At 39.2% G+C, this 72,089-nt stretch overlaps 4 protein-coding genes across 6 annotated transcripts; 2 read left to right on the top strand and 2 right to left on the bottom strand.

Moving 5' to 3' along the window:
- Positions 1-49: 49 nt before the first annotated feature.
- Positions 50-784, bottom strand: LOC128530052 (UDP-glucuronosyltransferase 2A2-like; the record flags this gene model as incomplete). The annotated part of the gene is given in 1 exon segment (XM_053503760.1): positions 50-784. A coding segment is annotated over 1 exon segment (735 nt), but the record flags the coding sequence as incomplete, so codon positions are not given.
- Positions 785-15,963: 15,179 nt separating this feature from the next.
- On the top strand, positions 15,964-18,245 carry LOC128529927 (UDP-glucuronosyltransferase 2B20-like). The gene has a single exon (XM_053503547.1). The coding sequence runs from the start codon at positions 15,964-15,966 to the stop codon at positions 17,557-17,559; it is 1,596 nt and encodes a 531-aa protein (XP_053359522.1). The 3' UTR covers positions 17,560-18,245.
- Positions 18,246-36,106: 17,861 nt separating this feature from the next.
- LOC128529928 (UDP-glucuronosyltransferase 2A1-like) lies at positions 36,107-56,031 on the top strand. Of its 3 annotated transcripts, none has more exons than XM_053503550.1 (3): positions 36,107-36,194; positions 46,315-47,774; positions 55,812-56,031. In XM_053503550.1, the coding sequence occupies exons 2-3, from the start codon at positions 46,318-46,320 to the stop codon at positions 55,816-55,818; spliced, it is 1,464 nt and encodes a 487-aa protein (XP_053359525.1). In that variant the 5' UTR covers positions 36,107-36,194; positions 46,315-46,317; the 3' UTR covers positions 55,819-56,031. The 3 variants fall into 3 exon arrangements, with proteins under 3 accessions (XP_053359525.1, XP_053359524.1, XP_053359523.1); XM_053503549.1 differs by lacking the exon at positions 55,812-56,031 and having other exon boundaries at positions 46,315-46,975; positions 47,072-48,843; XM_053503548.1 differs by lacking the exon at positions 55,812-56,031 and having other exon boundaries at positions 46,315-48,843.
- Positions 56,032-64,815: 8,784 nt separating this feature from the next.
- On the bottom strand, positions 64,816-71,513 carry LOC128529929 (uncharacterized). The gene is made up of 12 exons (XM_053503552.1): positions 71,408-71,513; positions 71,237-71,278; positions 70,638-70,697; positions 70,447-70,527; positions 69,259-69,321; positions 69,045-69,134; positions 67,480-67,554; positions 66,568-66,654; positions 65,680-65,715; positions 65,494-65,568; positions 65,377-65,409; positions 64,816-65,131 (listed from the first exon to the last, which is right to left on the bottom strand). Exons 2-12 carry the CDS (start codon positions 71,265-71,267, stop codon positions 65,079-65,081), a joined length of 684 nt encoding a protein of 227 aa, XP_053359527.1. The 5' UTR covers positions 71,268-71,278; positions 71,408-71,513; the 3' UTR covers positions 64,816-65,078.
- Positions 71,514-72,089: the final 576 nt, after the last annotated feature.

Genomic DNA, 72,089 nt, shown 5'->3' with positions numbered 1-72,089 from the left:
TGTTTGACTTTTCTCTTATTTTGCAGCTCCTTAAGCAGAAGCTTGCAGCTTAGAGCAAAAAAATTAGATATGTGATCATAAATGCACTAAGTATAAAGGCTAAAATGTCCACATTATGATAGGCGTACCAGGGCATCTTATATGACTCTGTACGCAGATGAGCTGCACCTTTATGCCTCATGACAAATTCCAGCCAGAAGATGACGCTGTCCATTGGTTTTATTGGTTTGTCATGATGTAGAGAGGAAATCTCACGCATGTTCTCCATGTAGGGCTGCTTTTCATCCAAAAGGTTTTTAATAGATTCAGTCAGCGTATAAATGTTTAAATCTGTAAGTTCCAGAACTTCAGCTATGCCTTTAGCTTTCAGACCTACCATGTTCTCAAACTGGTCCAGCATTAGTGGTATTGCCAGCATTGGGACTCCATGATAGATGGCCTCGTAGATACTATTGGTTCCTCCATGTGTTATGAAAAGTTTTGTTTTTGGATGTCCAAGAAGATCATTTTGTGGAATCCAGTCTAAAATTAGTGTGTTGTTACTCACTGTGGAAGGTGTTGGTCCTACATGTCACCACACAACCTTCTGCGGTAGACAGGCAAAGGCAGAAGCAAAGATTTCTGATAAATCATGTTCTAAACCTTTAAGACGAGTTCCAAAAGCCAATATGATTACACCATGTTCCCCTGCACTGTGCATGAACATCTCCAAGTCATCAGGCAGAGGACTGGAAGGCTTGCACTGAAATCCCCCGATGTAGACCACGTTTGGCATTGTGGGCCAAGGAAACAGTTTTATAAATAAGGGAAAAAGTAAGTCATCAGAAGAAAAAATAAAGCTGTTATTTACTCACATACTGTGGATTGCTCTATTTTACATTTTAGGAAATTAATTCAAGATCACAGAGAGTAAATACTATAAACAATTTTCAGCACAGTGTACAAATCTCAATGTAACCGAACTCACTGGGCTTTTTTTTTTTTTTTTTGCTGGTTTTAAAATGCATAAATATAATTTCAGAATAATTTCTTTTTTACTTTGTTTCCAATTTAAAGAAAAAAAACAGGAATAATGTCACTAAACAATAAATCTCATGCACTTAAAATAAAACAAAGAATATTCCTTAAATTTAAATAGCAGCTTAAAATATTTTACAGAAAATATTATTATTGCAATTTTATTTCAATGTCTGTTCATTTTACTTTGTATAAGTTTAGATGAGTCAAATGCATCAAGGAACATAGAGAATATTAGAAAAATCTGTTTGAGAACTTCTTATTCCATATTTGTGTGCAAAGCTTCTTGAAGAAATTGAAACAAATAACCTAATTTGCATAACATTGTAAGTGTCTCTGTTCAGAAAATACTAAATAAAGGATTATCAATTATTCATCTTTTCCTTGGCGAAATTGTATAACCATGAATTAACTATTATTAAATGAATTCTGAGATTTGGAGAGAGTCCTTAAATAGACAATTGGTGAGGAACAGGAGAAATTCAGGCAGTGTTAAATAAAAAGTCCTTCAAACACTAAACAAGAAAAGCTGGAATTAAAGTCTGAAACATCTGGTGGGTTAAAAGAGGTAAGACTGTTACAGCTCCTATCATTGATCAGCTCCTTGAACTGATAAAGCTATATATAAATATATACAGATTTGGCATTGTAAATTAGCATTAGTGTTTTAATTGTAATTACTATACACTATATTGGCAAAAGTATTCACTCCCCATCCAAATAATTGAATTCAGGTGTTCCAATCACTTTCATGGTTACAGGTGTATAAAATCAAGCACCCAGGCAGGCAGAGCACTTCTACAAATATTTGTGAAAGAATTTACAGAACACACATCTAAACCTTGTGGAAAGCCTTCCCAGAAGAGTTGAAGCTGTTATAGCTGAAAAAAGGGTGGCCAGGCAGTAAAGTTTGAAAATACATTATTTAGTAAAACTTTTTATTAACCAGCTTTTCTCGCTGTTTTTTTTTCAACTTTTTTTTTTTTTTACACAGCTTAAGTTTATAGTTTTATAAACTCCCATACCTGATATTTGTGTATGTTTTTAACTTTTTTATATTATAACTGCTCTCTATCTGAACTTAAATCTCATGATCAGTTTATTATTAAGCTTACCCTTTGATCATGGGTTATCATTAATAACCTTCTGCTTATTATTTCTGGACTCTTTGCCATGCCTTAACCTTTCTGGATAATGTTTTAATTATCCTGCGAAATGAAGCTTTATTCTCTACTTGTCACGGGAAATCATGTTAAACTACAATTAATTACTTTAAGTCAAAGTAAAAAGGCCTTATTATTTTTAGAACACTGTCATTTTTGTCACTTCTCAAAATGTTATTAATCCGCATGCCATACATGTAAACATATTAAAACAAAAAGAGCTGAAATCCTGGTGCTTTCATGGTGCTTTGTTATTTTGATGAATTATGTTATTTAAAAAAAAAAAAAAGTTTTTAATATACAAGCACACTTTTGGAACAAATTGTGCTCTCAATTCAAGGTTCCACTGTATAAATATATATATATACATACACACAATGGAACCTTGAATTGAGAGCACAATTTGTCATTAAAGTGAATTTCTTATAAATAAAATTATTTATTCATAAGAAATAATATCATTCGTTCCACAACCCAAAAATATTCATTTAATAAGTGAATATATACCATATATATATATATATATATATATATATATATATATATAAATATATATATATATATTATTATTTTTTTTTTAACCTTTAATTGTAATAAAATAGCAATTTAGTATGTGTTATTTAACAGTGCAGTGGCCTGACTCGACACACCTGCTCCTATAACATGCTGTAAATTAAGAAAAGTTTTACCTGCTGTGTGTAAGAATGTGAAAAATCTGTTTGCTGTATGTTCTTCTTTGGTCATCAGTACAGTGGGAGCCACGTCAAACAGCCGCTTGGAGCATGATAGGTCCATGACAGGACCGTGACAGGACCATGATCGATCCGTGCACGGAATGTTATCCCCCGCGATGACGTAGTTAACGATGCCCCGCCCCATAAACGCCCCCATGCGCTTTCTAAAAAGATGGTTGTAATGCTGTATAATTCCGCCAGATGGAGCATTGACTGCTTCAGTTAACTGCAGTGTCCAAGCAGCCGATTACTATATTTGATATATATATAACATAACTTACATCAACATAGTTTCATAAATAGATCATGTGGTAAAGAAGAGGGATAAAAAACGATTCATAAAACAGATTTAAATCCCTCAATACACAATCCATGATGCTTATGCTATTTTTAATTAATGATTAAATGAATTAATAAAACTACTTATTGCAATATTTTTCACGACATCCTTAATAATACTTAAAGACACGGTAACATCTGTAATTTATCTATACCGGTCGTTGTAGGTACGGAATACAAATGCGGGCTATGTACAGTATTTTACATTACGGTGTATTTTATCTATTTCCGTTTAATACACTGGTAGATAATATTTTGCTGCAAAGTAACGCTTAAAATTTAACTTCTGCTTGGGTTTGTTTTCGTTATATTTTTTATGTTTTCGCTAATGTTTTTTTTTCGCTGATAGTCAAAAATTGGCAAAACAAATCGATTAATAACGCATAATATATGAAACAAATATCTGTCCATACGGATCAGTATGTCTTTAGTCATTTAACCAGCATAACGTTTCCCCATCAAAGATCTGATGGGACATTAATCACTTATCACTACGGTGAATAGATGCGGCAGCAGAGACAGATTAAATCCCTATAAACATTCACACTTGAACACAATACTAACAGAACTAAACAGTTCCAGAGGGTCAGCGCCTGTTATCAGGACAGGAATCACCTACAGGATACTACTGTAATTTTTACTGCTTATATATTTTTTGCGATAGTTTCATTTGGTTTTACGCGATTTCATGTTTTATTTGTTTGTGTGTACGTGTGTGTGTGTGTGTGTGTGTGTGTGTGTGTGAGAGAGAGAGAGAGAGAGAGAGAGCGTGCGCGCGGGAGAGGGCTTATATTGTGATTTATTCAAGGTTACTAAAGCCTGGCTTACTACTAATAATAAAATATTTCAATGTAACCCATGGGTCTCAATCACAAAATCAGCCAACGCTGTAAACAGATGACAAGACAAATTATATAGGCTACTCTGAAACGTTAATTTGAACATTAAAAAAAAAAAAAATATATATATATATATATATATATATATATATATATATATATATATATATATATATATATATTACGGGGGCTTATATTACGGGGCTTCTCAGTCTTTCGTTAATTTTACTACTGACTGAAAACCAATGTGGCTTATTAAAGATGCACTGTTCTATTGGACATGGCTGTTTTTTAATGTTCTGCAAAATAAACACTGTCTACGGTTTGAATATACTGTGAACGTCTCAAAGTCACGTCTCTAGATCCTTCTGCAGTAATGTTATCGTGGTGTAAATTATTAACGTATCGATGTATTTCACTTGCAGACAAAATAGTCTAGTAACGAAAGTAACGAATTCGTCACTACTCTTCTCTTACGCAGCACGGCTAAAAAGATAATAAAAATGACACCAATCCTGCCATGATGCTACCCTGTCCATACACAACACTGACTGGGGAGATGAACTCAGACTTTACAAAACTTACTATTATTTCATGAGATGAAATTAAGCTAGGATGAAGAGAACAGAAGTGAACTCCCCTCTGTGCAGTATCTAAGTAGAGTGTAACTGGATCAGCCACAAAATGCCCCCCGTCTAACTCTGATTAGGAAAAGCTCACAGACACCAAACCTGCAGCACTTTGGTGTAATTTTTATTATCTTTTTAGCCGTGCTGCATGAGAGAAGAGTAGTGACAAATTCGTTACTTTTAATAACTTGATGTTTGATTGAATATTATATAATTTCCAAGTTTGATAGTGTCGATTTTAGAGTGCATTATACGATGCGAAAAGGAAGTAAATAAACACGTAGCAATGCAAAGAGGACACAGCTGTGAAATATTTAAGCAATATAAATTCAACAAAGTGTGATCATAATGGTTGTTGTTGCTGCTGTTTATGTAATTGGTTCCACCGTGTTACTGAACGCAACTGTGTTCACAAAACCGAGCGTAGGGAAAGAAAAACACTCGCTAACGCGTTTGAATGAAAAGGGGCGGCGGCTTTTCTTTGAAGATAGCGATTGCGTAATGGGCGGCAATCCGTGGCAGGGGGGTATAACACACCTCTGAACGTCCTTTGTCTTGTACATGATTATATTCGTTCACCTTCCAATCCCCCACAGCGCACACACTGTTGCTATGTCTGTTGGAGCACTTGGTTATACACAGCACCTTAATGTATGAAACACTTACTTCCTGGTTTGTTTTATTTTAAATATTGCTTATTACCTTTTCCCGCAAAATAAACATTAAACATAAACAACATGTTATCATTGTGTAAATTAACATATTGGTGTCTTTTAATTAAGGACAAAAACAGACCCTGCGCTTGTGTTTAGGACTGATGCTGAACAGCTGTGTTCTTAGGTTTAATCAATGATTTACAAGACAACAGTTAAAGCGGTTGTGGATGAGAGGTGTGTGTGTGTGCGCGCGCGCTCCTGCATTTCTCCGTTGGTTTAACACAAACATTTTGCGCACAGACAAGTAAGTCTGAAGTACCCCTCCCCCCGCCAAAAACACACACACAGAGCAATTAGCACCATGTCATAGTCAGTATTCTCCACTGAGGTTTCTTACCTTCCAAGTTTGTCTTTGCTCTTTTAATGGATTCTTAAAACCCCCCCAAAACATTATACTGAGAAAAAAAATGATTATGGGTCACAATCACAAACACAAACTAGCACAGATAAAAATGATCAAGTGTTTAACTGTTGTTTTCATTCGTTTCTATAACCAGTAATAATAATAATTATTATTATTATCATTATTATTAGCCCAACTCTTTGACTATTTAAAACAACGTCGGGTCCCATTTTTTGCACATTGAAGTTGTTGGTTTAAGTAAATGTATTTTTAAATACACAAACAATCCCCCAACAATTAAAACACGCACACATGACTTTAAAAATAAAATTTATTCTTTCAAAACTAGTCAAAAGTAAAAGTAAAAACAAATAATTTGTATAAAACAGGTGAAAACATGTTTAATTTTTGCTTAAAGGTCATTAAAATACCCGGATAACACCAGCTGCTTATCAGTCTCTATCTGGTTCTTGTATATATTAAAATATCATTTTTTTAAAATATTAAAGATGGAACTGTTTAATTCTTTGTTTCCCCCCTAAAGTATTAGACGTTTTGCAATTCTATGTTCAGAATATACAGTAGACCTGACCAAACATCATTCTAAAGCTGTTGCACTGTGACGTCATCCCTCCTACAGCTCCCTTTAACAGCTTGTTCAGGCTCCTCCAGTAGCTCCAAAAGGCCAACCGTCATCCGTCTGACCCCCCAATCCTCCACAGCGGAGCTCTGATTAAAGAAAACAGGAGAATTTAGTGAAGACAAAGATAAATAAACTTTACAGAATATCTAGTTGTAATAAATATAAAAGATATTAGTAAACCTACACCACAGAGTGTGTAAAATACTGTTTTGTGGAATTCTGGAATGTAAATAAACTGGGATAACTTTAACCATTGAATTTTGTTAGTGTTAACCCCGGTCTGTCTGTATTATCGTCTGCATTAAATTAAAATGCGCTTTTCATACAAATAAGTTAGGCGATATAACACTCGTATATATTAGTTCATCTCTGAAGCCAAACTATAACTACCCGAGTACTGAAGCCCCCCTCACCTCCTCCCACACACACCTCCCCCCACACAAACACACACACACACACACACACACACACCTCCCCCCCACACTCCTTAACTGATAAACACTTCAGAGTTTTATCCAGTTCGGTAACTAAGCGCTCGCGCTACCGCGCAAAGTCACGGCCAAATTGAGAAAAATATAAACCCGGTTATGAGCGTTTAGCTCGCGAGCTCTTGTACATCTATCCTCAGCTTGTGTCCTTCATGAACTGCATCACATTATATTCACAGATATAACCTGCAGATTAACTCTTACCCAAAGAATAAATAAATGCTAAATTTATCCAGACAACACGCGGTCAGACTCTAAAGGCATTTTTATAGAGCACAAACACTCTTCATCCGGTAGTGCAGCCTTTGTATTAGGGACATTAATAGTATTTTCGAAGCTTTAGTGTCTTTTTTAGTTAAAGAGGAGTGACATTGTGAGTTTGTGACACTGACAGTAAGCTGTAATGTTAACTCCAGACTTGGTAAACAGATCATTAAGTTATCTAAAGTTACATCTGACCGCTGCTGGTGCTGCCAGTGATTTTCAAAACGGCCGGTAAAAAAACTAAACTGGAAAATAAACTGTAAACTAATCCCAAACAAATTTTATAAATAAAAACACCACTTACCGCGAATAGTCCATTAAGCCGCCATCTTCATCTCTAGTGCAGTTTGGCAGCGTCAGTTCGGTGGGGGTGGGTTGTTAAAATCACGTGATTGCAACTCAGCGCAACTAAATTGCTGGCTTGTGTTAACGGGTCCTTGAGAACGAAGCGCCATCTAGTGGTGGAACCAGGTAAATGCATAAATAGGGCTTGAATGGGCGTGTTTACTGTGAAATCTTGACACGCCTTTCTCGAAGAAAAAGGAGGGGGGACTACGGCGTGCATAAGGCAGCCGTACGCCATTCGTACGCAATTCACACTTCCGCGGCTATTTGGCGTGGCTCCATCTGTAAGTGCTGAAACAGACGTATCTGTGTGTCTGCATAGTTTGTGTGTCAGAGTGGGACAAAAATACTAAAATGCTTTTCTACAAAAAATCAAGATTATCATTAAACAGAACATGTGATTAAACATTACTGATTCTGGTCTTCATTTTAAAAGTGTGCGGTTAAATAACACCCTGACTAATGGAACAATCAGATCATCAGACATCCTGTACTAGAATATACAGACATTCCAGCGTCCATAAACATGTTCTGTACCTTTGTACCTTGTAACATTTTGTACTGTTTGTTCTTCTAAATAAGCACTCTGTGCTCATCTACACAAAATCAAGATTATCATTAAACAGAACATGATTTTTGCTTCACTGATTCTTGCCTTCGTTTTAAAATTGGTTTAAAAGTTGACCCTGAAATGATTCAGCAGGTTTAATTCCTGAAATTTCAACACAGTCACTGACTAGCACAGTCTGAATAAAACAGATTTCTTCATGCAATGAATTATGATTTTTTATTGTTGTAAAATCACCCACTTACAATTTTAAAATATATACGTGTTTAACACAGTATCAATATTTCTCCTGAATGATAAGATTTCCCAGCAAGTCTGCTGTAAAATACACCTCTTTATGAAGTTCGTTACAAAAAAAACTGTATAATTTAATAATATGACTAGTAACCAATGTCAAATCCAATGTTTACATAAGCTCTTTAATTCAATTCAATTCAATCTTATTTGTATAGCGCATATTCTCATTTTATTTGAGAGGAACCAGACTCAACAGGGAACCCATCCTCATTTGGGTAAAAACGGATAGCAGGGATTGATCTGCATAATACTATGTGAGATTGGAAGTTCAGTATAACAGGAGGTGTGTTAACTTAAATGGAGTCCAGTTTGTTCCTAGGGTTAGGGACAAACTGGAGGCTCTGTAGACTGAAGACTGTAGAAAAATTCCAGTCCTGAACTATTGAGCGACTGAAGTCACAGGTCCTCAGAGAACAGCTGTCTGCATCAGTTGAGGACCGGACCGTCTTCGTGGAAAAGTGACACCACACGGGGCATCCATGCGATGAGATCTCCAACCAGAAGCAGAACTCCAGGACGAATTGGACAGGTCCAGAGGGCAGAGGAGGTGGGGGAAAAAGAAGAGAGAGAGAGAGAGAGAGAGAGCAGAAGAGGAGAGCGCAAAAGAGATGGAGAGATGGCAGTTAGGTATGGTCACAGTCAAACAATGTACAAGTGTAACCAATCACTCCAGTTAAACTTTACTCTGTGTTGTGTGAATCAACACGGGAGACAGGTGACAGTTCACTGGAAGCTTTTAATTTCTTCTCTCTCTGACACATAAAGGAACAAACAGCCTTGGATTGAGAATTGCTCTTGTTTTCTATAAAATAAATGTGATGTACATCATGTGCTTGATTTCCACATGTTTAAGACAAAATTATTAATAGAACTCAAAAAAATAAAAATGCCAGAAAATAAAAAGACAAATACATAAAATAACATTATACACACAAATTGGAGTGAAGATACAGTATAAAAATAAAATAATTAATAAAAATAAAGATTCAATTGGATTACAGGGAGTCAAAAAACAACATCCCTCTTCCATAAAGCTTCATCAGGAAAAGAGAAGAGGAGGGGACAAAACAGGAAATTGTGCTGGCTTTAGGTGACATTACAGGATTTAAAGGGGAAAGGACTCATCTCGAACAGGCACTTACATCAGGTATATGAAATTTGTGTAAATTCTAACAACAACAGGTTTATTTTTTATACCCGTTACATAAGGTGAATTTTGGGGCTTTGTAGGAAAAAGCTCCGCCCCCAGCTGTAGTTTTCATAATACGCGGTACTGATAAGCAGCCTGCATCCTTTGATCGAAGTAGGCGTGGCCGGATCGTAAGACACTAGCAGTTCACTCAGGTACTGCGGCGCGAGACCATTTAATGCTTTATATGGCAAGAGAGAGTATTTTAAAATCAATGCGAAATTTCACAGGGAGCCAATGAAGTGAAGATAAGATAGGGGTGATGTGCTCATATCTTCTGGTTCTAGTGAGGACTCTCGCTGCTGCATTCTGGACTAGCTGAAGCTTATTTATGCATCTAGCTGAACAACCAGACAGTAAGGCATTACAATAGTCCAACCTAGAGGTGATAAAAGCATGAACTAGTTTTTCTGCATCGTTTAGCGACAATATATTTCTTATCTTGGCAATATTTCTGAGGTGAAAGAATGCTATCCTGGTAATATTATCTACATGAGCTTCAGATGAAAGGCTGGAATCAATAATCACACCGAGGTCTTTCACTGTTGCACTTGATGGAACAGAAAGGCCATGTAAAGTTACAGAGTGATCTAAAATCTTAGAGGGGTTCTGTTATTGCTGGTACTATCTGTTTAAGAAAATGTGTCGGTACAGGATCTAATATACAGGTTGATGAATTTGCAGAAGAGATGAGTGAAATTAGTTCATTCTCTTCAAGGGGAGTAAAGTATTCTAGGTTCTGATCTGACATGGCTAGATTAACATCTGCATCAATTACATTGTTCGGTTTCAAAACCTCAATTTTATGCCTAATATTTACAATTTTATTATTAAAAAAGTTCATGAAGTCCTCACTATTGCATGATGTTGTTGTGGAGATTTCTGCAGTGGTCTTATTTCTGGTTAATTTGGCTACAGCATTAAATTAAAATTTAGGATTATTTTTATTTTCTTCTATAAGAGTGGAGAGATATGTTGATCTAGCTACACTAATAGCTTTTCTATAGTTCAGGATGCTCTCCTTCCATGCTATTTGAAATACTAACAATTTAATTTGACGCCATTTACGTTCTAATTTCCGAGCGGTCTGTTTTAAAGTGCGCATGTGATCGTTATACCTGGGAGCGAGTTTCTTATCTCTGATAATTTTTCTTTTAACTGGAGCTACATTATCTAAGGTATAACGGAACGTTGACTCTAAATATTCCGGTAATCCAATCAAAGTTGGGAACTCTGGGAGATTACTGATAAAACTCTGTTTGGTAGTTGATGTGACTGTACATTTAATACGGTAGTGCGGCGCTGTGCGTACATTATTAATATGACACACTTGAATTGAGACAAGAAAGTGATTTGAGATAACTGCAGATAGTGGAATTGTGAATAAATTTCTTATACTTAATCAGAAGAATATTATTAGATCTAAAGTGTGACCTGCTTTATGAGTGGGTCCTACTACACACTGATTTACTCCTGTATGTCCAGAATGGACATAAATGCTCTACGCACAGGGTTTTCTGGATTCTTAAAATGAATTTTAAAATCTCCAGCAATTAACACTTACAGAAATGACAAGGTTTGAAAGAAAATCTGCAAATTCACAAAGAAATTCAGTGTACGGCCCTGGAGGTCTGTAAAGGATGATTAGTGGGATCAACTGAGCTGACTTAATATAGTTACACTTGTTATGTTACTATAGAATACTCCAAATAAATTTATGTCCGTGTTTTTGTACGATAGACAGATTATCATTGTAAATATTCAATTTCATTCCCACACAAAAGTTCCATAAATATATATTTCTATATTGTACAGCGTTTTTTTTTTTTATCTTAGATTATATATTTTGTACTGTACAGTCATTTTATTTTATATTTTATTTTATTCTTTCTTAGGTAAATTTACCTTATATTTTCTTTTTCATATTTATTTCCTATTCATAGTCTTTTATTTTAAGGTCATGGGCAGATGTCTTAGCATTTCACTGCATATCATACTATTTTTTACTGTGTATGTGACAAATAAAATGAAATATTTGAAAATTTTTAATAAAAAAAAAATCACTGAGCAGAGTTGTGAAAGAGTGGCACACGGGCGGGGCAATGGAATGCGCTCCAGGGACTTTAAAGTCATGAATGGTATTCTGCCCTTTGATGACTGCAGCAAGGACAGCCGCGAGCTTACGCTCCTGCCCACCACCACCGCTTACAATCCTGTGTCCGCTCTGCGGCCGCAATCCAACATACATCCGCCCCAACCGGGCCATCGAACCTCATCGACCTGCACGGGCGCGGATACTCATCACACGACCTGGCACCTGACACCTCTCGCACCTACCATTGACTGTGTGTTATGCCACGCTGCACCTGAATAATAATAATTATAATAAAACATTGCATTGTTTGGGGTGGTAGGTCAAGTGCAGTGTCTGTATATTGTATACTGTTATAACAAGTTCCCTCTCCATTATTAATACACACCAAGTGATTATCATCAATGATTTCCTCAATTATTTGTCCATTCACATCAGTATTATTACTTCCCCATAATGTATTATAGGAATTAAAATCACCACACCACACTATTTCGTCATGTAAAGAACCTACAACAGCTTCTAAAATAACTTGACTTAATTTTTTACATGGATTATAATAATTAACAATATCTATGCTCCCTCTTTCAGTCCATATCTTAGTTATAATTGCTTCATATTCTTTATGCATTTGTTCCACCATATATTTCATCCCATTTTGTATAAATGTTGCTATTCCTCCTCCTCTACCAGATTCTCTATCTCATCTAATTATACTATAACCATTTATTATAAAATCCAGCTGTGGTATTAACCATGTTTCCTGAATACATATTACATTAGGTTTCACTGTTAGCATATGTATGTATTTCTTAAGCTCTTGGCCATTTGCAATTAGACTGCTTGCATTCCACTGTAGTATAGTCAATTACATTAAGAAGCTCCAACACATGCCTGAGAAGACTGTGTCTCTTCAGTAAAAGAGTCTCTTACGGTCTCCCATTGCAGCCCTTTAACATCTAAATATTTCTCTGCAGATTTAACAATTATTTTAATCTTTTCATTTCCGCTTTTTGTCTGTGCTAAAAATGAATTATTTCTGCCATTACAATTACAAAATGATTCGTTTTCACTATCAATGTTTCCTATTTCAATTTATTACATCCTTGACATTTCTTTCCTTGATTAATTTTTTTTCTGATTGCTCAACCAATGTCACATCCCCTGAAACCTTCTTTGCAGCTTCTGCATAACTGATTCCCTGGACAACCTTGATTCGTTGCACTTCGGCCTGCCTCTTCCTAACCTCACATTCTCTGTAAGCAGAACTGTCCCCCCTCCCCAATGACAACACTTCAGCTTTGTCCCCTCCTGGCATTTTCCATACTCATGTTCTCCACTAAATTTTTCACATCTTTGCTTTCCCTTGCATACCGCCGCCACATGCCCATATCTCTGACATATAAAGCATCTAATTGACGACGAGAATCAGTGATGCAAGAATCACATGTCCTGTTTAATGATAATCTTGATTTTGTGTAGATGAGCATAGAGTGCTAATTTAGCAGAACAAACAGTACAAAATGTTACAAGGTACAAAAGTACAAAACATGTTGATGGACGCTGGAATGTCTGTATATTCTAGTAGAAGATGTGTGATGATCTGGTTGTTCTATTAGTCAGGGTGTTATTTAACCGCACACTTTTAAAATGAAGACCAGAATCAGTAATGTTTAATCACATGTTCTGTTTAATGATAATCTTGATTTTGTGTAGGAAAGCATTTTAGTATTTTTGTCCCACTCTGACACACAAACTATGCAGACACGCACATACGTCTGTTTCAGCACTTACTGATGACCAAAGAAGAACATACAGCAAACAGATTTTTCACATTCTTACACACAGCAGGTAAAACTTTTCTTAATTTACAGCATGTTATAGGAGCAGGTGTGTCGAGTCAGGCCACTGCACTGTTAAATAACACATACTAAATTTCTATTTTATTACAATTAAAGGTTAAAAATATATATATTTGGTATATAGTCACCTATTAAATGAATATTTTTGGATTGTGGAATAAATGATCTAAGTTTTCATCATTTCTTATGAATAAATAATTTTATTTATAAGAAATTCACTTTGATATACAAGTTTTTTAATATACAAGCACACTTCTGGAACAAATTGTGCTCTTAAAAAGGTTATTTATACTGTATACATGTGTGTGTATTATTTAATTGTTTGCTGTATTTTTATTTCCTCTTTACCTTAATTTTTTTTTAAATAACGTAACAATTCATCAAAATAACAAAGCACCATTAAAGCACCAGGATTTCAGCTCTTTTCGTTTTAATATGTTTACATGTATGGCATGCGGATTAATACCATTTTGAGAAGTGACAAAAATGACAGTGTTCTAAAAATAATAAGGCCTTTTTACTTTTATTTAAAGTAATTAATTGTTGTTTAAATAATTTCCCGTGACAAGTAGAGAATAAAGCTTCATTTCGCTGAATGATTAAAACATTATCCAGAAAGGTTAAGGCAGGGCAAAGGGTCCAGAAATAATAGGCAAAAGGTTATTAATGATAACCCATGATCAAAGGGTAAGCTTAATAATAAACTGAGCATGAGATTTAAGTTCAGATAGAGAGCAGTTATAATATAAAGTTAAAACATACACAAATATCAGGTATGGGAGAAATGGCAGTTTATAAAACTATAAACTCAAGCTGTGTAAAAAAAAAGTAAAAAAAAAAACAGAGAGAAAAGTTAATCAGCTGGTCACTGATAACGCCTTGGTTACAAAACTGTTTGTAGTAATTTTAGTCTTAAAACTATCGGTCTGGCTGCAGTCACATGCCATTACAGTTAACACTGTGCAGTCCAGAGCATCTTCATGTTTTCAAACTGGAACCATTCTCACTTATCAGACGTACCTATAAACAAACCAAAAGACCATCCTCAGCAACAGTGAGTGTCTCCATGAGACATAAACTTTAAACAGAAGTAATGCATCAGGATAGAATTTGTGCTTATATTTGTCATGAGGCATAAAGCTCATCTCCAGGGGTAGCTCAGTGGTTAAGGCATTGGACTACGGTTCGGAAGATCCCAGGTTCAAACCCCACAAAGAAAAGTCCAACTGCACTAGGAGCTGTAACAGTCTTTTTCAGCCAATTTCTGTAATATTGTTAACTGAGTAAATTGTACAATAACACATGCAGTGATTAATTGGTGAACTGGGGCTTTGAGAGACTCCAAGAATTTGATTTAAAAAGAACCTTGTTAAGATAAACAAAATATTGTTAAATAACAAACAAACTTTGGCATTAGACGCCAGTGTACCATGAAGGTAAATTGAGATTTGTACTCTGTGCTGAAAATTGTTTATAGTATGTACTATTGGTGATCTTATAAAATATTTGAGTGAATTAATTTCCTAAAATGTCAAAATAGAGCAATCTACAGTATGTGAGTAAATAAGGACTTTAGTTTTTCTTCTGATGACTTACATTTTATACCTATTTATAAAACTGGGCAATTGAAAGTTAAGGGTTTTGCTGAAGGACCCAGCAGTACTGCAACTTAAACTCATAATCTTCTAATCAGAAGTGCAATGTCCTATCCACTGAACTCCCACAGTGCCCCGGGCTCATCCAAACCAAATCAGTGAGACCTGCCTCATACAAACTTTCCAGTGGATCCTCAGTCAGATCGTTCTATAAATTATGCTAGACCACACTCATGCCACCATGTACCCCACTGCCTGATAAAGGCCAGGAAGCTGTCTGGGCTCCAGCTATCTAACCCCCTAAACCACCCCAAGTGAGAGAGAAAAAAATTGATCATCATTCATAACTGCATTTTGTATTTATTTGGGTTATCTATGTGTAATATTTAGATTTGTTTGATGATCCCAATCATTTAAGTGTAACAAATATGAAAAAAAGGGCAATTATGTTTTCACAGCACCATGTATAAACAGAGAATAATAGACCATCCACAGCAGCTGGGAGTGTCTCCATATGACAAGAACCAGAAGTAGGGCATCAGGATGGATCAGGCAGGTGCAGAAGGGTCAGGGTCACTGGTATCTCAAGAGAGCCATGTGTAGCTCAATAGCAAAAGAGAGAGTGTGTGTTAAATATGCTCACAGTCATGTAATTCCATGTCTGGAAGCAGTTAAAATTCTCCTGTGACAATTAACTCAGCATGTAGAAGATTACAGACAGACCCAGGATGTAGTAAAGTTTGATGCATGCTGCACTTTCAGACTGCAAATAATAGGGATTCTATTTATTAACCCTATTAATGAGATCTGATGAAGTCTACCTGTATTTTATTTCAGACAATGTTCCTCCACTGGACTTGGCTCATTCTTGCCCTCATGTGGACCCAAACTTCTTTCACTACTGCAGGAAAAATCCTTGTGTATCCAGCAGAAGGAAGTCGTTGGCTCAACATGAACATCATGCTGCATGAACTCTATAAACGAGGTCATGATCTGACAGTAGTGCGTTCCTCCATGAGTTTACAGATTCCTGAACACGCTCCTCACTATAAGTCACTGACCATCAAGGTATCTCAAGCCATCAGTTTGGATACACCTGAACTAACGGTGTCGCTTCTTAAGAAGACTACAGAAAGCAGGAAAAGTAAATGGTCAGTTCTTTCCTTCATAGCTCAATATCAATGTTTATTTGCCTTCATAGAGCAAGGTAGCAGAGTAAGTGCAGAAATGTTAAGAACCATTATGGAGGATCAAACATTGATAAAAAATCTCCATAATGCAAAGTTTGATATGATTTTTACGGAAGCTCTTTATGGCAGCGGCACTGTGTTGGGGTCGTACTTGGGTTTACCAATAGTGCTTAACACTCGCTGGATAATGAACAGAGAAGCCCACTTTGCAGTCGCACCCTCTCCACTTTCTTACATTCCAACATTTGGATCTGAGCTCAATGACAAAATGACCTTTACAGACCGACTGAAGAACTTGTTGCATTATGCTATTGGTCAGTATACATATCACATGTTCATGAACCCAGCTTATCAGGATATTATCAGTGAGTTTATTGATCCGAACACTGATGTCTTGTCCCTTATGCAAGGTGCAGATCTGTGGCTCATGCGAGTAGATTTTGTGTTTGAGTTTCCTCGACCCACAATGCCAAACGTGGTCTACATCGGGGGATTTCAGTGCAAGCCTTCTAGTCCTCTGCCTAATGAGCTGGAGATCTTTATGCAGAGTTCAGGGGAACATGGTGTAATTGTTATGTCTTTTGGAACTCGTCTTAAAGGTTTAGAATATGATTTATCAGAAATCTTTGCTTCTGCCTTCGCTTTTCTACCACAGAGGGTTGTGTGGCGACATGCAGGACCAAAACCATCCACAGTGAGTAACAACACACTAATTTTAGACTGGATTCCACAAAATGATCTTCTTGGACATCCAAAAACAAAACTTTTCATAACACATGGAGGAACCAATAGTATTTACGAGGCCATCTATCATGGAGTCCCAATGCTGGCAATACCACTAATCCTGGACCAGTTTGAGAACATGGTACGTCTAAAAGCTAAAGGCATAGCTAAAGTTCTGGAACTCACAGACTTGAACATTAATACGCTGACTGAATCTATCAAAAACCTTTTGGATGAAAAGCAGCCCTACATGGAAAACATGCATGAGATTTCCTCTCGACATCATGACACACCAATAAAACCAATGGACAGCATCATCTTCTGGCTGGAATTTGTCATAAGGCATAAAGGTGCAGCTCATCTGCGTACAGAGTCATATAAGATGCCCTGGTACACCTATCATAATGTGGACATTTTAGCCTTTATACTTAGTGCGTTCATGATCATATCTCTGATTTTTGCTCTAAGCTGCAAGCTTCTGCTTAAGGAGCTGCAAAGAAAGAGAAAAGTCAAACAACAATAAGAGCCATAACAGTCTTACCTCCCTTAACTCACCAGATGTTTCCTGATGTTCTGTCCTATTATTACTGTCACATTTTACAGATATACAGATAAATTTGTTTATAATTACATTTATAGTATATAATATGGTAAAAACGTAGGTTTCTGTTTTTGGGCAAAGGCAGGTTTTTCATGAAAGAACGAATAATGTTGAGTTATTGATGTATCACCTACAACTACATTTGATAATTGAAGGGAAAATTAATAAACCAATTTGCAGTATTCTGCACTTTAATAAGTTTGACAATGACATTTTATGACATAAACCCACTTGGAATGGAGACTTTGTCTAGTCCACCTCACTTGACAGTATGTATAAGCATTAATAAGAAAAATAAATCAATATTATTAGTGTGCACTATGGTGACCTACCAAGTACTCTTTTAGGGCCCTTATTGGATTCCTTTATACTCATATATGGACATGTGATCTGCAAACCTAGTGTTAGTTCTCACTACCCTAATCACAAACAGCTCTATGTATCATACAACTGTGATTCGGCATCACAGCTCTATAAAAAACAAAATTTGGGAGGATATAAAAGCTTAGATAAACAGGGATGTCCTGTACATGTTTGCAGTGACTCCTGAATACCAACATTGAATACATATGTGCATATTACATCTGTAATAAAAAAAAATTACAATATAATTTCAGTACCATTACAGTTTGTGAAGTTCTTTGTGAAGTGACATTTTCATGTGAATTTACAATGCACATCCAGACTGTGTAACAGCATTTCCCACAAGCCACCCGACTCCTTAAAACAGTGGGAGTGGACTGATAAACATGCACACACACACACACACACACCCTGCTAAAAAATCCAGCATAGACCAGCATGCTTTAAATGCTGATCTATGCTGGTTAATACTGGTTAGTGCTGGTCTGGTGCTGGTTTAGCTGGTGAACAGCATGCCAGCTTCAGATCCTGCTTATTATAATTTACAGACCTCCAGGGCCATATTCTGAATTTCTTTATGAATTTGCAGATTTTCTCTCAAACCTAGTCGTTTCTGTAGACAAAGTGTTAATTGCTGGAGATTTTAATATTCATTTTGAGAATTCAGAAGACCCTCTGAGAACAGCATTTATGTCCATACTGGACTCAGTAGGAGTAAATCAGAGTGTAGTAGGACCCACTCATAAAGCAGGTCACACTTTAGATTTAATAATATTATTCGGATTAAGTATAAAAAATGTATTTACAATTCCACTGTCTGAAGTTCAGATCACTATCTTGTCTCAATTAAAGTGTGTCATATTGATAATGTACGCACAGCGCGGCACTACCATATAAAATGTACATTTACATCAACTACCACATAGAGCTTTATCCATAGTCACCCAGAGTTATCAACTTTGATTGGATTACCGTCTGACCCCACAGAACTCGATCAGGCGACTGAATATTTAGAGTCGACCGTTATACCTTAGATAATGTAGCTCCGGTTAAAAGAAGATTTATCAGAGATAAGAAACTTGCTCCCTGGTATAACAATCACAAACGCACACTCTAAAAAAGACCGCTCGGAAATTAGAATGTAAATAACGTCAAACTAAATTGTTAGTATTTCAAATAGCATGGAAGGAAAGCATCATGAACTATAGAAAAGCTCTTAGTGTTGATAGATCAACGTATCTCTCCACTCTTATAGAAAATAACAAAAATAATCCTAAATTTTTATTTAATACCATAGCCAAATTAACTACTGTAGAAATAAGACCACTGCAGAAATCTCCACAACAACATCATGCAATAGTGAGGACTTTATGAACTTTTTAAATAATAAAATATATGTAAATATCAGGCATAAATTGAGGGTTAGAAACCGGACAATGCAATTAATGCAGATGTTAAACTAAGTATGTCAGATCGGACCTAGAATACTTTACTCCCCTTGAAGAAAATGAACTAATTTTATTTATCTCTTCTGCAAATTCATCAACCTGTATATTAGATCCTGTACCATCACATTTTCTTAAACAGATAGTACCAGCAATAACAGAACTCCTGTTGAGCATTGGGTATGTTCCAAAATCTTTTAAATTAACAGTTAGTAAACCGATTTTGACACCATTGATTATTTTATTCTTCCTCACAGATTAGAAAATGTGGTAGGAATTAAGGGTACAGCCCACTCCTGGCTCAGATTTTATTCGACCGATTATTATCATTATTTAGACTTAAATAGTGGTTACCCTGCATGCTCTCTAGTAAAGTTTGGTGTTCCACAAGGTTCAGTTTTAGGCCCACTGCTTTTTTCCCTTTACATGCTTCGTCTGGGCAATATAATCTGTAAGCATTAGTTTTTATTGTTATGCTGACAACACACAGTTATATGTCTCAGCAAAACCAGATAAGAAAAACCAGCTTACTAAAGTTGAGTAATGTGTGCAGGATAAATTTATAAAACAGAATCTAACTGCCAAGAGAAGAGACTGGAAAAACATAACAGCATATAAAAATTGCAACCTGCCTCAGCAAAATTCAGTCAAATGCAAATAGAAACAACCAAGACAGAAGCAGATGACTGAAACATTATTAGTACAGTTGAAATGTATTTACTCAGCAAAACAGATAATAAGACATAAGTTTGAACTTGTGGTTTTTGCACCACGAGCAATTCCCCCCAGCCATTCTGGGGCATAAGGAAGCCATTTCTGAACTGTTGAAGCAAAGACAAACTCTGAGGCCTCCTTTTTTTCCAGCTTTCAGCTGTTGTTGTTGTAGGGCATCTAAAGAATGAAAAACAAACAAAAAGTTAGAACTGTACAATGCTCTAAAAACTTGGAGTGGTAGTTGTTTATGAATGACAGAAGGTAAATGTTTGGAAATGTGCCTTTTACAAATGTACAGATATACAACATATGTTTTTAAATTTCCTACAATCTTCCATAGATACAATGCACACATTAGATTTTTTTTATATATGTGTGTTATTTCACAACCTGCAAAAATTGTCCTAAAATTTACATATTCAATGCTATGAAAACAAATATACTTAATGTAACAATGTAGTCTGTTATATTATGTGCAAAAAAAAAAAAAAAACCTGTAGGACAAAAAAAATAAATTTCAATCTGTGGTAACAGTTTTGCAAATGATCCCCTTAGTTTATAAACTGCACTCACAAATACTTAAACTGTTCCCTCAGTTCAAGAAATTGTGGCCATGGATTAACAAACTGTGCCCACAAATTTCCAATCCGTACGCTCAGATACAGTGCTGTTTGTGTATTTATTCTTAACATGAACCCTAACCTAAGCACTTCCTGTTGCTGACGTAGCTTCCTGTTTTCGTATCGTTGCCGCGAAAGTTTGCGTTTGTGTTAGCGTTTAAATTACATACTTTTTTTTCATTTATACAATAATAATATTAATAGCAACTAGTTTTTATATCTCACACTATTTGGCTTCGCCTTTTTCTGCGCTTTTTGGAGAACGCGCGAGTTTCTTTTTCTAAAAACAACAAACGGAATTCAGCTCAAACAACTACAACTCCGACTCAGGTACGTTATCATGTCCAATATTCAGCTCGTTCAGTGTGTAGAGTGCAGGATGTTTAGACATTCTTCCTCCGTCGTTAGTAATAATTTTATTTGTGATAGGTGTGTGTTAGTGAGCACTCTGACGGAGAAGATATCAGCGTTAGAGGAGCGCATCCAGACTTTAGAGAGGGTTAGAGAGCGCGAGAGCAGTGTTATTCCTGTAGCGGACAGTCTGGGTGCCGCAGGCGGAGATAACCAGCCCCCGACTCCGGCATTAGAGCCCTCACAGCGGGGCGAGTGGGTGACGACTCGGCGGCATACTCGTTCAGCCAAAGCTAACGCTAAGGCTAGCCCACCGGAGCACACCTCTTCTGCGCTTCACGTGTCCAACAGGTTTGCTCTCCTCAGTGATGCACCCACTGAGAAACCTGAAAGAGCTCTGGTTATAGGAGACTCTATAATGAGACACGTGAAATTAGCTAGACCTTTAGGGGCGCCAGCGGCAGTGGTTAGGTGTATCCCGGGAGCCAGAGCACCGGACATAGCAGGTAATCTTAGGGCTCTAGGACAGCACAGGTTCTCCAAGATAGTAGTACATGCTGGAGCTAATGATATACGCCTTCGTCAGTCAGAGGTTAGTAAGAATAACTTTATAGAGGTGTTTAAATTAGCGAAGGCGATGTCCGATGGAGTAGTATGCTCTGGTCCCATCCCAATGAGACGTGGTGACATAACTTACAGCAGGTTATGGTCGCTGAACCGCTGGATGTCCAGGTGGTGCTCCGAAAACAACGTGGGCTTCATTGATAATTGGAAGACCTTTGAGGGCAAAGCTGGCCTGTTAGGGCGGGACGGTGTCCATCCCACTCGGGAAGGTGCTGCTCTCATTTCTTGTAGTATAGCTCATAGTCTTAGAAAAGGCCTAGTTAATCGGTGACAATCCAGAGCCCAGGCCAGGGAGCAGACAGACAGGCTAACCCAACCGTCTGCTAGCTGCATAGAGTCGTCACTCAGGGTTCACTCTATTGAGACTGTGTCTGTTCCCCGAGCTAAAATCAAATTTAGAAAGACTCAGAAAGTCTGTTTTAGTAATTTAATTAGCATAAAGACCACAAACTTGGATCAGACTGAATGCGCAGCCGGCACCTCTGATCTGAAGCTAGGACTGTTAAATATTAGATCTCTCGCATCTAAAGCAGTTATAGTTAATGAAATTATCACAGATCAGGAGTTTGATATACTCTGTTTAACAGAAACCTGGATTAAACAGGACGAGTATGTAGCTCTAAATGAAGCTAGTCCTCCTGGATACAGCTACATACACCAGCCTTGGTTAACTGGTAGAGGAGGAGGCGTCGCAGTTATTCACAATGATAATTTGACTATTATACAAAAACACGGACACAAATTCAATTCATTTGAAATTCTTTATAGTAACATAAGTGTATTTAACTATATTAAGTCAGCTCAGTCGATCCCGCTAATTGTCATTTACAGACCTCCTGGGCCGTACTCTGAATTTCTTAGTGAATTTGCAGATTTCCTCTCAAACCTAGTCGTTTCTGTAGACAAAGTGTTAATTGCTGGAGATTTTAATATTCATTTTGAAAACCCAGAAGACCCTCTGAGAACTGCATTTATGTCTATACTGGACTTGGTAGGAGTAAATCAGTGTGTAGTAGGACCCACTCATAAAGCAGGTCACACTTTAGATTTAATAATATTATTTGGATTAAGTATAAGAAATTTATTCACAATACCACTATCTGAAGTTATCTCAGACCACTATCTTGTCTCAATTCAAGTGTGTCACAATAATAATGTACACACAGCGCCGCGCTACCGTATGAAACGTACATTCACATCAACTACCAAACAGAGTTTTATCAGTAATCTCCCAGAGTTCCCAACTTCGATTAGATCACCGTCTGACCCCACAGAACTCGATCAGGCGACTGAATATTTAGAGTCGACATTTCGCTATACCCTAGATAATGTAGCTCCAGTCAAAAGAAAAACTATTAGAGATAAAAAACTTGCTCCCTGGTATAACGATCACACGCGCACTTTAAAACAGGCCGCTCGGAAATTAGAACGTAAATGGCGTCAAACTAAATTACTAGTATTTCAAATAGCATGGAAGGAGAGCATCCTGAACTATAGAAAAGCTCTTAGTGTAGCTAGATCAACATATCTCTCCACTCTTATAGAAAATAACAAAAATAATCCTAGATTCTTATTTAATGCTGTAGCCAAATTAACCAGAAATAAGACCACTGCAGAAATCTCCACAACAACATCATGCAATAGTGAGGACTTCATGAACTTTTTTAATAATAAAATTGTAAATATTAGGCATAAAATTGAGGTTTTGAAACCGAACAATGTAATTGATGCAGATGTTAATCTAGCCATGTCAGACCAGAACCTAGAATACTTTACTCCCCTTGAAGAGAATGAACTAATTTCACTCATCTCTTCTGCAAATTCATCAACCTGTATATTAGATCCTGTACCGACACATTTTCTTAAACAGATAGTACCAGCAATAATAGAACCCCTGTTGAGAATAATTAATTCTTCACTCAGCATTGGTTATGTTCCAAAATCTTTTAAATTAGCAGTTATCAAACCAATAATTAAGAAACCTGACCTCGACCCGTGTTAGCTGTCCAGTTACAGACCAATATCAAACCTCCCCTTTATCTCTAAGATCCTGGAAAAGATAGTAGCGGAGCAGCTATGCTTATATATAAATAGAAATGGCATACATGAACTGTATCAGTCAGGATTTAGGCCTCATCACAGTACAGAGACAGCGCTCGTTAAAGTAGTAAATGACATTCTATTGGCCTCTGATCAGGGTTGTGTAACTATGCTTGTATTACTTGACCTTAGTGCAGCTTTTGACACTGTTGATCACGCTATTCTTCTTCACAGATTAGAAAATGTAGTGGGAATTAAGGGTACAGCCCTCTCCTGGCTCAGATCCTATCTGACCCATCGTTATCAGTATGTAGACTTAAATGGTGATTATTCTGCATGTTCTCTAGTGGAGTTTGGCGTTCCGCAGGGTTCAGTTTTAGGTCCACTGCTTTTTTCCCTTTACATGCTTCCTCTGGGCAACATAATCCGTAAGCATGGTATTAGTTTTCATTGTTATGCCGACGATACACAGTTATATGTCTCAGCAAAACCTGATGAGAAAAAACAGCTTACTAAAATTGAGCAATGTGTGCAGGACATAAGAAATTGGATGCTAATTAACTTCCTTCTGCTAAATCCGGATAAGACAGAAGTTCTAGTCATAGGATCGCATACAGCTAGGAGTAAAATTTTAGATCACACCGTAACTTTAGATGGCCTTTCTGTTCCATCAAATGCAACAGTAAAAGACCTTGGTGTGATTATTGATTCCAGCCTTTCATTTGAAGCACATGTAGATAATATTACCAGGATAGCATTCTTTCACCTCAGAAATATTGCCAGAATAAGAAATTTATTGTCGCTAAACGACGCAGAAAAACTAGTTCATGCTTTTATCACCTCTAGGTTGGACTATTGTAATGCCTTACTGTCTGGTTGTTCAGCTAGATGCATAAATAAGCTTCAGCTAGTCCAGAATGCAGCAGCGAGAGTCCTCACCAGAACCAGAAGATATGAGCACATCACCCCTATCTTATCTTCACTCCATTGGCTCCCTGTGAAATTTCGCATTGATTTCAAAATACTACTCTTGACATATAAAGCATTAAATGGTCTCGCGCCGCAGTACCTGAGCGAACTGCTAGTGTCTTACGATCCGGCCACGCCTACTTCGATCAAAGGATGCAGGCTGCTTGTCAGTACCGCGTATTATGAAAAATACAGCTGGGGGCAGAGCTTTTTCTTACAAAGCCCCAAAGTTATGGAATAGTCTTCCAAATAGTGTTCGGGACTCAGACACAGTCTCAGTGTTTAAGTCCAGGCTAAAAACCTATTTATTTAGCCAAGCATTTTTATAAATAGATTTTCCATAGGTAAAGGAGCAGATCTGGGGGACTCATGGACGTAGAGTATTATGGTGAACTGGTATGTTTGGATGCTGTCTTCCTCACTCTCATTGATCACTCAGGTTTGCTGACGGTGAGGTGATTGTTTGCTTTACATCTCAGGAAGCCCTCATGTTTGTGTTTCCTTCTGGCTCTCCCTTTTAGTTATGCTGTCATAGTTAGTCCTGCCGGAGTCTCTGCTTGCACTCTACAGTTAATATACATTCACATTATACATTGTGTGACTGTGACCATACCTAACTGCCATCTCTCCTCTTCTTCTCTTTCCCCCCCTCTTTCTTTTTCCTCTCTCCTCCTGTCCCCACTTTCACTCTTTCTCTCTCTCTCTGTCGAGCTACACATGTCGTTCCTGAGCTGCCAGTGATCCAGACTCCCTCTGCCCTCCGGACCTGTCTGACCCATCCTGGTGCCCCGCTTCTGGCTGAAGATCTCGTCACATGGATGCCCCGTGTGTCTCTCTGGGATGCGTCTGGTGTCTGGGAATGAGTCTCTCTACCTAGAAAATGGTTCTGGCCTCGACTGGTGTTGGCAACTGTTTCTCTGGGGACTTGACAGTTCGTTAGTTTAGGACTGGAACTTCCTACAAGTCTACCTAGAGTCTTCAAAAACTACCTGGACTCCATATTAACATCAACTGTTATGCTAAACTGCCTGCCACCCTACACACTGTATAAATGAAGATCATTTACTGCTCTCTGTTTTACCCAAATGAGGATGGGTTCCCTGTTGAGTCTGGTTCCTCTCAAGGTTTCTTCCTTTTACCATCTCAGGGAGTTTTTCCTTGCCACTGTCGCCCTCGGCTTGCTCACCAGGGACAAACTGACCATTTTGATCCATACAAACTCACACTTCATACAAACCTAAATAATTCTTTTGACTATGTAAAGCTGCTTTGCGGCAATGAAAATTGCTAAAAGCGCTATACAAATAAAATTGAATTGAATTGAATTGAATGAAGACTTATTTTGGTGATTTTATTATAAGCTTTTTTTTTTTAGTTAGAGGCATGCTGCATTGTTATTGTTATTATTAAATAAGGCCTATTATTACAGTACATTGCATTCAGTTTGACAGCAACGGAATGACAACATAAACTGTACATAATTTGTTTTGTATTGCTTTTTATCTTCTCCTCTCCAAACTCACACTGCATGATTTTCAAAGTCATCGGATCACCATTGTTTTCACACTGCACTATCTGTGGTAGCATTTAGTTGCTGCTGTGTTCACACTGCGCAATGAATTGGCGACGGAGGTTACACACTGCATGACTTTACAATAGGAAGAATCGCCAACAACTCTCTGGTGTGCAAGCTATTGCCAAATGCACACAAGAAGTGATAAGAAAACGACGCAAGATCATGCTGACATTGTGGTCTATAATTCCTCCTCGAACAAACAATAATTAAAAAAGATGACATTTTTGTTTAAGGTCCGATATTGTCTAAACTTAAATTTCATGGCTTTTTTCATGGTAACTGAGGGCTAGGGGCTATGAAACTACCATGCTTCACAATCGGCAACACAGAAAGATGTTCCCATAGCGTTTTCACGCAGCATCTCGTTCCCGCCTTTTAGGGAACAGGGTTACAGCAAAGTAACCCGAGATGTTCTCTTTCAAAGGCTACACTCGATGCTACGTGAAACGCTATGGGAACGAGAATACCAGCGCCGCTGCACTGCAAGTGTCTGGACCCCAAGGTTGTGTAGCGTGTGCGCACAAGGCAGAGGAGGTCTCAGAACTGTATCTGGGAGGCTGACTCAAGGACCCGTGAGCCCGGAGTAGCATGAACATCCAGACGATAAAATCTAACAAATGTGTGCGGAGAGAGGACCAACCTGCCGCGTCACACACTTGCTGCAGGGGAATACCTCTTGCCAGCACAATAGATGAGGCGATCCCCCTGGTTAAATGAGCCCTAATTCCTAGAGGCGAAGTGAGCCCACGTGCCTCATATGAGAGGGCAATAGCATCTTTTACCGGTGTCTGTGTAGTGGCGGCCGCCCTCCGGGTAGCATATAAAAAGCTGCTCTGAGTTATGCCACTGGCTGGTGCCGTGGATGTAAATCTGAAGAGCACGTACTAAACACAGTAAGTGAAGTTCCCTTTCAAAGGCTACACTCGATGCTGCGTGAAAACGCTATGGGAAACATCTTGTCATGTTGCCGGGTGTGAAGCATGTGTGTATCAAACACGCCAAATTTTGGCTTATATAACCTCGGTCGGGTGACGTCATCTGATGAGACGCACCTGCAGGTTATAAATAAGAGTGAACTGGAAACATTCCTTAGATCTTTTGTCTACACTGACCTTGTTGTATATGCGTGTGTGTTTAAACCAGCAAAATAAGAAAGTGTTTAACTCACCGATATGGCAGAGTTTTGTAAAAAGTGTCTGATAAATACATGTCGGAGGGCAATCTCTACACTTTACTCCCGCATTCCTTGAAAAGCACCGGGCTGCGGCGCATTTCTGGGGCTTAAAACATGTGTATCCAGCAGAGCTGTGAGAGACGGATTTAAAACTCCTATCTCTCACTTCCTCGTTGGATCGGGAAATCCCTCTGTCCACTCGCAAGCGCGCGCTGAGCTTCTTGTGAATGGGCAAGGATAAACATTCTCTCTCGCTCCGCGGAGATGGAAATAGCACCCAAGCACTTAAAAAAAAAAAAAAAAAAACATTAGACGGCAGGTTCTGTCGGGTGGCCGGGGGGCGGAGCCTCAACAACACTCTCTCCCTTTTTCTTAGCAATCTCCATATGAGTTAACCCTTTCATGGAGTAAGCTGTATCTATCCTGTGTTTTCCTGCCATCTACTTTATTTATTTGTATAAATATAGTTGAGGTGGAAGCGCAGGGTTATATGATGACACCCAGATAGAAGAGACGCTTCCAGGCTATCTCTTTCCTGGGACATCATCCTCCCTGAAAAGCTAATACTTCCTGTGTAGAGCTGTGTAGACTTTTATCTTCCCTGGAGGGAAAAGCTTTTCAGGCAGCAGGTCTGGTTGGTGCTTTATTGCACACCATGACGGTTTTGCAGGTCTACCAGGCTGACCTGCTGAGAGACTTGAGTACTAGCAGGGCTCTTCAAGATAGGGCGTTCTGGAATTACACAGACTTATGGCTGAATCTCAGCGGCATCAAGCATAGGATCGCACATTCCTCCTTGATGCCTCTATTTCGCCTTCCGGCCTGTTTGGCGATGTCGTTAACTCGTTCCCGACTAGGTTTATGAGGCAAAGTTATATGAACAAGCCTTCGGAAATTCCTTCCCTGCTGTACTCAAGAGTCGGGACTATTGGCCACCCAGTATCGACCAGGTCTGACGCTTGCAAGGCGTGAAACACACAAGGAGAGTGTTTTTAAGCCGGACACCCCCTCGTAAAGATTGGGGTGCGTCGGGCCGCGCTTCGCAATCCGCCTCAAAAGAGCTCAGACTGGCATATTGTCTTCTTCACAAAGAAGCCCTGAGGTTCATGTGCCCAGGACCATGGGGGTGGCCCCCAATGGGGAGAGGCACGCAGAATTCCTTTCGAGAATGAAGTGTTCTCCCTGGCACCCCAGGAGGTCGGTGTTTTTGCTCTGCCACCACGTGTTTCGAGCAACACCAGTCTCCAATAAAGTGTTAGCGCTTCGGTTTTTCCTGCCATGTTTCAGGATGCCGAACATCTAACATCGCCCACAACGCCCCCCCCTTCTCCCCCGTTTAACCAAGCCGCCGAGACTTTTGCCCCTTTCAGAGAAACTGAAACTACTGGAAAGCATATCTCCTTGGGTACTAAGCACTGTAAAGAGAAACTACGGGATGCAGTTCTTACATCACCCTCCGTGTTTCAACGGCGTGGTCTCCACTTCCGTGAAACCGGAAAGTGCGCATCTGCTGACAGAAGTTGCTGGGAAATAGGGCCATGGAATATGTTCCCCTACCAGACAGTGAGTCAGGCTACTACAGTCGGTATTTCTTGGTTCCCAAGAGGAACGGGGGGCTACGTCCAATTTTTAGATTTTCGCGGGCTGTTCCGCTATCTAAAATAAATAAATAAAGCTTCAAAATGTTGACTGTCAAAGTGATTGCTCTCAAATCCTACCAAGCGATTGATTTGGGACAATCGATTGAAGGATGCTTACTTCATATAGAAATATTGCCACAACACAGGAGGTTCCTAAGGTCGCTTTCGGGGGCGAAGCTTACCAGTATCGGGTCCTTCCATTTGGTCTAGCTCTCTTACCCGCACATATATGAAATGCATGGATGTAGTTCTGGCGCTTATGACTCCAGGGCATTCGTATTTGAATTACATAGACGACTGGCTGGCCCAGTCTCAGTAGCTAGCGCTTTGACATCAGCATGTCATCCTAGCTCATCTTTGTTTCTTAGGATTGAGACCCAACGAGAAAAGCGTGCTCTTTCCTGTTCAGAGGACAACATATTGGGTGTCACATGGGATTCGATCGTAAGCGGGCACAGCTGTCTCCCGCTCGTGTTGAATCCATTCTCAACACCCTCAAGGAAATCAAGCTAGACCAGAAAGTGACCATCACTTTCATAGATCTTAGCTCTTATGGCAGCTGTATCCACGGTGACACCTTTGGGCCTTCTGCACATGAGAGCATTTCAGTTGTGGCTAAGAACCAGGGGATTTCACTCTAGGGCCAATCCCCAATAAAGGTTACACGCCAGGTGCTAGGTACCCTTCCTATGTGGTTCAGACCCCGGTTTCTGACTTTGGGTCCCAGTCTAAGTTCGTCTTGTCGTCGCAGATGCTAACAACAGACGCTTTCCTCATGGGCTGGGGTCCGGTCTTAGATGACCGTCCAGCCCAAGGGAGCTGGAGAGGCCATCTTCTCGCGCGGCACATCAATTGCCTCGAAATGATGGCTCTATTTCTGGCCCTAAAGCCCTTTTCCCAGCAGTTGAGAGGCTACCATGTCCTAGTGCGGGTGGACAACACTATGGCAGTCTCATATATTAATCGCCAGGGCGGACTGTGCTCGCGCCGCTAAATAGCTAGCGCACCAGGTTTCTGACTCTTAGGGCAATTTACATTCCAGGGCATATGAATGTGGGAGCAGTTGTTCTGTCCAGTCAATCTCTGACACACGGGGAATGGAAACCCCACCCCAAAATAGTCAGTCAATTTGGGAGAGATTTCAGGTAGAAAAGGTGGACCCCTTTTCCTCGCAAGATCAGCAAATGCCCCCTTTACTACTCTCTGACTCTCCAGCTACCCCGGGTCTGGACGCCATGGCCCGTACATGGCCCTGGTTACGCCTTTATGCACTTTTCCTGATAGCTCTGCTCCTGGGAGTCTTGGCGAGGGTCCATCAACAATGTTTGCGCCTCTTATTGATAGCGCCCTGTTGGCCGACCAGAGTGTGGTTCTCGGATCTAGTATCCCTCTTCAACGGCTCACCATGGGTGATTCCAATGAGGGGGGATGGCTGAGGTCCTTCACAATCTTCCTGGCCTTGGTCCAGCACCGCTTGCTGTAGATCAAGTGCAGGTCAGGGAGCTCGGTGCGGATGATGCGCTCAGCTGATCGCACCACCCTCTGTAGAGCTCGTCTGTCCTGCATGGTGCTGTTTCCAAACCAGGTCGTAATGTTTTCCGTCAGGATGCTCTCTATGGTACAGGAGTAGAAATTCCTGAGCACCTTAGAGGGCAGTCTAAAGTCTCTGAGGTGACCACCACGACAGTGTCGTCAGCAAACTTGATGATGGCGGTGGAGTTGGTAGTGGCCACGCAGTCGTGGGTGTACAAAGAGTACAGCAGGCGGCTCAGAACACAACCCTGGGGGGCTCCAGTGCTGAGAGTGAGTGAGGCTGAGACATGTCCGCCCATCCTTACTGCCTGTGGTCTGCCAGTTAGTAGGTTGGAGATCCACTGGCACATAAATGAGCTGAGTCCCAGGTGCTCCAGCTTGGTGGTGAGTGTGGAGGGAATTATGGTATTAAATGCAGAGTTGTAGTCGATAAAGAGCATTTTCACATAATTCCCTTTCCTAGCGTCCAGGTGAGTGAGTGATGTGTGGAGGAGGTGAGAGATGGCATCATCAGTAGAACGGTTGGGGCGGTATGCAAACTGTAGTGGGTCGTGTGTGTCTGGTAGTGAAGAAATGATGAAGTCTCTGACCAGGCGTTCAAAACACTTCATCACTACTGAGGTGAGAGCTACAGGGCGATAGTCATTAAGAGAAGCAGGTTGAGGTTTCTTTGGGACAGGAACAATAATGGACTCTTTGAAGCATGTGGGGATCACCGACTGAGATAAAGAGATGTTGAATATCTCAGTGAACACAGGTGCTAGCTGGTCTGCGCAGGCTCTGAGGATACGGCCTGAGATGCCGTCTGGTCCTGCTGCTTTCCTGGTGTTCACTCTCTTGAAGGCTCTCCTCACGTCATGCTCGGTGATGATGAACGCGCTTCCGGCACTGGCAGTGACTTCCTGTCTGCAGCTGTTAGCATTAGCATCGCTAGCGTCTTTAGCTGCAGCCTCGAAGCGAGCATAGAAAGTGTTCAGCTCATCTGCCAGAGTCACGTCCGTGTTCGTCACACCGGTTGGTGCTTTATAGTTTTTAATTGTCCTTAATCCCTGCCACAGGCTCCTAGAGTCACTCTGTTGGAGCTGTGACTCTAGTTTCCTCCCATAGCGCTGCTTCGCCTCTTTCACCGCCTTCCGGACGCTGTATGACGCAGCCTTGTACGGTTCCATGTCCCCCGACGCGAGTCCCGTGTTGTAGGCAGCGGTGCGAGATTTCAGAGCATCGCGGATGGTTTTATCCACCCACGGCTTCTGGTTGGGAAACGTTATGATAGTGTTTTTTCTACGGTATCGTCCGCTAATTTCCCAATGAATCCCACAACCGCTTCCATAAACACGCTGACGTCATCATCGGAGCTGTTTCTGAACATGTCCCAGTCTGCGTCATCGAGTGCGTCCTGTAAAGCGTCCACCGATTGGTCCGTCCAGCGCCTGACCTCCCTCTGAACCGGAACTTCCTGTTTCAGCCTTTGTTTGTATTTTGGCATGAGGAAGATGGCGGCGTGGTCGGATTTACCAAACGGAGGGCGAGATTGTGCCTTGTAGCCGTCCTTGACTGTAGTGTAACAGTGGTCCAGTGTCCTTTCGCCCCTGGTGGGGCAGGTGATGTGCTGATAAAAGTTCGGCGCTGCGCGTTTGAGGTTGGCACTGGTAAAGTCCCCCGCTACAATAAGCACAGCGTCCCGGTGTTGTGTTTGGTGCTGTGTGAGTGCCTCATGCAGCTCGCATAAGGCAGTGTCCGTGTCCGCTTGTGGTGGAATATAAACGGCACTGATTATGACCGATGTAAACTCCCGAGGAAGGTAAAAAGGACGACACATGATGGACAGTAGTTCAAGATTTGGTGTGCAGGAGCGTGTGAGAGGAACAACGCTCGCGCTGTTGCACCAGCTGCTGTTTACCATTAAACACACGCCGCCTCCCCTTGATTTCCCCGAGTCCCATGTCCTGTCCATGCGGTGAACCGAGAAGAACTCGGCCGGCTGGATGGCGTGGTCCGGCACCGCTGGGTTCAGCCATGTCTCGGTGAAGCAGAGGAGATTGCAGTCCCGTATGTCTCTCTGGAACTTTATCCTGGCCCTGAGGTCATCAAGCTTGTTTTCCAGTGACTGGACGTTGGCGAGCAGGATGCTAGGCAGAGGTGTGCGGTGTGCACGAGCTCTCAGCTTGTTCCTGACGCCGGCTCGTTTCCCTCGAGGCCGCCGCTTCGCGTCGCGTCCTTTGTTGTCCCTCAGGATCTCACTCGGCCAGCTCGGATCCGGGGTTAAAAACGTCAAATTGTGAGTACATTGTATACCAATAGAAACAAGAGTGTCTCTTTCATAACTAATGTACTCCATGGTGGTAATTTTGCTGATTTTAAAACACTGAAAACTAACTTAAAAAACAAAAACAGAGAAAAGGTGGTTGGAGCAGTCGTGACGGCAGCCGACCTCACCGGCGCCATCTTGGTGATATACGAAAGAATGTTATATGAAAGAATGTTACGCGCCCCTCCCCAGTATGGGGGGAGTCACCCCCACGGTCCTGGCGCATAAGCTTTAGAACTTCTTCTTTGAAAAGAAGTGCGGTGGTCTGAGCTCTTTGAGTCGGCTTGTGAGGGCGGCGAGCCGTACCCCAGTCCTTACGAGGTTGTGCCCGGCTGCTAAGGCTTTCCTTCTGCGCCCCCCGTCTGGTGAGAATCAGATCTGGTTGAGACTAAGTGGCCAACAAACTCGACTCTTCAGCATGTCATGGGAGAAATTTCCTGAAAGCCTGTTCATATAACCTAGCTTCCCGAAACCTAGTGGCGATGGAATTAACAGCATTGCTAAACAGGCCGGTTGGTGAGACTGGGGCATCGAGGAGGAATGTTCGATCCTTATCCTTGATGCCTGTCAAGTTTAACCACAGGTGTCTCTCTGCGGACAGCAGGGAAGCCATAGAATGGCCGATAGCACGGGCCGTCTGCTTGGTCACGTGAAGGGACAAGTTAGTAGCCTGGCGTAATTCTGTGAATGCTATCTGATTCACGGTACCGCTCATGCTCAAATCCTTTAACTGATCAGCCTGATATGCCTGCAAAACCGTCATGGTGTGCAAAGAGTGCAAGAACGAGTTAATTCATTGTGGAGGTCACCAAAAAAGGGCAGAGAGCGGCGTTGTGGCTCCACTTCCTGGCCACCCGACAGCAATCTGTCGTCTAATTTAGAATGTTTGGGGAAGGCTTGCTCTTGCGGCCAATCAATGTGCAGCCGTTCGACTGCATGCGTTATGACTTCAAGCAGCTTCTCATATTCTCTATCCTCCTTAAAGGAGCGTTTTGAGGTAGCTACTTCCATTTTTACAAAAGCAAGAGAGCGAGTCTCTTCTACACACTCACAAGAAGCACCGGAGCGCGCTTGTGAAGTGAAAGGAAAGACTTCCCGATCGGAGAGGGAGAGGGAAAGGAGAGGAGAATCCCTCTCGCGCACCTCGGCCAGATCGGCTTGTGAGCGCCAGGAGTGCAGCGCGGCTCGTGGTTCTCTAAAGAACGCGAGGCGCACGCAAGTTGCCTTTATGGGGAGAAGATCACAATGTTCGCATGATGTCTCACAATGTCTCCATGAAGCCCACAGATAGCGTGCTTTTCGCCCAAACAATCAAAGCAAAAAGTGTGGAGATCGCCCTCTGAAAGGAAATTTTGGAAAGGAGGGGGACATCTCATTTTAAACTTGGCCATTTTATAGGTGATTTAACACTTTTCTTTGCTTTTAATATGCTTTGACTTTGCTTGTACACACACGCGCACAATGCGGTTAAGATAAAAGATGAGAGGAAAAGAGGAATGTTTCCGGTTTCCTCCTATTTATGCCCTGCAGGTGCGTCTCATCAGATGACGTCACCTGACCGAGGTTATATAAGCCAAAATTTGGAGTTTTTGATACACACATGCTTCACAACCGGCAGCACGAAAAGATGTTTCCATAGCGTTTTCACGCAGCATCGAGTGTAGCCCTTGAAAGGGAACAACACAGCATTTTTTTTAGTCTGTTTATTTAATTTCTTCTTATTCTAATGTTTTATTATAAAAGTCTATTTTTCCAGTTATTTCTGTATTTAAAGGATGATGTCTTTGAATGTATTTTTTAAAATAACAATAAACAGAGAGGTGTATTTTATAGTATAAACTTTTAAAGGTGTATTTTACAGTAGGGAAACGCTTTAGTTATATAAATACTGTGTTAAATACATATATTTTTTATTTGTAAATAAAATAAATGTAAGTGAATTAAGTGATTTTTCAAGAACAACTAAAACTATTCATAATGCATCACATAAAGGAATGTTTCTACACTCTACACTCAGACTGTGCTAGTCAGTGACTGTTTGTCTCCAAAATGTCAGGAATTAATACGGTGGCCCTGAAGTGCAAAACAAATTAAGAAAACTGAAAACAAAATAACAAAACCCAAAACGTGTTTTGTGTGTAGAAAAAAGTAGATTTGTGTGTGTATAAATGTGAAACATTATTGTGGTTTCAAATATGGCGTACTTACAGTGGCTCTGAAGTCAGTTTTGTTAATTTTTTTGCACTTCACGGCCATCATAGTTTAAAGTGAAGCAGAACACACAAGAAACAAAGATAAAGAAAAAAGTTCCTACTTCCTATATATCTTGAGTGACAGATGTCTCGGCCAATCAGTGGTAAGCATTTCATTCGCTAACTATACCTACCATTTCCGGTTTGTATCGGACTGGCCGAGAAGTGCAATACAAATTAACAAAACGGTAAACAAATTAACAAATTCAAAACCAAATTACAGAGAAAAAAAAAAAAAAACGAAATCAAAATAACAAGACACCCACCCCCCCAAAATAATAATAATAATAATAATAATAATAATAATAATAATTATGTTGGGGGGGTTATTATTTGGTTTTTAATTTATTTTCTGTTTTGTTAATTTGTATTGGATTTCTCAGCCAGTCAGATATTAGTTATTTTGTTTTTCGTTGTGTTAATTTGGTTTTAAATTTGTTATTTTGTTTTCAGTTTTGTTAATTTGTTTTGCACTTCATGGCAACCGCAAATTAAACCTGCTAAATCATGTCAACTTTTTAAACAAAATTCTAAAATGAAGACCAGAATCAGTGATGCAAAATTCACATGTCCTATTTAATGATAAACTTGATTTTGCGCAGATGAGCATAGTGCTTATTTAGGAGAACAAACAGTACAAAATGTTACAAGGTACAAAAGTACAAAACGTGTTTATAGATGCTGCCATGTCTGCATTTGCTAATACAAGATGATCTAGATTATTCATTAGTCAGGGTGTCATTTAACCACACGCTTTTAAACTAAGACCAGAATCGGTAATGTTTAATCACATGTTCTATTTAATCTTGATTCTATGGTAAAAAGCATTTCAGCATTTCTTCTGTCTCACGCGGACACGCAAACACACACTTGTGTTTCAGCATTTACTGAAGATCAAAGAAGAACATCACATTGCAAACAGGTTTTCTACATCCTCACACACAGCAGGTAAATCTCTTCCTAAATTTACATTTACAGCCATGTTGTAGCCAGGGACTGAGAGACGTAGAAGGAAAATAAGTCAAAAGAATTTGTTTTAACATATGGGAGGAAATGAATTGTTTTGGTAATTTGGGGGTATAAGTCATTTAAAAACAAAGTAAATTTCTTCCATAGGAATTAATGGAAACTCACACAATACGTTCCACAATTCAGAAATCTTCATATAAAAATAATTAAACAAATAAAAAAAATTAAACAAATTGAACTGCACTTTACCTTTAAAAAAGGTAGGAGGGGAAGGAAGATAAGTGGCTGCTGTGTAGGATACAAACACCTGCACGAGCACACACACATGCACACACACACCTCTGCGCGAGCATAGACACACACACATCCACCCTCACCATTGTGTGAGCGCACATACACACACACATACACTTACCACCACCACCCAATCCTTGCCCTGTGCGAGCACACACACACATACAAACACAAAATAAAAAATGCTTTAGAGAATCTTTAAAGAAGAATCATTGGCACAGTTGTCATCACAATATTCTCTGCATCAAAACAAGAAACACATGTGTGCCAAATGATAATCAATGTTATTTGGTTATTTTTTTATCAAGACAACATTCCTTAGAAAAATTTTGCGTCTTGCGGAACGCTCGAAAACCAGGTTACTCGCTATTCAAGGTTCCACTGTAAATAAATGCATATTTACTTAGATTCTGAACAATCTAATTATAATGCGGTGGTTGTTTTGCACCAAGGAAAAAATACAGTTTGAATATAAAAAAACTGTATATACAGTAGCACACAGTATGGTTTGTGATCATCCACAGGTTGTCTCCTACTTATGAATGAGTCCCGTCCCGGAAGCTAGTTTGTACATCTTATAAGTCTTGTACTTAGACCTAAGTATACCTTATAAAATAAGTCTTGTACTTATATACTTATTTGGTATGCAAATTTAGTTACTTGCAATCCAAGGTTTTACTAGAATGCGAAATATAACAGTGTTGTCTCTGTGCCTTTAAATCGCAAGGGGAATCCTTGACATCATTCTGTAAGGTGTTTTGCAATGTATTGGATTATGAACTCTATTTTGTTGAGGATTTTCTGAAATTTATTATTATTCACCATCAGGACAGCATTACAGGACAGACATTGTCATGCTCCTGGACTGAAATAATTAAGGCAAAATAATTTCTCTCACACCACAACCCCACAAGTCTTTGTGATGTATTAAGAGCCACTGTATCCAGGGTAATGTCAGCATACCACCAAGAAGGACAAACTACATCCAACAGGAGTAACTGTGGACTCAAGGAGAAGTATTCTGAAAAGAAGCTAATTGTAGATTGTTTTATAGATTGTACCCAAAAACCATAAAACCACAGCTGCTTAACTCACTGCAGCATTAAATGTTTACCTCAACTCTCCTGTTTTCACCAAAACAGTTTGTCGGTGGGTCCACAGGGTCAATGTACATGGCTGGGCAGCTATAGCCAAACCTTTGGCTATAGCAACCAAACGTCAGTTTCAGTGGTGCTATAGCCAAACCTTTGGCTATAGCAGCCAAACGTCAGTTTCAGTGGTGCCAGCAGCGAAGATCTTGGGCTGTGGAGAATGTGAAACGTATTTTTCTCTGATAAGTCCACCTTCACTGGCTTTTCCACATCCGGGAGAGTTACGGTGTAAAGAAGCCCCAAAGAAGTGTACAACCCATATTGATGCATGCCCAGAGTGAAGCATGGGTGTGGATCAGTGATGGTTTGCGCTGCAATTTCATGGCATTCCCTAGGCCTAATACTTATATAGATGGACGCATCACTGCCGAGGGCTACCGAACCATTCTGGAGGACCATGTGCACCCAGTGGTTCAAATATTGTAGCCTGAAGGCGGTGCCGTGTTTCAGGAAAATAATGCACCAATACAAACAGCAAGACTGGTGATAGAGTGGTTTTATGAACATGAAAGTGAAGTATATATAACGTACTAATGAATTATTGTGGTCTAAAATCAGGTTTCAGTGTCCAACCCCTGTACAATATACCAGACTTTAGACATTTTATACATTCACTTTTACACTAAAAATACTGGTATCTGGTGCACTGCAGTGCCCATTTTTTTGAAAACACGTGTAAGCTACCGTGACTTGTTTGCATCAAAGTTTGCAGAACCGCAGTCCATTCGTATCTATGGAAATTCTAATACAGTGTAACCTTGGATTACAAGTATAATTTATTCCGCAAGTGGGCTCGTATTCCAAAACACTCATAAACCAAATTTAATTTTCCCATAAGAAATAATGGAAACTTAAATTATTCATTCTACAGCCCAAACAACTAAATACATAAAAGTAATTGATACAACATTTTAAGTAAAAAATAAAACAAATTAACCTGAACTTTACCTTTCAAAAAAGTAAAAAATAAATCTTGGCAGATAAGTGTTTCCGTTTGTGCATGCAGGCGCTGTGTGTGTGTGTGTGTGTGTAAGGCTAGAGTAAGTGGAGACTCTTGCTTTTAGCCCCACCTGTCTCCCCCTCCCCATCTTACACATCAAAACTTTCTTCTCTCATTTAAACACACACATTAACGGAAAGACTGTTGTTCTCATCTAAATTATTAAAACTTCTCTGCTTTATTTTAATATTTCTCGCGACAGCGTAACAGCCCGTTAATCCATGCTCCTGTAATGATGAGATGGACAAACTGGTCGATGCCCGTTCTTTTATTTTCTACATTGTCAGGTTATAGTACAAACTTTCGGGTGGATCCTGCACTTAAATCCAACTAAAAAAACAAGACTCACACTCTATATCCTAGCTTACATCTCGCATTCGTGTTCACACACACCGGACTGCATTACCCACAATGCACACACACACACCACGATGAGGAAGAAAATAGATTTAAACCTCTGTATTGAGAATTTCTTTTGCTTTACTTTACACGTGTTATAAGAAACAGTGCATACGCGCTTTCTAACACAAAATAAAATATGTTTTACCCACATATGGGGTCACAGTGTTATAGTAAACAGTACACGCATGCACGGATGTTGATTATACCAGTAAGAGATGAGCACTAAGACCCAGCAGGGGAGACAAATCCAGCGATCTCCGGATGATAGGGCGAGCACTTTACCACTGCGCCACTCGGAGGCATGTATTTATTTTTTTGAGCTGTAGAACGAATAATTTAAGTTTCCATTATTTCCTATGGGGAAATTTAATTTGGTTTATGAGTGTTTTGGAATACGAGCCTGCTTCTGGAACGAATTAAGCTCGTAATCCAAGGTTCCACTGTAATTGATTAAATATGTACAGAGAGTTATTTTTACAGATTACTAGCCTATATAATACTAAGGATTTACTTAATAAATTAAAATAAACATTTTTGTGTCCTCTTAATGAGATATCGTCCTCGATAATAATGACAATAAATATATAAATTCTTTTTCATGCTACATTTTTTTTCATTCTCCAGCAAGACGCACTGACTTATGGGACATTTTTTATTTCCTTTTCTGGTGAACTGAAGACCTGTTGTTTACTCGTTCCCCACACCATTTGCAGTTCCCCTTAAACTGAACATTTTTAGCTCCCTGCGGATTGAAATCAAACTTAACATGACTGAACATTCTGTATACTTCGCAGGGGACCCCCAGGCATCCAACGTACCTAGTGGCTGCGTTCCATGCCATAGTGTACTTCACAAGGTACTTCCTACTCCCTGCTCCGTTTGCAGGGAATGTCGGTGAAGGAAACTTCCCCTGACAAAACTCCACCAATCGGAACACCCTGCGAGGTCACCGGAGCAGATGTCACTTCCTCCATGCTTCTTCTTCTTTCGGCTGTTTTTTTTTCAGTGGTCACCACAGCGAATCATCTGCCTCCATCTAACCCTATCCTCTGCATCCTCTTTTTTTACACCAAATAACTCCATGTCCTCTCTCACTGCATCCATAAATTGCCTTTTTGGTCTTCCTCTAGACCTCCTGCCTGGCAGTTCCAACCACAGCATCCTTCTACCGATATATTCACCATCTCTCCTTTGAACATGTCCAAACCACCCCAATCTGGCCTTTTTGACTTTATCTCCAAAACATGTAACATTGGTTGTCCCTCTGATGAACTGATGTCCCTATGATTCTTGATCCTATCCATCCTTGTCACTCCCAAGGAGAACCTCAACATCTGTAGCTCAGCTACCTCCAACTCTGCCTCCTGTCTTTTCTTCAGTGCCACTGTTTTTAAGCCGTAGACAGGGTTCGTACTGGAAATCAAAGTGCTTGAACCTGCTTGAATTTGAAATTGCATTGCACTTATAATAATTCATTATCTCACGGAGTAGTTTTCCTTTTAGCTAAAAATGCATTTTGCACATAACGAAAATAACTCCGCTCGAGTCAGTGCTTGTGGCTGTAGTGGTGTAATCTTCCAGTGGATGCGCGCCCTCTTTTGGAGTGGTTGCCGTTTCAATGCTCGTTGGCTGGAGGATGAAAAATACAAATTATGGCTAAAATGCGGACCAAATCCTCGATTAGCCACTTGCAAAATATGCAAAAAGGACTTGCAGCTCTTTCCCATGGGAGAGGCCGCGCTTTCAAGCCATATGAAAGGTAAGTTTTAGGTTAAGGAATTTTTGATAAGCCAATTAGCTAATTGATTTTCACGGTCGCGGCAAAGTACTAATACGATGTAAACAATATTTATTTTTTCATTTCTATTTTTCCATTTGGTTTAAACGGCATTTATCAGCTAAACTAAATAACATTAACAAAGATTAAGACATACTTAAACAAATGCATTGCTCATAGTTGGTTCAAATGGAACCTTATTGTAGTGTAATCTTACTTAATTTAATCTTTACTATATCAAGAGCAATAATCAACAAAAAATATTTTCTCATAATACTGCAGCCCTGCTCTTTAATTAATTATCTCATTCTTTTCTTTTTTTTTTTACTTATATACATCATTATACAACTTATTTATATTATGTATTATTATATTAAGTCTTCTTATTTTTTTATTGTTGTTATTTAGAGAAAAAGCATCAAGATCTGATGAGAAGACTCCTATATCCAGGTCCGGGATTTTTTTTCCAGCAGACAAGCAATGTGTCAAGCAGCACAGCTACATCTAAACCATTAAGCAGCAGTGCAGAGGAAGCTGCCAGTGGAGTAGCAAAGGAAATTGCGACTCTACCATCCCCAGATTCATCTAATCCACAGCAGTCAACCAGCAACTCCCAAGGCACCATAAAAACATTCGTTAGCTCTAATCCAACACTTAAAGCAGGAATATGCTGGGAAACAAAAGTTGTAACAAGCCACTATTCTCACTGTTCACGCTGCAAAACAAATATATGAGAATCTTGAGACTGTGTATTCAGATATATATTCAACCTGATTCGGCTGTCGATGGATGGCCCAAACGTGAACTCGAAGCTCTTCTCCATGGCCCAGCAAAATATAGAACAACAAACAGACAAGAAAATGCTTAATGTTGGAAGCTGTGGTTTGCATATACTAAACAATTACTTTAAAGCAGAGTGTGCATCCACAGACTGGGACCTGGGAAATGCTTTTTCAAACCTTAAATGGCTATTCAAGGATGTACAAGCACGAAGAGAGGACTATACAGCAGCCACTGGTTCCACATCCTTCCCTCTTGACCTCTGTCTGGCTGAGCGTGCCTTACAGATTTTGCCTTCTCTGAAAATATACATCAAAGCTGCAAAAGTAAAAACTATAACAGAACTATCTTCAAAATCTTTCTTGACTGCCCAGATGATTTTTCAAGATGACCTCTTCCAGGCGAAGCTCAACTTTTTTCTAATGATGGCTCTGAAGATCACACAATTTTTGAAATTATACCAGACAGACAAACCCATGCTGCCAGTGGGGATCTCACCAACATGATTAGAAGTCTTTTGGAGAAGTTTATCAAGCCCAGTGTCATGAAGAATGCAACAACTACATTAATGCTTCTACAAGTTGACTATGCTGATCCAGTCAACCACATGGATGTTACCAAACTGAGAGTGGGATTTGTCACACAGCGAGCCCTGGAGGAGCACAAGAAGAAGAACTCGGATGCCGAGAGGCTAAGGCTGGAATTTAGGCAGAACTGCAAACTATTTTTGCTAAAGATGGACTCCATGCTTTTTGAAAAGGCTCCACTTAAATATCCTCTTGTGAGAAGCCTTTTTGCTCTCGATCCAAGGCTGTTCCTCAAGAACAAAGAGGGGAGCACCCGAAAACTCACCACTGTTCTGCGGCTCTTTGTGGAAAATGTGCGCATTAAAGAGAAATGCTGTGATGAGATTCTGAGGGAGTTTGGTCACTTCTATGACCCCGCCTGATGACAGCATCAGATTCTTTTAGAAACTTTAATCCAGAAAGTGGAAGTTTTGATGCATTCTACCATGAACATTTATCCAACATTTATCCAAAAAGAGTTTTCTGTCAACAAGGAGGTGATGGTTGCCACCTCAAGGAGCATTCATTAATCTCCCAGCGGGTTATTCATGGCCATGTGCGGAGTGTTGGAGAGCTTCTTAACATAGCCTACACCATAGGTCGGCAATTAGCGGCCCCCGGGCCACATGTGGCCCGCAAGCAAAAACATCTGGCCCGTGAGATTGTTTAAACTAGAGAATGAAAATAAATAAATGATTTTTTTTTTTTTATCGGACTGACAGTTTCAAAAAAGCTCTTTGTTTGGAAACCTCATTTTTCAGAACAGAAATATTTCAATAGATCTAAATTCTTATTTGTTAGATCTGGATACGAGGGTGAATAAGCGCATCAGCGAGGTGCAGAGTGAATGCTCAACATGCAAAAACAAATGACGTCTTGTTGTGCTTTGCGAGCACCCAGGGGTCCGTTCTTCGTCTGTCTCTAACTCAGTTAGCTGGATTTGATTGTTGTGGATTTGTCCTGATCTTGGATTGTTTCGTTCTTCGATGCGCTTCTCGCATTTGCTGTCATAGCAACATATCCATAAGCTTGAACCTGCTCGGAAGCAGGTTTATTTTATGTAAACAGGATTTAGCCTGCGCTCCTGGTGGGTTATGATTGGTTGAAATGGCGAGGTCACATCTGATTGGTTAAAAAGCACGACTGACGCGGACTGACTCACGTGGGAAAAGAAAAGGATCTTGCATATATCCTTGCATCTTGCACATTTATTTTTCAGGGGTTTGTCATAAATATGCAAATAAATAATTATATATAATAAAAATAATTATTTTATAATGATAAATTATATAACCGAAACAAATTTTATAACAAACAATATAAAAGTATACATGTATTTTAAAAATATTAATATTTCTATTTCTTCATATACAACATATTTATTTTCATATTGCTTATTTTATTTTATTGTCTCATGTAATTTGTAAAGCATTAATCTATAAATTTATGTTCTAATATAATATTTAATAGCGATTATGTGGGGGGGGCAATCCATGGCAGGGGGGCATTTCTGCGCATAACACGTGTTACAAAAAAAATGGAGCCGCTCTTTTTCCATTTCGTCAACCAATAGCAGGGCTTGTGATCAGTGAGAAGACAACTCAATCCAGCTATACTAATCATCAACAACAGGTGTGCTCGAAGAACCAACCTAGCCGGATCGTAATTAGCACGATGATCTCATCTTAGATGTGTCAGTTTATCTCGGATCTCGGTTCTGTCATTTTACGAGCGCCTACCATTCATCCTCCCCAATTAATTCAATAAATTAGCCAATTAGTTTTGGTTGTGGCCCGCCATGTAATGGCTTGGAAAAAATCTGGCCCGAGGCCAAACTTAATTGCCGACCCCTGGCCTACACAGAGGAGCTACTCCTCTCTGCCGCTGCTGCCAGACAGAAATACCACATGTATCTTGATGACCAAAGACGTCTAAAGCAAGATGAACAGAAGGCACAGAAGAGGAAAGGACTAGTGGAAGAGATAACAGAAATAAAATCTAAAAAGAAGAGACTAGAGGAGGATATGAGGGTCCTCCTGAAGTCCGCTGATAACAATGCAGAAAAAGCTGAATCACAAGGAAAACTGAGCTTCATCTCAAAGTCCAATGGCCTTCGAAGAGCAGCAAAGGGAAAGAAAAAGTGTCTGGAGACTTTGGAGAAACAGCTAGCTGAAAAACTAAAGGAACTAAAGGACAATCCTTAACAGGCCTTCCCCTGTTTGGCCTACTCCTGGATAAGCTAGTTATTATTTTTGCACTATATTTTGTTAAGTGTAGTTTTATTTTTGCACTATTTTCATTGCAGTTTTTTGCACTTGTGTTGTTAATTGCAGTTAATTGAAGATTTTTCCTAAACTCAACAGTCTAAAGGGCACTTCCTTGCCAATTTAAGTTATTGATCGTGTAATTCATGCCATGCCATGTGAGGGCTGCTCAAGATAAGCAGAAGGCAGAATAGAATGTTCCTATTTTACACAGTTGAAGTGTTTGTTGAAATTGTATTTATCTGTCTGGTGATTATTTGTCATTTATATAAAGGTTATATAGAATGCCAAGACTACATACAGAGAGGTGATACATTTTAAACCGTTAAACATGTTTTCCTTCATCCTCTTAACTGTCACCATTTGACGGGTGGGACATTTGCCATACAGTTACAACAGTACCTTAGTCCCAACCTAAGGTAATATTGACAATAATAAAAAGTAATATTGATGAAAGCTCACAAACTATGGTTTCCATATTTGGTGACTGTTTTTCAAAACAGTTGACATAGAAACAGTTGTTCATTAATTTGCAGCAAGAATATTTTCTGACTCATAAAGATTAAATTTATTACATGAATTTTGAATAGTAATGCACATGAGGTATCATGAACGGCTGGTCATGAAAGTTTGGTACTACCCAAACAAAATCTGACTGTAAGCTCATTTTTTAAAATATCAACTTTAGGTAGAAAAAGACCTCTTCTTCTTTGTCTTTCGGCTGTTCCCTTTCAGGTGTCGCCACAGCGAATCATTTGCCTCCATCTAACCCTATCCTCTGCATCCTCTTCTCTCGCTCCCTGCATCCATAAATCTCCTCTTTGGTCTTCCTCTAGACCTCCTGCCTGGCAGTTCCAACCTCAGCATCCTTCTACCGATATATTCACCATCTCTCCTCTAAACATGTCCAAACCACCTCAATCTGGCCTCTCTGACTTTATCTCCAAAATATCTAACGTGGGTTGTCCCTCTGATGAACTCATTCTTGATCCTATCCATCCTCGTCACTCCCAAGAAGAACCTCAACATCTTCAGCTCTGTTACCTCCAACTCTGCCTCCTGTCTTTTCTTCAGCGCCACTGTCTCTAAGCCGTAGAGCATCGCTGGTCTCACCACTGTCCTGTACACCTTTCCTTTCATTCTCGCTGATACTCCTTTATCGCACAACACAGGTAGAAAAAGACCAAACCTAAAAAGATACTTTATCCAATAACTAAATTTTAATTTTTTTACCATTTTTGGGTGAACTCTCCCAATAAATCTGTGCTCCAAAGTATTTAACAATTTAAGTTGAAATGTCATATTGTGTTTTTTTTTTTCAATAGCACGATGGGTTTAAATGTGAAAAAGTACATACAGCATATATAAACGTAATTTATCGTGGTTGTTAGGTGCTGGAAAAGCATAAAAATGCACCTTGAAAGTGCTTGAAAAGTGCTGTAATTTAAAGTTGGAAAAAGTCTAAGAACCCTGCGTAGAGCATCGCTGGTCTCACCACTGTCCTGTACACCTTTCCTTTCATTCTCGCTGATACTCTTTTTTATCACACAACACACCTGACACTTTTCTCCACCCATTCTTCCCCTCTTTACCTTCTTTCCACACTCTCCATTGCTCTGGACCGTTGACCCTAAGTACATAAAGTCCTTGTCATTTCCTCCATGTGTTACCATGATAATATAAGCCCCTCGGATACCTGTTGCTGCTGCCATGAAAAACTTTACACTACAGACATTTAATATTAAATATTTATTGAAACAAAAACTGATAGCATTATAAAACAATTATAATACAAAATAAAACAATATAAAGATTTTATATAATTTAAATTTGAATAATGAATTTGACCTGTATTTTATTTTCAGACAATGTTATTACACTGGACTTTGCTCACCACTGCCCTCATGTGGACCCAAATCTTTCACACCAGTGCAGAAAAAATCCTTGTGTATCCAGTAGAAGGAAGTCATTGGCTCAACATGAACATCATCCTGCGTGAACTACATAAACGAGGTCACGATTTGACAGTACTGCGTTCCTCTATGAGTTTACAGATTCCTGAACATGCTCCTCACTACAGATCACTGACCATCCAGGTTTCTCAATCCATCAGTTTGGATAAAAGTGACCTAATTGTGTCAATCCTAAAGAAAACTATGGCAAGCAGAAAAAGTAAAGAGACATTTTTTTCCTTTATGGCTCTATATCAACAATTGATGACTGCCATGGAACAAAGTTGCAGAGAGAGTGCCAATATGTTAAAAATTATTTTGGAGGATAAAACATTCATTAAAAAACTAAAAAACTTTCATCTGTTCTTAGCTGATCCTTTTTATGGAGGCGGTGTTATTTTAGGGTCATACTTGGGTTTACCAATAGTGCTTAATACTCGCTGGATAATGAACAGAGAAGCCCACTTTGCAGTCGCACCCTCTCCACTTTCATACATTCCAACATTTGGGTCTGAGCTCAGTGACAAAATGACCTTCACAGACCGACTAAAGAACTTGTTGCATTATGCTATTGGTCAGTATATAGATCATATGATCACTAGACCGGCTTATCAGAGTATCATTAGTGAGTTTATAGATCCGAACATTGATATATTTTCCCTTATCCAAGGTGCAGATCTGTGGCTCATGCGAGTAGATTTTGTATTCGAGTTTCCTCGGCCAACGATGCCAAACGTGGTCTACATCGGGGGATTTCAGTGCAAGCCTTCTAGTCCTCTGCCTGATGAGTTGGAGATGTTCATGCAAAGTTCAGGGGAACATGGTGTAATCATAATGTCCTTTGGTACTTACTTCAAAGGTTTTGAGCTTAATCTATCAGAAATCTTTGCATCTGCCTTTGCTCATCTACCGCAGAAGGTTGTGTGGAAATATGCAGGACCAAAACCTTCCACAGTGAGTAACAACACACTAATTTTAGACTGGATTCCACAAAATGATCTTCTTGGACATCCAAAGACAAAACTTTTCATAACACATGGGGGAACAAATAGTATCTACGAGGCCATCTATCATGGAGTCCCAATGCTGGCAATACCACTAATCCTGGACCAGTTTGACAACACGGCACATCTGAAAGCTAAAGGCATAGCTGAAGTTCTGGAGCTCACAGACATAAATGTTGATACGTTTACTGAATCTGTTAAGAACATTTTGGATAAAAGGAAGCTCTACATGGAGCACATATGTGAGATTTCCTCTCTACTTCATGACACACCAATAAAACCGATGGACAGCGTCATCTTCTGGCTGGAATTTGTCATGAGGCATAAAGGTGCAGCTCATCTGCGTACAGAGTCATATAAGATGCCCTGGTACGCCTATCATAATGTGGACATTTTAGCCTTTATACTTGGTGTGTTCATGATCTTATTTCTGATTTTTGCTCTAAGCTGCAAGCTTCTGTTTAAGGCGCTGCAAAGAAAGAGAAAAGTCAAACAACAATAAGAGCCATAACAGTCTTAGCTCCTTTAATTCACCACAGATTTCCTAAAGTTTTTCATATTATTTTCTGCTCTATTGTTATAAGATGTTGTCATGATTTTTACATGGTTTTGTTTGGTGTTTAAAGGCTTTTCCATTTGGCACTGCCTGAATCACACCTGTTTCTAATCACCAATTATTTATTTAGGCACTGTTTCCACATATTACAGTTTGTGCCATGTCCACACATAGTTGGGTATTTTTAAAAACGGATAAGCCTAGAAAAATGACATTACCAATTGCACTAAGTAAACAAAGCTGACATCAAATCAAGGAGAATGACAGACAATGACATCATCAGTACACAAGGTGACGTTACAACAAGCCAAAATCTTCACACACTCTCTCTCAGGACTGGAGGGGCTTCAAACACACACACAGAGACTGCGCGCATACACAAAAACACTTATCTGTCAGGATTTATTTTTAGTTTTTTTAAAGGTAAAGTGCAGGTTAATTTGTTTTATTTTTACCTAATATTTTGTGTTATTTTTTTGTATTTTTATTTTTCTGTCTGTGAAACGAATAATTTAAGTTTCTATTTTCCATGGGAAAATTAAATTTGGTTTAAGAATGTTTTGGAATACGAGCCTGCTTGCGGAACGGATTATGCTAGTAATCCAAGGTTCCACTGTATATGAAGGGACCTTATTTTAAAAAAAAATTACATTTTACTACTACCAGAATGACAATACAAAAATGTAGAACTCACAAAATGTGCGTATTATTATATATTATGTATAAACTGTATGTTTGCTGACAGAGAGGATTTTCATCATGTGTCACTTTATTTTAGACTGCATAGGTAAAAGACATTGTAATCTAATAAGGATCCTGTGGCTTGAGAACAGAACCCCCCCCCCCCCTTTTTTTTTATTTATTAAAATTAACCTGGCAAATGGCAAACTTACTTTACATTCTCTATAAATGTCATTACCAATAAAGAACTCAAATACAATATACAGAGGAAGAAGTAAAGCAATGAGATCATTTTTGTGTTCAGTAATTTTTGTCTAACTTATCATTTAAGGTTGTTTGATGTTTGATTATACATTTATGACTGAATAATCACTTTTCTCATGGCGACCCAATTAATCCTACAGTAATAATTACATAATTTTCCCTAATTTCTCCCACACATGCTCTAAGGCTGTGTTCAGTGTGTTAGCAGGGGTCTCCAAATCCAGTCCTGGAGGGCCAGTGACCAGCACAGTTTGTAATTCACCGACACCTAAACACACCCACTGAACCTAGTAATTATCAGATTAGTTAAATCAGCTGTGTTTGAAAAGGAGAATCGTCAAACTGTGTTGGACACTGGCCCTCCAGGACTGGATTTGGAGACCCCTGTGTTAGAGAAATGTGCAGGGCATCGCCAGGCCTCTGTGACAAGTCAGCAAAAAACACTTTACCAAGCGTCCTTCATCCAGACCTTAAGGGGGCGGTAGTGCACCGCCTGCTTTGCCTGTCGCAGATCAAATGAAGAAGACCAAGAAGAAAAAAGTGGATGGTGAAGATGGGTTTTTACTTTTTTTGCGGGGAATTTAAAATTAAGTGCTTAATTATTATAGTAAAGGAGTCAGAATGTTAAAAAACGTTAGAATGTTAAAACCACAGAGTCTATGGGGGAAATATTTTAGCTGAAAATGACAAAGTTTACATGTGTTCAAATACACAAATTTAAAATTTTACATCTATAATGACATCTATCATGACTTTATACCCCCTTATGAAAAGAAAATATATTTCTGTATATATTAACTGTCAATATATTGAATGATTTAGTGTTCTGATCTAAATATGTTTACAGTATATGGAATAATATATTGTATTAATATATTTTTTCCAATATATTGAAAAATACATAAGGACTTGCCGCTTTTCATATATTGAGAAATATATTTAAATATATATCTTTAGGTATGTAATTTAATATTATAACAATATACTTCATAATATATTGAATTTGATTAAATATATTTATTTCTTCATAATATGCTTATGCAATATGCTTATGGCTCATTTGGTGTTTGACCTTAAATAAGTGTATACAGAAATCACTGAACACAAACATTATCTCGTTGCTTTACTTCGTGATAAAAATGTTTTGTACTGTATATTGTATTTTAGTTTTTTATTGGTTATGCTATTTGTACAGAATGTAAAGTAAGTTTGCCATTTGGCAGTTTAATTTTAATAAATTCAATATTATTAAATAGATAAGTTTTAATAATATTTCAATAAAACAATTATAAGTATAAATAATTGTTTTAGTCTACATTGCAATATATATCTATACATAGTCCATTCATGAATTGCAATATATTAATAAATATAAGCACTAGTTTCCTATACTGTATATGGAAATGTATTATTTAATATATCGCATTATATTTTATAATATATTGCCATATTTTTTTCCCATAAGGGCCCAAGACTCTTACTCTAAATAACGTTTCTGACTTTCTGTATGTGACTTTTCCAGCTGTATAACATCTGTGCCACAGGTTTGTATGCCGGGTCTCATGGTGGCAGCATTTGGGTTTGTGTGTTTGATGGCTTTTACCACTGAGTGGCGCTATATAACCATAGACTGACACCTCAGGTCTTAGTTCATTCTCTCAAGGATTAATGAGCCGTGCTCCTTTAGAGCTGCATGTAGTAGCCGATGAAACAAAATGAATATAAGTAAACAATAGCCCATGTTTATGAAACGTTTAGAAATTTCTTCCGAGATGAGAATGCGTTGGGCCAGTGTTATGCGCAGAGCGCCGGGAGATTTTCTAGAGCTCAAATCTCTGAAAACTTTGGGGCATTTTTTCAGATTAGACTCTATCTTTAAAAACAATTGAGGTTTTGAGCTGTACACACACGCATTCTCTACCAAACAACTCTTAAAACTACACTTGTGACACAATAACTGTAATATTTCGAATATTTTGCAGGCTGCCGGTTGGAGAAATCAAAGAATAAAGAATAAACCAGTTGTTGGGTTAAAATAACCCAACCAGGTGTCATTTGTAAATGACTCACTACATCACATTTGACACAACATGAGCAACTTAACAGTGTGTTAAATTTTTGATTCTTTTTATTTTATTTCTTCTTATTCCAATGTTTTATTATAAAAGTCTATTTTTCTAGTTATATTTAAAGTTTGTCTTTAAATTATGTTTTTCAATAACAATAAACAGATACAATCAGAGAGGCTATATAACAGTTCATTCTTTGTACAAATAAAATTGTCGGCTAGTGAACATTTAACAAAAAAAAATTTTTTTAATGATTGGTCAGCTCTCTCACACACGTTTGTTTCAGCACTGAAGATCAAAGTAGAACATCACACAGCAAACAGGTTTTCCACATCCTCACACACAGCAGGTTAAACTCTTCCTAATTTCACATTTACAGCCATGTTGTAGCCAGGGACTGAGACACGTAGAAGGAAAAAAAAAAAAAGAATTAGTTTTTACATATATGGGGTAATTTATTGTTTTGGTAATTTGGGTGTACAAGTCATTTAAAGACACAGTAAAACCTTGGATTGTGAGTATAATTAGTTTAGAAATAGTGCTTGTATATCTGTCATGAATTGGGTGGTAATGTTGGGCTTGAAGGGGCAGGCATAAACGCAGAGGGGTAATTAACATAATAAAGACTCTAACAAAACATAAGTAATAAAGAACATAAATAAACAGAAACTTAAAGAACTTGAACTCTGGCTCTTTTGCTAAACACAGGTAAAGAGCTTAACACAGGCTCTTTAGCTTAACACACCAAACATGGAGCTGCACTAAATTAAAACAAGACAGACCAGAGACAAGACACACCTGACAAGACTGACCAAAGACTAGGAGAATCTAAGCGGGTTAGTAACAGAACATACAAGGGGACCAACACACACACAAGAGGCTAATCCATCCTAGCGGCTAAATCTACAATTACTAAACATACAAGTAACTAAACATAAACATGGCAAACAGACACTGGAAACACACAAAACAGTACTTACTGTACACAGACCTTAAGACAAACAAATAACATACTTAAACAGAACAGTTCCACAACACAAAAAGCAAAATGAACATAAACATAACAAAACTAGAGCCAACTTAAGACAAACTATACAAAACCAAAACAAAAGAAATGCCCACATGACAACCAATGCTCGACCCAGTTTCCCAGAGCAAACAGCTATTTATAGAAGTTCTATTTAAGCTACCTCGGTTCAGGTGAGCACTCTCAGCACCTGACCGAGGTGCATTCTGGGAAACTGAGTCTACCAACAAAAAAAATACACAACACTCCAACAAACGCCCTCTAGGGGGGGCCCTATACAGCTTATCCAAAAAAACGCTCCACCAGAGCGCTATCAGAGGTCCTTGGCACCCTCCCCAGTGTCCTGGGTCATTTTACCTGACTTGCGATGCTGATGGGCTGGCTCCCCGAACAAGGTGGGAGGGCAGGCGAGACTGGATTGCCGCCGAAGCCAGAATGGCTGGTTCTCGGGGTCGAGCAGTGGTGGACGCATGACGTCGAAGCCGGGTGGCGGAGGAAGCCAATCACCTACAACCTGCTTGCCCTAGCGTTACGGTCCCAGCTCCCCCAAAAAAATTTCTCCCGAGGGGGCCCCTCTGCTATGCCCTTGTAATGGTCGAGCATTCTGTCATGATTTGGGTGGTAATGTTGGGCTTGAATGGAGCAGGCATAAACACAGAGGGGGTAATTAACGGAAAGAGTCTTTATTAACAAAACAGAAAATAATAAAGAACATAAGCAGAAACTTAAACAAAGAACTCGAACTCAGGCTTAGAGCTTAACATGGAGCTGAACTAAATTAAAACAAGACAGATCAGAGACAAGACAGACCAGACAAGCCCGACCAGAGAGACTAGAGATGGGAGAGACTAATGATTGATCAGGTTAGCAGTTAGTTGGGTTAGAATCTAAATCATCAAATCAAATATACAAGGGGACCAACACACACAAGAGGCTAATCCATACTAACCATACACTAAAGGCTAAAGCCACTAGCGGCCAATCCTACTAGCGGCTAAAACCTACTAGCGGCTAAACCTACTAGCAGCTAAACAATTTTTCTTACAGTAATTATTCCCTTACAATATCAAAGTGAAATTCCCCCCATAAGAAATAATGGAAACTCAGACAATACGTTTCAAAATAAAAAATATTCATAAAAAAAAAATTGATACAAAATATAAAGAAAAAATAAAACAAATTAACCTGCACTTTACCTTAGAAAAAAAAAGGTGGAAGGGGAGGGAGATAAGTGGCTGCTCTGTAAAGCTGCACGAGCACACACACACATGCACACACACCACTGCGCGAGCACACATACACTCACCACCACCACCCAACCCCCACCCGGCGCGAGCACACACACACACACACACACACACACACACACACACACACATACAAACACAAAATAAAAGATGCTTTAGAGAAGAACCATTGGCTCAGTTGTGATCACATTATTTCCGGCATCAAAACAAGAAACACATGCTATTAAATGATATTTGGTACTCGTATATCAAGACAACATTTATTAGAAAAATTTTGCTCGTCCTGCGGAACGCTCGTAAAACCAGGTTACTTGCTATCCGAGATTCATAAAACCACAGCTGCCCAACTCACTGCAGAATCAAATCATCTCAACTCTCCTGTTTTCACCAAAAGGGAGGTCCACAGGGTCAATATACATGGCCAGACCTTTGGCTATAGCAGCAAAACGTCGGTTTAAGTGGTGCCAGCAGTGGAAACCTTGGGCTGTGGAGATTGTAAAACATGTATTGTTCTCTGATGAGTCCACCGTCACTGGCTTTCCTACGTCCAGGAGAGTTACCTTGTAAAGAAGCCCCAAAGAAGCGTAGCACCCAGACTGTTGCATGCTCAGAGTGAAGCATAAGGGTGGATCAGTGATGGTTTGTGCTGCAATATCATGGCATTCCCTAGGCCCAATACTTGTGCTAGATGGGCGTGTCACTGCCAAGGACTACCGAACCATTCTGAAGGACCCTGTTCACCCAATGGATTACACATTGTATCCTGAAGACGGTGCTGTGTATCAGGTGATAATGCACCAATACAGATGACTGGTTATAAAATGGTTTGATGAACATAAAAGTGAAGTTGAACATCTCCCATGGCCTGCAAAGTCACCAGATCTAAATATTATTGAGTCACTTTGGGGTGTTCTGGAGGAGTGAGTCAGGAAACGTTTTTCTCCGCCAGCATCACATAGTGACCTGCACACTATTCTGCAAGAAGAATGGCTCAAAATTCCTCTGGCCACTGTGCAGGACTTGTATTTGTCATTCCCAAGACGAATTGATGCTGTATTGGCCGCAAAAGGAGGCCATATAATGTACGAATGAATTATTGTGGTCTAAAACCAGGCATTTCACATGTAAGCTACTGTACTTCCGTTTGCAGAACCGCAGTCCATTCGTATCTGGAAATTCTAATATTCATGAGTCTGAGACTATCTGTATTAGAGGGAAAAAATAAGGCTGTATGCGGTTTCTAAATTTATTTCGGTGCACAGGATGGCCTGGGTTGGTGTGGAATTTTCCAGCCTGAAATTCTGTCCTAGCCCGGCTTAAGACCAACCTGAGCATCAGTGAGTGTCTCAATGAGACAAAAGCATAAGTAGGGCATCAGGATGGAATTTGTAGCTGGAATTTGTCATGAGGCATAAAGGTGAAGTTCGTCAAATGAGATGCCCTGGTTCCCCTATTATAATATGGACATTTTAACTTCCATACTCAGTATGTTTATGATCTTATTTCAGATTTTTGGTCTGTGCTGAAAGCTTTTGTTTAAGGAATTGCAAAGAAAAAGAAAATGTAAACAGCAATAAGAGCTGCAACAGTTTTACCTCTCTTAACTCACCAGAAGTTTCCTGATGTTCCATGCTATTTTTCTGTTTCATTACATCAGAATTATGTCATAGTTTCACTTCAGCTTTTCTTGTTTAGTGTTTGAAGGACTTTTCACTTGACACTGTCTGAATTCCACCTGTTCCTACTCACTAATTGTCGTTTTAAGCACTTTCTTCACATCTCATAGTTTGTAACATTCAGACCTACTGTATGTACTGATTATACCCAGCCCCTGTTTCTGTATATTGTGATCCTAGTTTTGAGACTTTGTGTTCTTTCAGAATTTTTATACTTGACTCTTCTGTGATATTCTAATTGTCTACATCTTTGAACTGTGATTTGGTTCCTTTTACTATTGAAACTCCCAGTATAGCATAAACCTATAATTGCATTCTGTATTAACCTACACAGTTCTTAGAGTAAAAACTTCCTTTATTTTTCTATATAATCCCCTGCTACACTAATGCACTTATCCTAGTTTTTTACTAGTGCTTGAATACCATCAAGTATCAGGCATTCTACGTCGGGATCATCATGGACTTACGGCCTTCTCTTAAATGTTTGCCCTGATGAAATGTATTACTGTGGCTAAGGGAAGTTGGAATCATTTTAGTGACTCGGTTCTTTGACTCTCGTTTATCAAAACGAAAATCTTTTTTTTTGAGTCATTTAGTTAATTTCGTTCTTTTGATCAGAAATAAAATAAACTGTTACATTTTAAATAAACAGACCCCCAACACAACTACATACACAATTTTTGGCTATAGTTCCAGTAATGAAAATATTACAATGCAGCTTAGGACATATTATTATAAAAAGAATGAGCAGCTCACCATCATATCATATCTCATAGCATCTGCATGAGCATCTATTGGAGTTACGTGACAAAAGAACAAATGACTAGGACTACTGTATAAGACTTGTTGAGAAAAACCGCTCAATTTTGTTTCCTGTGTACTGCAGGGCATAGCGTCTATGGGAGTTACATGAGAAAAGAACGAACGATTCGGTCCAAAGACTCGGCTGTGTTCCATTCTGAAGTGTACTTCACAAGGTGCTCTCTACTCCCTGCTCTGCTTGCAGTGCATGTCGGTAAAGGGAAGTCCCTTTAACAAAAACTCCACCATTCGGAACACCCCGCGAGGTCACCGGAGCAGACGTCACTTCCTCCATGCGTTACCATGGTAATATAAGCCCCTCGGATACCTGTTACTGCTGGCGTAAATTTACACTATGGACATTAAATATTGAATATGTATTAAAACAAAAACTCATACCATTATAAAACAATTAGAATACAAAATAAAAAAAAATTATAAAAAGATTTATGTAATTTAAATTTGAATAATGAATTTGACCTGTATTTTATTTTCAGACAAATTTCCTCCACTGGACTTTGCTCACCACTGCCCTCATGTGGACCCAAATCTTTCACACCAGCACAGGAAAAATCCTTGTGTATCCAGTAGAAGAAAGTCATTGGCTCAACATGAACATCATCCTGCGTGAACTACATAAACGAGGTCACGATTTGACAGTACTGCATTCCTCCATGAGTTTACAGATTCCTGAACATGCTCCTCACTACAGATCACTGACCATCCAGGTTTCTCAATCCATCAGTTTGGATAAAAGTGACCTAATTGTGTCAATCCTGAAGAAAACTATAGCAAGCAGAAAAAGTAAACAGTATTTTTTTTATAACTGTAAATAAATCCCCTACTATAACTGTAATATGGTCAAATGTGCAGTTGTATAATAGTGTTCTTGTTTTAGTCATCATGAAGTCCACTTTGGTGAGGTTACACACTGTTCGCTAAAGGAGATTCGTTTACAAAACTGTTTGTTGTAATTTCCACAAAGACCACAAAGAACCATCCTCAGCAGCAGTTATTGTCTCCCAAAGTAGGGAATCAGGATGGATCAGGCTGGTTCCTGACATCATGATGGACCAGTCAAGATCAATTGTACTGGTACTCAGGTGTGCCATACTGTATGTAGCTCAACAGAGAGAAAGAGAGAAAATTGGCTTTGCTCACAGTCACAGAAACAGTATGGAGTAATTCGGTCAGGATCACTGGTATTTCAGGAGCACCATGTGTAAAAACACAGAGAGACTTCCCTAGAAAGTAAGCAACCTTAATTGTAAGTAAGGACCACTTGCGTGAGCTCATGACAGTGGGAGACAACAGCATCCTAACATGCCAGTTCACTAAGAAAATGTATGCTCATGATCCCTTCAGATGTTCCCTCAAATAAGACCTGAGCCAGAAGAGGGCCTTTTTAAAACTCCTACAACATTTTCAGATCTCTAAAGGACAATCATACATCTCTAGTATGATCAGTGGTGTTGCACAACACAAGCAAAAAGACACAAGCCTGATCAGAGGTCAGTGGGTTGTCCAGCGCTGTGTCTGTGCATTAAATCCTGACTGATACAGTTCATGAATGTTATTCCTGTGTAGAGGTATTAGCCGAACTGCTAAGCTACAACGGTTTTACAAAGATATTCAATTAAATTTTATTTATATAGCGCTTTTAACAATAGTCATTGTCTCAAAGCAGCTTCACAAAAATGAAAAGAAAATTTGAAAAGAAGATTTATGGAAGTGTGTATGTGTGAGAAAAATGTGTGTGATAATAATAAAATAAACCGGTCTGCAAGACCCCACAGCGGATAGTAAGGACAGCTGAGAAGATGACATCTACCCCACACGCTGAATCCGCAAAGCCTCCAGCATTGTGACTGACCGGACACCCCCCCCCTCACACACTCTTTACCCTCCTGCCATCTGGAAAAAGGTACCGAAGCATTCGGGCCTTACATCCAGACTATATAACAGTTTTTACCCACAAGCCATCTGTCTTCTCTCAACACAAAGGGTCTAGACTGATAAACATACAAACACACACACACACACACACACACACACACACACATAAATCATTCAGACGAACTAAATAACATCTGGACTGAACTGATAAACCCACACATGCACAATCTGCACAATATTTTATTTTACTTGCTATTTGCACACATTTTTTTTTAAATCATTGCTGCTATTTCAGAAATGTCAATGTTTACTGCTTACTGTTTCTCTTCCCACTACCTTAACTCATACCTCATTACTAAAAAAGGTTAACTTAAAAATGTAAATGTGTTGTTAATTTATGCTGTGTTGGTAATTTATGCTGTTGCATGTATGTAGCACCTTGGTCCTGGAGGAACGTTCTTTCGTTTTACTGTGTACTTAACTGTATATGGTTGGAATGACAATAAAAGCCTACATGACTTGACTTGACTTGACTTTGCTCAGCACTGCCCTCCTGTGGACCCAAACATCTCACTCAAGTGCAGGAATAATCCTTGTGTATCCATTAGAAGGAAGTTGTTGGCTCAACATGAACATCATCCTGCATGAACTACATCAGCAAGGCCATGATCTGTCAGTAGTGCGTTCTTTCATGAGTTTACAGATTCCTAAACATGCTCCTCACTACAGATCACTGACCATTCAGGTTTCTCAATCCAATGATGTGGATAAACATTTACATTTGGGCATTTGGCAGACGCTCTTATCTAGAGCGACTTACATTTTACAGCGACTTACATTTAAACAATGTGGCAATACCACTAGTCCTTGACCAGTTTGAAATCATGATATGTTGGAAAGCTAAAGGCATAGCTGAAGTTCTGGATCTCACAGGCTTGAATGTTGATACACTTACTGAGTCTGTTAAAAACATTTTGGATGAAAAGCAGCCTTACATGGAGAACATGTGTAATATTTCCTCTCTACACCACGACACACCAATAAAACTGATAGACAGCATCATCTTCTGGCTGGAATTTGTTATGAGGCATAAAGGTGCAGCTCATCTGGGTACAGAGTGTACTGTAGCATTATGGTGTTCCACCAGGTTCTCATTTAGGGCCTTCCTTTCTCCCGTAAGTTCATGCTACAACGTCTGAAGGTCCGAGAATTATTTTAATTATTTAAGATCTTTAAAAACATATTTGAAATAAAGCATGAAGACCTGATGCTGAGGAACAAAACACACTGTAAGGATTTCTTGAATTTTGGTAGACCTCATTTTGTCTACTCAGTGCTCAGCCTGTATTCTGCTTGTCCCGCCTGGATCCAGGGAACCCCTCAATGATACACACAAGTCAGTGCTCAGTGAGACGTTCAAAGTTTATTGTGGGAGACAGGAGTATATATACGCACACACACAAAGAACCAAAGAAAAGGTGGATGCAGGAGTGTTTACATCCAGTCTGAAATGCTTTTAAAAGATAAGGTAGGGAAGAACATAAATTTAGGAGTAGCTCTGCATTTACGAGCGTTTAACAGTTTTACGACCTTTAACATAAACTTCTATAGAATGTGTTTATTGAAAGTACAGCTTGTGTCGTAAGAAGAGGAAGAAAATCACTCTGTTCTCATGCACACAGAATACAATAAAACATACTAAAAACCAAATATTCCCTACAATTCCCCCCTTTTATTCATAAGAAATATCGTTGAATAAAACTCAGAGCTTTCAAGAAGTTGCTGGCGGATAATAGATCATCAGACGCGGCGCAGGAACATAACCTGAAACATACTTATACAAAAGATTTTGCACACGGCGAAAAATGCATGGACCTAAAAGACACAACAACAATAAAATAAACAAAACCGGTACGACAAGGGAGAGATAAGGAGCCCATTGACCAAACAAAGTATACCAAACTCCCCAACCTACTAAGAGAGCTGATTCATTACCAGGTAGGGGTCTCAGTGACGTCTGTCCTACAGCGGAAGGGAAATGTTGGCACACATAACAAGACTCATTGGTATATTGCTTAGCGGTCCAATTAGCGAATCTCCAAAAAACATTATCATGTGGATGAGGTTGCAATATGTACAACAATCCCTTGTTCAAGATTAGGAGGACAAAAAGAAACTTCATCCTAAGGCAGAAGAGGTTTCCACTCTCCTAGTGCTGTTCTACAAACTCTACAGGATGGAGTGTGACCAAAAGAATACACAGAAATATAACAGGTTAAGTGCAAACTCATAAATAACTACTAGTGGTGAACTATTGCCTTTCTTGACGATACAGTGCTCAGAGTGTGGGCCCATCACATCCCACCTTACGAGGCGCCAAGACACCACCAGAAATGCTACACTAATAGCAGAAGTAAAGTCGTTCAGTGGCAACCCCAGGCGATCCCTCTGTGTCACGTCACTCTCTCTATGTCACATCACGGGTTGAACATTACTGCAGCACGTCTTTAGTCTAGGAAACAAAAATCACAGAGACAGAAAGATAATAATACACACGCATTTATTCATCCTTTGGTCTCACGCCGACAGGACATCTCTTCAGCCTAGTAGCATGGATCCACTGTGGAAAAAGATCAGTTAAGACAGCAGTACGAGTAATTGCGATTATTTCTGCTGGTCCATCAGATTTACAATCTCCCAGTTTTCTGGGGGTCAAAGATTTTACCAAAACAGTATCTCCCACATTAAAAGGATGTGTGGGTTTTGTTGAGGGTATTGGAGTCACATCAGCAATTTTCCCCCAGGCACGGGAAAGGGTCTGCCAAATATAATTTCATGTGGGGACATGTGCACGTCTTCTCTTGGTGTCATTCTCATTTCAGCTAGAACAGCAGGTAACAGATCAACCCAGTTTTTACTTCCCATGGTTTGCATTGCTTTAGTCAATTTTTCTTTCAGTGTCCTATTTGTTCTTTCTACTATACCTGATGACTGTGGATGATAAGGAATGTGAAAATACCAGGACAGTAAAAGATATTTACACAAATTCTGTGTTACCTGAGATGTAAAAGGTGTTCCTTTATCTGAGTCAATAGCATGAGGCACGCCATAACGAGGTATTATTTCTTTCGCTAAGACTCAGGTCACCACCTTTACATTCTCACAAGCACACGGGAAAGCTTCCACCCACCTAGAAAACTTGTCTACCAAAACCAGAAGATATTTGATTGTGCCACATGCAGGCATATGCGTAAAATCAATTTGCCACTCTGCAAACGAGGCAGTAGGTAATGGAAGACTTTCGTGTTTACGTAAACCCTTTGTCACATTATTCTGAGCACACACCAAACATCTAGATATTAATGAATCAATCGTTTCAAGCATGTTGGCTATGCAAAAGAGTTTTTTCATATCTTCCTTAACCCCCCTTCGCGCGCGATGTGTAACACCGTGGAACTCGCGCACGAGGAATGGAAGACAATGAGATGGCAGGCACAAACGACCATCAGCACAATACCATAAACCATCAGAAGCAACGTAGGCACCTTGAGCTTGACAAAAAGAGGAATCATTTGGCGTGGCTGAAGCTTGCAAAGACCATAAATCTACATCAGGAATCAAAGAGCTAGCAAGAAAGGATGTATTGATCAAATCAGAACCAGAGTCAGGAAAGAAAATCTGTTTTTGAGCTGCTTTTTTAACAATACAATCAGCTAGAGAATTACCTCGCACTTCCATAGAGTCACCAGAAGAATGACCCTTAGTTTTTACAATAGCGAGAGTACTAGGTAGATGGCATGCGTCTATCAAATCCTGAACTAGAGAAGAATGAGAAATTGGCTTACCCTCAGCAGAACGAAAAAAAACCCTGGATTGCCAGATGCGGTCAAAGTCATGAGCGATACCAAAAGCGTAACGAGAATCAGTGTATATAGTGACATCTTTTCCCTCAGAAAGAACACACGCACGAGTTAGAGCAAAAAGTTCAGCTGCCTGAGCAGATGAGAAAGGGAGAGAGTAAGCTTCAATGGTTATATCTGGCAATGCACACACAGCATAACCACAGAGAAATTTCCCATCATACGGTTTTGAACAAGAACCATTTACAAACAGAGTGTCACCAGTTGCTAATAAAGTAGAAGACAGATCAGGGCGTATACTAGTGGAGTGAATGATCTCTGAACAGCAGTCATGATCTGTATCTACTAACGTGTCGTCCTCTGCATTGATCAAGCGTGCCAAAGCATATCCAAAGGTGTCAAAAGAAGAGGTGGATTTTATCTCTAAGTTACTTGTAGAACAAAGGATAATCTCATACCCAGACCGTCTCTGAGCCGTCATATGTTGTGTTTAAAGGTTCTGTAGCACTTGTTTAACCTGATGTGGAGAATACAACATTAAAGGATGAGAGAGAACAATCTTCTCAGCATCTTGTACCATCACCGCCCAGGCGGCCACAGCCCTGAGACAGGCAGGCAAACCTAGTGCCACAGCATCTAAATTTTTAGATAAGAAAGCACATGGTTTAGCAACACCCTGCTTGAGCAGTGAGCTTAAAATCTCATCTATTCCTGAAGCCTTGGCCTCGGAGAGTGGATATTGTTTGATGTACACAGGTTGCAAGTGTTTTAATTTAGCTTTATAAGGCACACAGTGAACTAACCTCATCCTTATGTTCAGCCCACAGACTGCTTGGCACACATTCAAGGGCAGCAGGAAGAGAGCTGTTCTGTGAGGAAAGGAAACAATTATTTACACGCATATTTGTAAGGTGGGAGAAAGAAACTGAATCAGGCACTTCAACAGTGAGTTTCGCGCCAAAAAAAGTCAGGGACATGTGTAGCCTGCTCATTAAATCACGACCTAACAGATTAAAAGGACAATCAGGCATGCAAACAAAACGATGAGAAAGATGAATTCCCTTATCTAAAGGACATGTTACAGTTAACTGGGGAGTAAAATAATTCCGTTGAGCAACCCCTTCAATTCCCACAGAGCTGATACTTTTATTCGAGAGCGGCCCCTCGTAATCACGACCCAAAGACGACATTGTGGCTCCTGTATCAACCAAGAAAGAGAATACAGAAGCATCTATACATAATTCTATAAAGGGCAACTCATTAACCTGAGGTGACTCGAAAGTACAAAGTAACATCGAGTACAACACCACAGCGAGTACAACATGGCTGGAACTCTGCGGGCATCCCTATGCATCATATGCTCCTACCTGCATCCCTGAGAAGGGATTGGGTCTATATTGCTGTTGTTTTTGTTGTTGTACTCGCTGTGGTGGCTGCTAGGAAGGATTAGGAGAAAACACCTCATTAGCATCATTCAATTGATTATACACATTTTGTCCACTACGTCCCTCATCTCGGGCCTTCGTGTGACATTCACGAGCCCAATGACCTTCTTTATAACAATAATAACAATAACCAGATCTACGGGGTACACTCTGACCCTGCAGACCTCCTCTACCTCTTCCACGGCCTCTTCGGCCTCCTGTACCTCCCTTTTTTCCACCTCTGTATCCTTCACTTTCCACAAACAAACATGCCACTTGTTTATTTTCTAAAATGCCATCTCCTTCTAGTGTTCTCACACGCTCACCTAATTTTTTAATAGTCATTGTAGAACGATCTGACAATTGAAACTTTAAAATGTTCACGATTTCTGGTCGACAATTATTCAAGAAGGTGGTAAGGAAAAGTGGGTTAGGGTTTTCTTCAGGGAGGGCCATACCACCCAAAAGGGTCCAGGTCTCTCAAACCGCTCAAGAAACCTGGATGTAGTCTCACTCTTTTCTTGTCTACAATTAGTTACCTGTGACAGATCTTGACTAGCTTGTTGACATGCAAGAAGATAAGTAGTTAGCTCATCTTTAAAAGTTTCATAGCCTCATTAGAATTACCCCAATGAAAGTCATATTCCTTCTTTTTATGTCTTCCCCCACCCTCTACATCTTCCTGTTTCACCACTACAGTCCATGTGTCTTTTTCGGGGTCTAAGCATTTTACGGTTTTTATCAAATCAGCCTCATCGTACCCATCTCCCAAAACCGAGTGCAAAATAAAGCGGTAATCCGCACCCACGAGCTGACAGTCCTTCAGCATGTATTAACATGTAATAATGTCCTTCAGCATGCTTACGGATGGTGGAAGGATTTTTGGACCCTTTGGTCCCATAGAGAAAACAAACGCTTTTTTGAGGCACACACTCCCAACGAAGGTGAGCACGGTTTTGTGGGTACAGGGGAGACAGGCACAGATGGGCAGCTCACAAAAGAATTAGTGGGATTCAAATTAGGATAGATTTTCTCAACAATTAGTTGGTTAGATGCTGACGTTACTATGTCAGCATTATATGGAGGAAGGGATCGGAAAGGTTGAGTGAACAGGCGGCTTGAATTTAGTTTCAGATGTGACCTTTGGAATCTTTTTCTTCTGTATTTTAGTTTTTTTTATGTCTAAATATTTATCCCAAAGAGCTTTCATTTCTACCCATTTTTGATAACATGAACCCATGTAAGGATAATCCCAACCTGGATCACCCATACCCTAATATATCTGAGAATAAGCAGAGGCTAGATATTCAGGCTTAAAAGTACCTCCTCGCCAAGGTGTGGTAAAGTAAGTAAGTCCACACCTGTTCATCCAGTCACGCGGAACCTCTTCTGGGTCCGGCTTTGGATAAGTAGTTGTGTTCTTATTACCCATTTTATAAATGTGAATTAACCCGCGACAGAAAAAAAAAATTTTTTTCAACAAACAACACACAATACTTTAACAAAGACAACAACAAAGAGTTCAACAAAGACAATAACAAAGAGCTCAACAGAATACAGCTTCCATACTATGCTTCAGTTCAAGGAACCTTTCAGAAGCGAGCGCGCGCTAAACAGGCGTAAAAGCCCCAAGAAAATTCTCCCCCGTACTGTATATGGTCCAGATACCAAAAACCAGGGAGCGTGCTTGCTCTATGCTTATAGAGAAAAAAATTTAAAAGCAGCACTCAACTGATTAGAGGTATCCCGGACGAGCCCCCAAATTGTAAGGATTTCTTGAATTTTGGTAGACCTCCTTTTGTCTACTCAGTGCTCAGCCTGTATTCTGCTTGTCCCGCCTGGATCCAGGGAACCCCTCAATGATACACACAAGTCAGTGCTCAGTGAGACGTTCAAAGTTTATTGAAACATACTAAAAATCAAATATTCCCTACACACACAAACCTCACTTTTATTTAAAGTATCTCTGGAAACAAACAGGCTGTCAAGCCTTGGATACAATGGTGAAGTAAAGCTACAGAGAATTAAGATGCAGTTATTTAAAAGGAACTTCAACATTAAATACTTCAGTTTTAACCTTTATTTAGTTAATCTGTAATAAGATAATGATTAATAAGTTAAATCTCATTGAACAAATCGACTGATTTACTGAAATTTAGTTCCACTCCATCTTTAACATGTTGCTGTTAATGAAATCATTTCATTAATGCTGCAGATGAAAAAGTCTAAGAAAGAAAGACATGACATAAGCTTAATTAATAATAAACAATGCAGATAAAATTGGCATAAATAAAAAGGTATATAATTGGGGGAAAATGTAATTAATATTTGGAGGTGTGTTTTCGCTTAAATATTATTCATTTTATTCTGAAATAGTTTCTTTAAAGTAACCAATTTTGATTAGTTAATTTATTCATTCGATTTTTCTAAATACACTGTATATTTAATAATTTCTTTAATAATTACCAACCTTTAGCTCGTATCCTCAGGGTTGGTGTTGGCCCTTTATAAAAAAAAAATTAAATCATTATCCTTTTTAGTAGATACAAACAAAAATATATCTCAAAGTCACTAAACGTTAATTTACCAAAGAGCCAGATGAACAGCTGCAGGCATGTTTTGTCCCCATTATTATACATCTTCATGAAACATGTAACATATTCTAAAAAGAAATAATGAAGGAAAAAAAAATTAAATACATTTTTAGTTCAGATAAGATACATTTTAAAAATGTTCTTGGTTTAAATATCAAATAAACATTTTAAGTGTTTACCTTGTTTGTTATTGATAAGCTCATGCACTATATTTCCTGTTAAAAGAGTTTATTAATATACATTTGTAAAAAAAAAAAAAACACAATTTTTTTAATGTATGGTATTATTTTTATAAAAATGATCTGAATGTCAGCTTTGTAAAAAAACACTGATCAACCATAACAATAAAACCATGTGCCTAATGTAGTTCAATTCCCCTTGTTCATCATCGCCTAGAGCATCACATTGACTCCACCAGCACGCCTTCCTCCCATAGTGGATCCTGGTGCCATCTCTTCCCCAGGTAAGCAACCAACCCACACACACACACACACACACACACACACACACATGGCTATCTACGTGATGTGAAAGAAAATGTGATCCAACAGACCAGGCCAAATTCTCACATTGTTTTATGGTCCAGTTTTGATGCTCACGTGTGCATTGTATGAGCTTATGGTGGAGGACACGGGCCAGCATGGGCACTCTGACCGCTCTTCAGCAACGCGATCTGTGGGATCGGCCCAAACCAGTTAGCCTTTTCTTCCCACCTGCATCTGTAAGCCTTAGCTGCTTGTGACCCTGTCACTGGTTGTCCTTCCTTAGAGCACTTTTGCTATGTTCTGCATACCGGGAAGACTTTATTGTTTAGGTGATGCTTTAACCCAGCTTTATATCCATCACAAGGTGGAACTTCTCCCAACGTCTTTAAGCTTTTACAGGAATGAGGGATGCAGGCAAGGTGTAGATATGTATTTTAAGACTTTAATTAATTAAATATAAACACGTACAAAGAAGAACAAGAGTAACATTAAAGTGCTTTTAATGTTATGGCTGACTGGTGTAAATCTAAGCTTATAAACCTGTGTTACAGTAAATGAGGATATGGTTTTAGGTTTCCTTACGTATTAGTGTGTAGGAGAGCTCGCTGTAGTGATGGAAACAGCTCCTTACCGCTCCCAGGCCTTGTCTCAACCAACACGACATTAAATCTTAACAGAAAGTTTCAGTTTTTTAATACAAACTCATTTCATCTCTTAGCACTAGAGGATATTAGTGCTGTGTGTATGTGTGTGTAATTGTCATAAAAATGTTGAACAGCACATTCTATGCCATCATGAGATGTTTAAGTAATAAAACACCATGGGGTGTGCATTGGAAAATAATCACTGGTTTCATGCATATAGTGGGGCCACTGATGAAGCAAATCACTTTCTGTGCTTACTTACACTACAGCATGTGCATTTTATTTGTGTTTTGTCATGTGCCCCTGGCTCCACCCTGTCTGTCATTGATCTTTGAAGTAAACTGTGTTTCCTGTGATTATTGTAATCTTGCTGCAAAGTCTCCTCATTGAAGCATTGTTGGTTAATTCTAGTGTAAAGTGTAAACTTGTGCCTGTCTGCATGTTCCTTAACTGGTGCTAAATACATTGTTTATAATTTCCAGTCTGCCCTAATAAAGGTGAGTTTTCACGCTTGCGTCTCATCTCACTGGATCTCACACGTAGATGCAGAGCCTTCCTCCATTAATGCTACACAAATCTCTCTTTACAAAGAATCTCTCCTGATTATCCATGTTAGAAGATATGGAGGATCTGGTGAAGTACACATCTCTGTGAATGAACTGTTGCTATGGAAACCATATCATTATACAGTAGAATAAGTAATTTAATAAAAACCTGCACTACTGTCAGAACTGTTATAGAGAATTAATCAACACCTTCTGACCAATCAGAATGCAGGCCTCAGCAGCACCGAGGGATAAAAATGTTTAAAATAATGATTAAATTATGTAGAAATGGTTGATATAAAAACCTGGATCGCTTGAGCCCGCAGCCAGCATGGAGATATACGGCTGGGATTGATCCATCAATGCTTCCAGAAAGCATCCTGCAAAAAAAAAGACATTTAATTTTCTAGACGTTGCTGTAAATATTTGAGGAAGTCAGCTGAGATGTCCACTATCTGTCACTTTCTTTCACCAATTATTATTTTTCAACCAAAACAAGGCTCACTTCAGGGGCAGTGGTAGCTAATTGGCCCTGACAAGCTAACACACAGTATGAGTGCAGATCAATCCCTGCTATCCGTTATCACCCAGATAAGGATGGGTTCCCTGTTGAGTCTGGTTCCTCTCAAGGAGTTTTTCCCTCAGCACCGTCACCCTCGGCTCGTTCATCAGGGATCATTTGTCAATCTGATCATTTTAATTTATACACATTTACATTTCATACAAACTTCCATATTTTCTATTGATTGTGTAAATTTGCTTTGTGAAATGACAATTTTCACACAAATAAAATTGAATTTAATTAAACTTGGTTAAGGCAGCGGGTTACTGGGTTACTGATTGGAAGGTCAGGGGTTCAAGCCCCAGCATTTGCAAGTTGTCAGGAACCTTATCTGCTCCAGAGGGTGCTGTATCCTGGCTGACTCAAAACTCTCACCCCAGCTTCCTAACTGGGATATGCGGAAAAAAAGAAAAAAATAATCACTGTCCTGTGAAGTGACATAATTAAAGATTTATTTTTTCTTTCACTCTGGCTTAACTTGGCATGATTCTGATAAATAACAGTTTGACAATGTTATAAAAATAGTCTTATCTGATTAGTTAATGGTTTTTTTGTTTTTTTTTTTAAGAAAAGGAAGCCAACACCACCTGCTTCAATTAAGCCCTGACAGTAATACTGTGTCACCACACATTAAGCCCATAACACCTGGGAGGCGCTGTTTCACTCGCTGTAAAATACTCAGTGAAAAACAGAGGGGAGATGGCAGGCAGCAACAGCACAGATAAGCTTGTTACTGAATCTTGTGACAGAGCAATTAAAAGTGTCAGTTATAATATTAGAACATACTGTACACAATATAGTTAAAAGTATGTACACCCCTCACAATCAGACATGTCCCTGATGAATGTCTCACTCTCGATTTGTCTCTCAGTGTTTGCTGTTATAATGTACACCTTTCTGTAAAGGCTTTCCACTATATGTTGGGGCGTGGTTGTGGAAATTTGTATTTATTTGCACAATAAACAGGAGCATTAGTGAGCCTAGGCACTGATGTCAGGATGTTGAGGAGGCTCCAGTTCTAGTTCATCCCAAAATTAATGGCCAGGTGAGTTGAATAAAAATGAACGTTTTGACACGTGTTCATGGTGCCGACTTTGTGGATCTCACACGTGCATCTTCCTGCTGGACTGGTTTGAGAACCAGTAACACTGCAGCACAGAGAGACTTTCTGTAGAACAGTGTAGAAAATGTTGTGGCAGTAGGAGAGAAGGAATCACCGATGGGTGTGATGGTCCAGGGTGCACATACTCTGGTGTACTGTAATGCTGATCGTTAGAGAGATAGTTAACACTAACACAATACTGTTACCTGTGTATTTGGTCCTGTTCTGGAAGCCACAGTTTAAATAGCAGTGAATAAATGACTCTTTGATCGCCTCCACACCCGTCACTGCGATCTCTGTTACACAACACAAACTCACTGAGGATTTCATACACACACTCCACTTTTTACCGAATTGAATAAACAGTCTCATCCAAGGCTAATTATCATAACAAGACAAAATGCCAAACATGTTTCTCACTTTGTGCAATAGTCCAGTCCATGCAATCCTCCATCTTCTCTGTGCAAAGCTGCTTCATGCACACTGTTAAAGAAAATAATCAATATTCTAATGATGTGTTAATATTTGTTGCATTTTATTTTACACAGTAAAGAGATTCTCCTCCTCTGGCCAGTAATCTAACCCTCAGCACCACATCAATAGTTTATGGCAGCTATAAAAATATAATAATGATATAATAATAATAATGAATGATCTGATTGGCTGGATTGTGTAAATTCATGAATTACAGTTCAGTGACCCTCGGTTAAACAGCTTTTCCTCAAATAATAATTTCTGTAAGTTCATAAAATGCTTATTCTGTCACATTTAAATCTAAGTTAAGCCCATTTCCCACTTTTTTGGCCTTAAAGTTCAGCAACATGTTCAGTGAACACCAATTTCATATCCACTGTCGAGGACACCAGTGAAGGGGTGATAATGTCGACTTGTTTTTGCAGCCACTGGACCTGGACACCTTGCAGTCATTGAGTTGACCATGAACTCCACTATATACTGTACGAGAGTATTCCGGAGGCAAATGTGAGATCATCTGTACAATAGCTAATGCGTGAATTAAACTGGGTCACACAACAGGACAATGATCTGAAGCAAACCAGAAAATCTACATTAGAATGGTAAAAAAAAATTAAATAACCAAGGTTTAGGAATGTTTGAGTCAAAGTCCACATCTTAATCCAACTGAAATGCTGTGGTGGGAACTTAAGAGACCTGTGCATAACAAAATGCACCAAAAAACCCACCTACTTACGTAAAGGAAGAAGAAGATGTACTTTATTTTTATTTTCTTTTGGCTTTATTTTTGTTAAATAATTAATGGCACAGTGGAAAAAATGTCATAGCATGCATTGTGTACGATCAGATAAATTTTATCATGTTTTTATACAAAAACACATTAAATTAAGAGAGCGGATACTTATTCTCATACAAAACTAAAGTAATATAACCGTGTAAAAAATAAATAAGGGTGAGTGTGTCTTTGGGTGGAAGAGCACACAAATGCAGGGGCTCATGGGTACACAAATGAGCAGTCTTTATGCAAAGCACAATGACACTATTGTGTTTATTTAATTTTTATAACTTTAATTGAAAAAGTGATCATGGGTCATTTAAACGTGAATTAAAAAAAGATTTTAAACCTTTATTTACCTTTAAAGGTGTCCGTCAACTGCTCTCCATAGAGTCGATGGCAGATGTGAATCTCAGTGGAGCACAACTCGAATATACAGTCTATAAAGGTAAACAACATCTGTTAATTTTACACTGAGCTGAATTTTAACTCTTTTATTTAAACATCTTAACTCTGAATAAACTCCCTCAAGGTCTCATGAAAAACATACTTGATAGTTTTCCGGCCAGTAGAGACACGTCAATCGCCTCGACAGGAGCAGAGCTGAGAGCTAAAGAGAGAGAGAGAAAGGTTAAAATAGAGAGAAAAATGGAAAGAGAGAAAATAACCGAGAGAGTATACAAATAATAATATAAAGTGTGACAAAGAAAGTTTGGGAGAGAAAATGAGACAGACAATGAGAGAAAAAGAGAGAGAAAAAAAGAGGGAGAAACAGACAAAAGCGGAAAATAAAAAAAAGAAAAAGAAAGGAGGGAGAAAGCAAGAAAAAGACAAACAGAGAAAAAGTAATAAAGCACAAATGACTACTACTAATAATAATAATAATGAAACATCAAAGCCCTTAGGTCACATGACCTCACTGATTTGTTGATTCTGTTTTGGTTTCTAAACATCCAGAGGTCATGTGATGGGGTTTTTCTTTCGTCCCTCAATCTTTCTTTTGCTTTCATTTCAGAGTAATCCTTCTGCTTTCTGAACACTTTTAAATAAACAGCTTTCATGCTTTCGTTTATATTTCACGTTTACATTTCTGTTCAATTATACTGTAAATTTAACATGAATATTAAAGTGTAAAAGTGAATTAGTTACCAAAAATCAGGAGACAAACAGTGGTCCTCATTCTGATTAAAACTACAAGGGAAAGAGGATGATTTTTTTAAATATAATTAAATACCTGCATTACATCTCACACACACACACACACACACACACACAGCAAGAAATAAGAGAGAGAAAGAGACAGAGAGAGAGAGAACATACCTGAACTGCATCTATAATGAAAGTCAAAAATGCCAAACCCAGAAATGCGCCAGCATTAAACATTCAGAATCAGTGGGCAGGTCCAAATCACCTCCCTCTAGCTTCTCTCAGACATGTCGAGTTATAGAAAGTTACAGCATTACCTCTGACTGCTACAGAGCACTGACACTGGCGACTCCTTCCATACAAGGGCGTGTAATTTCTGTCGCCATGGGCACAGTGTGAGACATGGACACAGAAGAGGTAATATATCATTAACTGTCCTGTCTACCCCATTCACAAACATTTATTTTATTAAATATTTCCTGAAAGTATTATATTATAATTAACATATGTTAGGGATCACCCCTAGAGGGCGATGGGTGTCTGAAATTGTGATGTGTAGTTTTTTGTTTGTAAACTCAGTTTCCCAGAATGCACCTCGGGCAGGTGATGAGGACACACACCTGAACCGAAGTAGCTCATTCGATCTGTTATAAATAGCTGTTTGTTCTGGGAAACTGGGTCGAGCATTGGTTATGTTAAGTGGGCGGTTTTTGTTTGTTGGAGCTGTTTAAGTTAAGTTTACATCTGTTTGGATTAAGGATGTGTTTTAGTTTGTCTCTTTGTCTGTGTGTCTCCTAGCGTAAGCTTAGCCTTTAACATGGTTAGCCCCTAGTAGGATTAGCCTCTGGTGTGTTTA

This window comes from Clarias gariepinus, chromosome 9 (genome assembly GCF_024256425.1).
Source record: "Clarias gariepinus isolate MV-2021 ecotype Netherlands chromosome 9, CGAR_prim_01v2, whole genome shotgun sequence".
Taxonomy (NCBI): Eukaryota; Metazoa; Chordata; class Actinopteri; order Siluriformes; family Clariidae; genus Clarias; species Clarias gariepinus.
The sequence above is the reverse complement of the archived record's forward strand: the minus strand, read 5'-3'. Positions and strand labels throughout refer to the sequence as shown.

Excerpts from the sequence above, each read along its gene's own strand:
- LOC128529927 (XM_053503547.1), top strand. The coding sequence starts at position 15,964 with ATGTTCCTCCACTGGACTTGGCTCATTCTTGCCCTCATGTGGACCCAA.
- LOC128529928 (XM_053503548.1), top strand. The coding sequence starts at position 46,318 with ATGTTATTACACTGGACTTTGCTCACCACTGCCCTCATGTGGACCCAA.
- LOC128529929 (XM_053503552.1), bottom strand. The coding sequence starts at position 71,267 with ATGAGGACCACTGTTTGTCTCCTGATTTTTG. Across the intron at positions 70,528-70,637 it reads ACTGGCCGGAAAACTATCAA|ACTGTATATTCGAGTTGTGC; the intron begins GTATGTTTTTCA and ends TTACCTTTATAG. Across the intron at positions 67,555-69,044 it reads GAACAGGACCAAATACACAG|GATGCTTTCTGGAAGCATTG; the intron begins GTAACAGTATTG and ends TTTTTTTTGCAG.